General features: G+C 36.1%; 1 protein-coding gene across 1 annotated transcript; it reads right to left on the reverse strand.

Annotated features, from left to right (window-relative positions):
• Window positions 1–29,433: 29,433 nt before the first annotated feature.
• LOC129738088 (general transcription factor II-I repeat domain-containing protein 2-like) lies at window positions 29,434–32,126 on the reverse strand. The gene is made up of 2 exons (XM_055729275.1): window positions 31,371–32,126; window positions 29,434–29,541 (listed from the first exon to the last, which is right to left on the reverse strand). Exons 1-2 carry the CDS (start codon window positions 32,124–32,126, stop codon window positions 29,434–29,436), a joined length of 864 nt encoding a protein of 287 aa, XP_055585250.1.
• Between the last annotated feature and the right edge of the window lie 39,963 nt (window positions 32,127–72,089).

Consider the following 72,089-nt stretch of genomic DNA (forward strand, 5'->3'; position numbering starts at 1 on the left):
AGCTGGAGAAACTCTTTAAAAAAAAACATTAACCCCTGCATAATGAGTGCATACGAACCATTGGATACACTTTTAGAACCAGTCCTATGCTTTCGCTAATGGCTGAAAGTGGCCAAATGCCCTTCAAGTTTCTTATCGTTCAACACCTGTCTTCGAAGTCTTTACGATGGTTAGTTAGCTTTGGGTGGCTCTGAAAATTGTTTATTGTTTATAAAAATTAAATTATCTGACATAGATGTCCTAATGATTATCTTAATACAAAGTTTACAGAAATCGTACATTCAGTCCTTGTAAATTGTTTCTCATTTAATGACGAAGGTTACATTCAATCAGGCGTTTAAAGGTTGCAGTTGAGACTTAAAAATCAAACAGAGCATAGTATCGTAAAAAGCATATTTTTGCGGAACGTAAGGGGTCGTTGTTGCCATAGCGCGTCCTTCTAGTTGTAGCATTATAATTAAGTTTGTCTAGCTATTTTGTTCTGAGCGTGTAGTGATTGAGTCAAAAACCTACCAGAGAATAAGTGTTTAGAATTTAGAGTGTAAATGTCAAACGCACACGTGGGATGAAAAACGAAAATAAGAACCAACAAAACAACATCAACGAAAGGAAACACATCTAGCACCAGCATTTGCCATTGCAAATTGTGACCCGGATCGTTCTTCTCCTGTAGAAATTCACCATCGCTGTTGAGAAGGAACAGCGGGAATATTGAAAGAGCATCAGCTGCAGTTTTTCGGAAGGTGAGACCTGACAAATAATTACTAAACAGAGTAAAAAAGAAATCCGTATGTTTGATTCCCAGGCGGTGAGCATTTCGACGGCAATCAAACACAAGGCGGAAAGCACTGAAAGCCATTGCACTGCGACTGGAAAACGAAGGTAATGGAAAAATAAACTTCTACCTCGATGACCGGAACGGAAATAGAACCAAGTGAGATACGAAGTGACACTTCATACGACACGCCGTCATATGTTGAGTGAACCGTAGAGTTCTACCACAAGAATTGTGTTATAGAATATGGTTTTTCGCAGGCTCGAGCAAGAGGCGTATCGCCTCCTCGACGACCACACAACCGACGGTGGAAGTTTTCTTTGGCAACTAACAGGCGGCCCCAACTGGGTGAGTGACGGACCTGCAAAACGGAAATTCCAAAAATGCTAAAGAGATTATTTGTCAACAGGGTCGTTTTTGGGAGCCGAGCCAACCGCTTTTCGGGACTCGATTTTCGCCATCTTGGTTTTACGAGTCCCGTTTTTGCGAAAGTAAGCTGCGGACGTGAGGAGAGCCAGCCGGATCGAGCCGGAAGTGCTCCGGACAGCTGCGATACGCCCGTCGAAGCAGTGCAGCCAGGCAGGGTTGCCAGTAAACCAGATAGGACTGTGATAAGAGGAAAAGAAAGCTGTGATATACCTGTGCTGTCCAAGCAGCTGTGATATGATTGTTGTGCGTTTGATGTAAGAGTACGAAAACGGGCCCGTGAGTAAATATGTAAGGTAGCTTAAGTTTTTAATATGTCGTGTGTAAGTAAATAATTATAATTGCTACAAGTTTTGGGTTTTGAGTGTTTGTGTTTTGGGTAAAAGTTAGCCATGCAGTACACACTGAAAGTCAGTGGTGCTCAACTTGTTTCATTGTTTACAGTGAAAGCCAGTCACGATGTCAAAGAGTTCTTCCTGGTGCATATATACTGCAACGAACAGTCCATTTCCTTGCGAAGAATCATTGCCACGAACAGTGATTGACCGATGGTATGGCTATTTGACAGCGTCTAAAGCCCAAGCAGAGCACAACGTTGTGCATACGGCGCGGCGGTAGGTTTAAAGGGTTCTCCCAAGGCAGCAAGCGTTATGCTCTTCGTAACGCACGAATTTACGTTGAATAGCTTCAAAACGCGCTACCCATACAGCTTCAAAAGGCCACCACACTAGGTTTGCAGATGAACGCACCAGAAAGCAATACAGAGCTCGTAAGCAGACAGGATCTGTATATTCATTACTCAAACGTATGATAAATCCCAGCATTCGGTTGGCCTTCAACACAGTAATGACGCTTAAAGGTCAGGTGACTATCCCAAATAATGCCCAGGTCCTTTATTTGATTTTCACGTTCTAAAACTTCGCCTTTTATATTATAAATCGTACAAGAAAGGATTTTTCTTCCGTCCGAATGTTATGATACAGCACTTAGAAATGCTCAAAACAAGTAGGTTTCCAGAGCACCAATATAATACCGTATCGAGAAATTGCTGTAATGTATGACAATCGGATGAACTGTTTATGATCAGAAAATATTCAAATCGTCTGCGTAGAGGAGTATACTCCACAATGCACAATGCACAGAATAATGTGAACAACAGCGGGCCCAAGTTGCTACCTTGTGGTACCCCTGAAGTTGGGATGAATTCTTCAGATTCAGATGGTCCAATTTTAACAGCTAGACGACAATTTGTTAGGTAGCATCTGATCCATGCACATAGTCTTTCGGATAACCCCAAACGTTGCAACTTTTGAAGCAGAATTACGTGGGTTACCGAATCAAATGCAACAGTAATGTCCGTTTAGATTGCGTCAACATGCTTGGCACCACCCATATAGGATATACAGAATGATGTGAACACTGCCAAGTTAGACGTTACCGAGCGTTTCGGAAAAATCCGTGCTGATTGTCTGAGATCCAATCACGACAAGCTGAAAACATTACATCTTTGACAATTCTCTCTAAGACCTTCGAGCAGGCAGCTAGCGATGTGATACCTCGGTTTTAGCGTACCTCTTGCTTATCACCTTTTTGAAGATTGGGCTCATAAAAGATTTTTTCCACATGGCAGAAAAATTGCTGCAGTCCAATGGACTGATTGAAAATATAGGTGAGAGGCTTCAACAGTAGAGGGAGGCATTTTTTTAACACACAAGCAGGTATTCCTTCCTGTCCAGCTGAAGTAGAGTACTTTAGATTCCTAGTAGACTCTGAAACCATTTCCTCGCGTATAATAAACACGTCAAGGTTTTGCACAACCATGGGCAAGTCTGATGGCTGCGTTATATCCCATAAGAATCTCTTACTCCAAGAGATGACGGACTCTCGTCTTCCACCTATCTGCCTTAGAAAAACCACAAAATTCTACGCATTGGGCACACTCTTCTTACCCACAGTTTCCTGATGGATCAGAAGGATCCTCCCATCTGCTCTTCATGTAACTGCCAACTCACAATCACGCATATTCTTATTAATTGTCTCATCCATTCAAAACTAAGACAACTCTTCAAATTAGACATAAGCCTTCGAGAATTTCTATCCAATTGTTCTGATGAAGAAGACAAGTTCCTCAAGAAAACTGGCCTAATGTATCAAATTTCAATTGCGTCAATCTATCCTCATCTCTCTTATCCAAAAATATCAAAGCGCACGATATAGTTTCTCTACTTCTATGTTTCTACCCCTCCCTTTTCTTTCTTGATTAAATAAAACTAAAAAAGCACAAAAAAGAAGATTTTTTTTTAAAAATAATTACACTATACACGGACGGAGTCGGGATGAATCATCAACCCAGCAAAAAAATTGTGTACCAATAAAGAGCTGAAATAATAAAAAATAAGTTTCGACTTGAAAATATTGAACATTCCCAGCAACAAGTTGAAGAAATTTATTTCACTGCGACATCCCAAAGCAGACCGATCCTATCTAAGATTCACTTGTTTAGCTGTAAAGCTCAGCCCAATCAAGGTCAGTGCAAATGTGCAGAACCAAGAGGACCCTCATATTTTCTGACAGGTATGATCATCGAGGTCCATGTTAGGTTAGGGAAAGTTACGTTCCATCCTCTGGTAAGGTTCCAGGGCTATGACGAAAGCGTTTCGATGCTCCTTCTGGTTTGATTTGGGCCCAGGCATTCCATCAAATCTGGCTTCAATAACAGCCTACAATAAAAAAAACTATTTTCAATTTGTAGCTGCAGCTCAATCTCCATCAATCTGAGCCGTTCGACTAAAATTTTGTCCACAGTGCCGCAGCTTATGTTGCTACCGGCTGGACATAAAATAATAAAAGCGCTCTCGAATGTCGTGCCAAGTCCTTCAGACCGTTTTCTAATCCAGATCACGCCTCGCCCGTAAGGTCGCCATGTGCAATTCGCTGTTTATTTAAATGGAGATTTAGGGGCGACACGGTTGGGTCCCGTTTTGGCATCTGACTTTCCAAAAACGAGAACGTCGAGACCTGGTTGGTGGTTGAACACAAAATTTGTGCAAATTGAGGTTAGTACACACGGTCGAATCCAGCGGTTGGCAAATGGGACAAAGTCCTGCTGCCGAATGTCGAGAGAGAATGAGGTACTTTATTGAATGGAGATTTCGTCCGTGGTTTTCGAAGCTTGCGGTTTTACCAGCCGAACGATGCCGAAACGTGCTAGGCTGTACACGAAAAAATATGGTCCACTATGCAAAAAACGTCTGATGAGCAGCAGCAGCACCGTTGGCTCAAAAGTTGCTTTCCTAGCGAGGAAATTGTGATAGTCGTGCCAAATTTGCCAATTGCTCCCTTGGGAGCCGCTGACGACAACAGTTTATGAGTGGATTCACTTTTTTTGGTTCCGATTCACTCGCCCACATGCAGCGAGTCACAAACGACGACGACGGACGACGTCGACATAGGGATCAGATACGACGACAAAGTTCGGCTGAATGAATCAATTATTTTTAATTGCGATGTTATTTTTCAATGAAGCAGACGACAGAAGTGCGGATACGTGGTTAATTTTCTTCATGTCCGCGACCCGAATGCCGGCTTCGAGTGAAGGTTTTTCGATGGCAATCTGGGAAACTGTTTGAAAAAGGGCGCTCGGTTGAAAAACTAGAACTATCGAGTGGAGATTTTGTGGCAACAGTTGTAGTTCGAATTTATCACTGAGTTCTATATCTATTTCTTATACAAAAAAACATTTTCAAGATTTAAGTATGTATCTTTAAAAATTTTTAGTCAATACGAAAAACTATAAACGTTATAGAACTTGAAAAGCAATGAGCAAATAGCTTAAAAAAAATGTTCAACGGCCGCGCAGTATCTTACTTTGATTGATGCCAAAATAAAATGGAAGTCAAACAATATATGTCACAATAAAGTTTTTTTTATGGGTAAAGCTTGCTTAAGTGGGACAAAAACAATTTCCTGTATTTCATAATTATTGAATTCGTGATCTTTTTTTTTAAATACAAATGTGGCGTTTTCTTCATACTTTTAAGAAAAAATAAATGGATAAAATTATTCGTCACGGTTTCGAAGGAATTTTCGATTTTTTTTTCTTCCATCGATTTAGTTATCTTATTCCACCAGGTCTTCGATAATCTTTCCCTTTGCCTTGAGTCTCCTCTTCATGATGGGCCTGAATTTCTCAATAGGGTGGAACTGGAGGCAGTTGAGTGGGTTAAAATTTTTCAGAAAAATTGGACCCATTGAATCCCGAATGAACGGGGAAATTCGTTTTTGGGGACACTCTTTTTGGAAGAGTTCCGACGTCATTGTCTTATTTGTAACGAAAACTTTTGATTTATTTTTTTGCTACAACTGCAAATGCCCTTCCAAATCATACATTTTCGTGAAAATTTGTCGGCAAAACAAGTGAAATTTTTGATCTGAGATTTGCCTGAAGTCAGCCTTGACATAGGTTTCATCGTCCATCAGAAGACAACCGTTGAACTTGGTGATCACCTGGTCGTAAGTATAGCTTCCAAGTACGAATGTTGGCCACACTATTCTGTCTAATGGTCCGATTAGGCTGTTTGCTAGTTCGATACGACTTGATTCCATTTATTATAACAGTTTCTGACCTGCGAGGAAACCATTTCAATTCCATGGTTTTATCTTCCGGTGATTGCTGCTGACCCAGCCGAACCGCACCACTAATTGTTTTGTTAAAGCTTACTGGTTCGGATAGGTTCCGGAAGATCCCGAACACTTTAGCAGAGGACATTGGCCAACGAACCGAAACAACAAATTGTTTTAGTTCATTTGTTTTTCCATGCTATTCGCAATTCCAGCCAATAGAACTGATGATTGCTAATGACAGGGAATGATGATAAACGTAGTACAAATGTTTACATCATCACACGGTAAAGCGAAACTACTCAAATTGAGTTCGTGGTAGCACAACCGTGTTGCCAGATATTAAGTATCAAAGTACACATTGAAAAATGAGTATTTTCTCGGTTAGGTAATATGAGAAGCGGAAAGTGACAAATGACTTTCGCTAATGTAATGGGTAGTTGTTTAAGGACTTTAAGGACGAACAAACCTGAATTTAGATTACTATATTCCATCACTGAAACCTGTGTTGATTACTGCGTTTTCAACATGTTTTGTTAAATCGAATGCGTTGTTAAATTGTCAATCAGCTATTTCCAAGCTTGTAAAACGAACAGCTAATTTTTCATTGTTTTAATTTTTTGGCATATCATGATCCGCTGAATTTCAACAACATTAAGCATGTTCAATGACTGCGCGATATCTGCATATGTTAAGTTAAACGATATGTGCCACAATAACGTTTTTTCTGGTAGATATAAGTTTTCGCATCGCATTCGAAACTGATAAAAAATGTGACATTTAGAAAATTTAATTTGAACAAAAAAAGATTTCTTATTCGAAAAATCATTGATCAAATCTAATCTTCAACGATTAAAATAGACATCAACCTTAATGTTATGATTTTTCAAAATAAACAACACAAACAAAGCGGACCGTCATCAGTGTCAGGAAATACCTAATTGTCTTAAGCTATCATCAACCAGGTGTTTTTTGAGAAAGATTACAGAGAACTGGTGTTCGGGCTGGATCCCCAACCGTGTGTAAAAAAACCAACCGTGATTTCACGCCATTTTTGCAACTCAGCTAAGATGCCATTACCGGTACTTTTATTTTTTTCCATTTTTTCAACACGCTCAGAAAATAGTACCTTCAACGAGTGAAAAATGCACTCAAAACCAAATGTATTTTCAGTCACCCGATCGCCCAAAATAATTGTATGATCTTTTGGTTTTTTGCCTGTGTTTGTTTTTGTGGACATAATTATCACTAAATCAAGACAAAATTGAAAAAAAAATCAATTAAAAATAAATTTCGATGATAAACACAAATTTAAAGATTCGATCAGTATTATTTTTCCTTCAAAAACTTTGCTCTGACTTAGAGGCCAAATTCGGTATTTCGAAGCTATTCGTATTTTCCAATATTCCCGGAAGTAGGTTTTGTGGTAGTGTAGATTAGGAATCCGGGAAATGCCTAGAAAATAATCATCAATCACGACAAATTGTGCAAAATTGAATTATTTTATTCGATCGTGCACTGTGGGTTAAATAAATTCACCGTGCAGTCGACAAATAAATGAAAGGTGGGATGCACTTTTAAAGTAGTGTTAGTGTGTTGAAATTCTGTATTCATTAGGACAAATGTGCTATGAATTTGTAAATTCACTTATACGATAGTAAGCGTCGATGATCAGTCTATAAACAGAATTTACCGCGAGTAGTCACGCTGAATCGTGGCGCCGAGCAATCGGCCAAATACATTCACCACAGGTTGGTATATCTTCGCGTCATTCCTGCCAGGATAGGACTCCAATATACTTAAATTCTATCCTGGCAGGAACGTCGTAATGTTTACGTGCTAGCATTTCGCAATGTTTGAACGAAGATGGGTGGTGAAACTACAGAGAACCAGAGTTCGGGCTGGAGCCCCAACCGTGTGTAAAAATACCAACCGTGTTTTCAAAATAAACGACGCCATTTTTGCTACTTAGCTAAGAGCCACCAGATCTCGTTACCAGTACTTTTATTTTTTCCATTTTTTTTACACGCTCAGACAATAGAACCTTCAACGAATGAAAAGTGCGCTCAAAGCCAAATGTATTTTCAGTCACCCAGTAGGGTAGGAAAATAATTGTATGATTTTTCGGTTTGTGGCCTGTGTTTGTTTTATCAGATTTTTTTTATTATAAAGAGTATATTTCGATGATGAACATAAATTTGAAAATTCGTTTGGTATTATTTTTTCATTCTCAAAATTGTTATCTCGATAAATCCTATCAAGATCCGGTGAAAATTTGGCGCATGGTGTTATCGAATATCTGTAATGAGTATCATGAAAGGGAAGAATTATAATGGAGGCTATTCGTGAGCGATGCCACATGAATGAAAAAATAAAAGCTTCATTTGATTTTGGCAAAACACTCCCACATTTCCCCGAATCAGCGTGTACTCACCGCTTACAGAACGCGGGCTCGGACCTCCTCTCAGCTGCTCCTCGGCCTTTGGCCGCCCTACGACTGGGGCCAATTGGGTGCACCTTAGTGCCGTGGCTATCATTCGGCCGCCCTACGACCGGGGCCGATTGGTGGTACCTCGGCGCCGCTGCTGCTGTTTGGCCGCCCTAAGACCGGGGCCAATTGGTGGCACCTTGGCGCCGCTGCTGCTATTCAGCCGCCCTAAGTCCGGGGCCGATTGGTGGCACCTTGGCGCCGCTGCTGCTGCTCGGACGCCCTAAGCCTGGGGCCGATTGGTGGCACCTGGGTACCGCTGCTGCTGTAGAGACTCTATGCCGGAAGACCTCCACTCTTCTTCACGGCAGAGTCCCGGTGCCTCCGAGTTATTGTTGTGCTGCTCGGCGATTCGGAGTACCGAATGGCAGCACTGCGAGAACTGTGGCCCTACGCCTACGGAGCCTCTTGGGGTCTACCAGGGGGCTGCTGATTTTCGTATATTCGGCTCGCGTGCCGGTTGATGATCGGAGATGAGGGGAAGAAAAAGAGCTCTGAGGAAGCAGACAGGAAACGCTTACGGGTCTAGTGCGTACGACTTACGCAGCGTGGTTGTGCGGCTCTTTTTGTTTTTTCCTGTCCGCCTCTTTTGGCCGGCTCGTCTCGTCGATAGATTTCTGTCAAAATGCAGAAATTTTCATTAATGCGAGATTATTAGTGCACTGCAGGGTAGTGCTTACCTTTTTCTTTTCTTCGGCCAAATCTATTGCAGGTGTTGGGCTACACCTTCCAGCTCGTCGGGCACGCATTCTGGAGTGGATTTCTGCTTTTTTGGCAAATCCGCGAACGCAAAACCACTTCCCCATTTTAGCGTCACTTTTTACCGTCTGTTCACGACAGTGCTAGGAACGAAATGGCGGATCTGCTCCGCGTGGCCCGTTTGACAGCTTTTGTTGCACGCTGCGTTTCCTTTCCTCATTTTTGAGTGCTCTTAACATAAAATTTCACGCTTGGCGCATTTTAACCAATTTTGGTTTAATAACAACAACACGCTGATTTTACTCAGTATGGGGATGGGTTTTAATGTGTTCATTTTGCCAATCGCTCGCATCGTAAACTATTTTAGGACTAATAACTGAACTGTAAATTTCAATGCAACAGAATTTATAAAATTTTGATATCAAGTCGCTTGTAAATACCTATTGCTATTCCCTCAATTTATTAGGAAGTATCCGGGTAACTTTGCTCTGTCTAAGAGGCCAAATTCGGAATTAAGAAACTATTCCAATTTTCGTAAGTAGGTGCTGAAGTTCTATCCTGGCAGAAATGACGCGATGTTCACGTACTAGAAACAAAATCAATGGCTCCATACAAAACGAGTACCAAATGAGACAACGTTGCCAAAAGATTTTCGTTTAAAGAGCATATCTAGCGTAACATTTCAAAAGGGCGAAACTAGCAGTTTGCTCGAAACAAGAAAAACGCGTTTGAAAATTCGGAAAACCTATTCAAATCCTATTTTAAAAACCGGCCACTTTTTGTTCAACAACATTAAAAAATGTGCATTATATTCCCTTATTGTTCGATGGTTATCAAGAACTTTAACTTTTTTCGCTTAATTTCAGAGATTTTCGAGTTTCGCCCTTTTATTGTTTTCGATTCCAGTTACGCTTGCAAGTTTCGCCCAATTGATCGGTCGTTTTTGTTTTAGTTTTGAAGTTTCGCCCATTCGTCCTACACGCAAAAACTAATTAGGCCGTTTTGTCACACACGGTCAACTCAGTTACGCCTATTGGCCCTACACGAATAGAAAAATTCACTCCATTTTGAATAGGCGTAACTTCACGTTCCAACGAAAATGCATCAACAGGAAGTTTCGCCCAATTGAATTTTATCAATTTTTTGAAAGTTTTAATTAATTTCAAAATGAAACCGCGTTTAATAGGGAAAGTGCAACCGCGTGCTTCCGGAATGACCGTTAACTCGATTTGTTTACATTTGGCAGTTTCGCCCTTTTTAAATGTTACGCTAGATATAGTTTCTGCTGCAAATTTCATTTTTTTTTTTTTGTTACAGGAATTTAACCCATTGAGGTCATTCTTCCTCGCAAAATTCATTATGTTGCTTTTTGTACACCCCAAAAAAAAAGAAAACTAGCTGCACTCTGTTTTGGTGCAACCTGGAAGTAAATTTTGGATTATTTATGTTCTGAGTGTTGACTATTGACAAACAAAATCGATAACAACAGTTGAGTCACTTAGCTAAGAGCCACTAGATGGTGCTGTTTTTAGGCCAGCCCGACGATTCAAATTCTTACACACGGATTCGACACATATTCATTCGGGTCCCGTTCTTTGATTCTTAGTGGTGAAACTCTCAATTGATTAGATTTGAAATGCTTCGTTATGAGTAAAAATTGTAAAAAAAAAAGTCTGATCCAGACCAGACACGTAATTAATCTCTTGTACCACCTTCTATTCTAACAATTACAAAAATGTTTGCTTCTATTCCAATCAAAATCACTTTGCCAAAAGAAAAAGATTTAGTTTCAAGAGCATATAGTTCCTGAAAATTTCGTTATGAGTTTTTTTCTACACCCCAAACACAAAGAAAACTAGCTGGTGCGATCTGGAAGTTATCTTTTGGGTTGTTTATGTTCTGAGTGTTAACAACTATTGACAAACAAAATCGACAACAACCGCTAAGTTACTCAGCTAAGAGCCGCTAGATGGTGCTTTTTTAGGCCAATTTTAACGATTTTAAAATGGCCGACAATTTAAATTCTTACACACGGATTAGACACTTAGATATTTGTTCGAGGCCCGTTCTCTGGTTTTCTGTGGTTCGCTTTGTTGATGTTTTGCGTTTCGAAAAATCATATCATCACAGTTGATTTTTGTTTTGAACTGTGAAGATAAGATTTGTTCAATGATATTTCGAAATGGATTTTTACCCCTAGAAAATCATAGCTCTAGGAAACTAATGTGACGAAAAAATCCAAATAGTTGAGAAGAATGGGGATACTTGATCCCGTTTTTTTTTTGTTTTCATATTTAATATCTTTTTGGGAAAAAAAATTGCAGATCACTGTCTTTTACATTTTCTGACAGCGTGTAATTTCAAATTTATATGCTGCAAAATTTAAACCGATACCTGAACCCGTCGAAGAACTAGAAGCGTTTTCGTGGGACTAAGAAAAGTGATATTTTGAAAGTTTAAGGTGGCTTGATCCTTCAATAAAGGAGACTTGATTCTTCAATCAGGATGCCCTAAGCTTTGGCAAAAATCATATAAAATCTAAAGATAAAAGTTCCATTGACATTTTGGGCCATATTAGATTTCATTTCACCGTTTATAAGTGTCAGACAAAAATAATTCAAAAAGATAGCACTTTTTTGAGTCCTTTCACTCAGAAAATAATTGGTTAAATATAAGTCAGTGGATAATTACTAATATTCTCGTGGAATGATCAACATTCGATCAAAAGAAAAATATATCTTTTTGAACTCGAGGGATCAAGTGGACCCATAGCAAACATTTTGGAAAACTGTTTTTTTGAAAAATTGAAAATTTACTATTGTATTAAAAATATGGCATTCAAAAGTTCAGGTTATACTTAAACGAATAACATATTTGAATTAATATTTTTATTATAATTTTTCGTGTGGATAACAGTTTAAAATGATAAAAAAAATCTGAAAGCCACATGTCGTATGATTTTTCAAACTAAGTGCAATAATTCAAAAAAACTTTTTTTTTATTTTTTTTTTTCGAGCCCAAGAGTAAACATCGAACACAGCTGTACCGGAAAAGTTTTTCAATAACTGTCCGCCAACTGCAGCGTTGGAATAAAGTCGCGAATGCCACAAAGGTGGTAAAACGACTATAATCGAAACAAAAAAAAATTTTTTTTAAAGAAACAGGTTTGCTGTTTTGGCAAATTTTTCTAGAACATAATTTTATCTATGTAAGACATTCCAGTTTCGAGATATAGCTGAGGAATCAAGTATCCTCATTCTTCTCTACGCTTTTACAGAAGCAAAAACAAAGATTCATATTTGGTCCCGGTAGATGCTGTTGTTCTACATAGAAATCTCGATTTAGAAATAACCTTCATTTGTAATACATATTTCGAACTGCCATCTCCAAAATAAACAATTTTAATTAATGTAATAGAAATAAAAAAAATCGAATCCTCTCTGTTAAAATTTTTTAAAATTTTGTATGGAAAAAAGCTGATAATCTTCCAAATAGAGACTTCATTTAGGATAACAGAAATAGTTGCTTAAAGGTTATAAAAAACTTCCACTATACACTGAAAACCTGAAATTTCTACTAGAATTCCAGCAATCTTATGTTTTTCAATCTAAACGAAAACATACGGCCAATCTGAAAGTATGCAACAAACAAGAACGATTCGAAAAACTTCTCACGTTATGATTCTTTCATCGTTGGACAATTTCCCTTGGACCAGCTTCGAAAACCCTGCTCACGAAAACTCATCATCAAGTGTGACAGCTGTCATCGGAAGCCACTTGTCCATATGTCATCTCAGCATTTCTGGAGCAGCACCGAACAGGAAAACAGGACGGCTTTCAAATCCGGTCCAATAATCAAGCGGGGGGCGCGGTACGCCGGGGTGTCGAAGATGACACTTCAAGGTGCTACGAAAAAATTGAGATCCTTGTATGTGTATTTACATTATCATTTTTTTTTCCATACATATGCTGTAAGGATGATCCAAAATTAATGAATCTTTTCGAGAGATTTCGCAACATATAATCCGAGAAAAACGAAACCGAGGGAGAGAGGAAAAACCGACTTCATACACACTTGACTTTTTCATTTCATTTCGCAGCGGTTTCCGGAAAAGCTTCTTGAGCTGTACGATCCCTACGTCAAAGGCCCAGGAAATGAGAAAGCGTTTGTCGTGAATTTTTTCGAATGTATAAAAGGTTGTTGAGGCGAGTTTTTCTTTCGTACCTGGCATCTTATTTGAATACCTATGTATATACTTTTGATCCAGATTAACATCCGGAGAGAAGATGGAAAAATCCTTACAGTTTCTAGATATTTTTCAAATAACTGTTAATTTTTGAGCTCAACTTATATGTAACTAAACAAACTAGAATAGAATTTTTTTCAAATTAAAGGCTGTTATAACAAACAAAAAATCATTGATTCCCCTCGAATTCAGACGTGTCAGTCTTGGTAAAATTTTCTTTTTAGCATGAAAAGGCGACCCCGGAAAGGAGAAAAAGGTGGATGCGCAAATTTTTCCACTCGCATAACATTATCGCTAGCCTCGAAATTGGTTTCCCTTTCATTTGCAATCCACAAAAGCAATAACAGCATAAATCTTTAAAAAAAAGAACTCAAACAGGACGGAGTCAAACGGCAGCCAATTCTCGCAATGGTATTGCAAGGTTGGCGTTTTTTGAGTGGGTTACCGGAAAATTTGCGTTTTGTTGCTTGCTTTTTGGTTTCTCGGTATTTTTTTCGGGTGGCAAAAAGGTTTGAAGTGATACGAGATATGCAAATCTGAAGGTGTAGGTACCTTCGTTGTTGTTGACTCAGCTTTTGACATTATTAGCTTACATGATCGGTCTACAACAGAATACTCTATCGTTGGTAAGAAAAAAAAATCTTTTGAGGCGTTGATATATGATTTATACAAATTAGCACGACACGTGGGGTAAAGGATTCTTGGAAGAAAATTTTCCACAAGAGGTGGCTATCAGTTACAAGAATGTCCGTCTTGTTTCGAGGTTGATAATAAAGGTAGGGAATTTATTTTTTCTAGGTTCTAAAAATATTCCACTTTGTATCGCATTCGATGTAAATTCAAAATTCTGTTGTATGACAGATCTTTATGTATGGTGGTTTATCGATAAAATCAAGGTTTGAAATTTTTTAAAGGTAAATTGATCTCGACAAGAATTTTAGAGGTATCCTAACGATTTATAAAAATGTTGGAATCGTAGGTCGAGAATATCAAATGTTATCGCGAGACTGCGTTATCGAACTATCTGAGCGTTGTGTGATGCGATGTGGAAAAAAAACATATTTACATGTTAGTTCCAGATATTTCAAAAGCAAATATTCCTCCATAAATTCCAATGAAACGCCCAAAATCAAATCTCTCTCAAGACTCACGTTTCTACAAAAAAGATCCTCGCAAAGGGGGTTTTCGGCAGTTAGAGAACTTTCTTCTTTGAAATGCTCGAGTTCCCGAAACTGTTCGAGATGATGCAGATTGAAGCACAAGCTGTCTTTGTTTACCGGAGCCAGAAAAATCCGAAAACATTCTTAGCAACAGCCATTCCAATCTGTGCTTCTCCAGGCGATCTTTTACACTTGAGGCCGAACAAGAAACAAACACAAAGCAGCAGCAGCCTTAAAAATCTGCGCTCCCCGTGCTAATTCGTCTTTTCTACCGGGGCCAAATCAGAAACAAGTTTCTCGTAGCAACAGCTTTAAACATCTACGCTCCATGTGCCAACCCGTCTTTCCACCGAATCAGATACTAACAATCAGCAGCAGCCATAAAAATTTGTACTCTTGTGCCAATCCGTCTTCCCATCTGAGGCCGAGTCAAAACTTGCTTTTTTGTAGCAGCAGCCTAAAAAATCTGCTCTCCTTGTGCCAATCCGTCTTTCTGCTGGAGGCTGAATTCGAAACAAACTTTTGCGATTCGTATGAATTTGCTTCACGTAAAGGAATCAACTAAAATACTCAGCTGGCAAAGGGAGAGTAAAGGTATTTCGAGGTAGGATGATAAAACTCAAGGTTGTAGTAGTGAGGCTGTACGAATGATAAGAGGCCTGCTCTTGTCATTTGTCAGTTATTATAAATCCATACGTCTGGTTTCGCACACAGAGATGAAAGTCTCCGGCAAGTTATTAAATTGGTTGAAAATGCAGATTTCAGTAGTGGAATAGAGTTATCTTTATTCATGTTTCGTCTGTGAGGTCAGTAGAACACAACTATTTTAATTAGCGATAGCTAATTGTCACTTTCACTTCTTATATTTCCTAACCGGGAAAGTACTCATTTCTCAATGAGTACTTTGATATTCTTACCCAGAATATCTGGCAACACTGTTTTGTCACCACAAACACAATTCGAATATTCTCGCCTAACCGTGTGATGATGTAAGCATTTGTACCACGTTTATCATCATCACCTGTGTTCAGCAATCATTGATCTATTGTTCTCGATTGCGAATCGGAAATAGCAAGAGGAATCAATACAAATCTTGTTTTGGTTCTGCTCCAATCGGCAGCAATGTGGTTTGGTTTTGTCGCGGTGAAATCATAACGTTCCGCTAATGGATCGGCCCGCTCCGGAAAAGCGGTTCTGCTGCAGGTTTCGAAACCGTGAGTATCAACAAATTTTAATTCAATGGCCATAACACTCACAAGAATAGGTCAATGACTGACTATGTTTTGTTTGTCGGATTTTCTGAATCACTGATTTTGTATGGCATTTTCTGGATGGAAACTACCATGAATAGAATTGAAAATTTTCTTAATCAGGAAAATACACTGCACAAATTGCAGTTTTGTTTCAGACCTGAATGCGAGCTAATTGCAATCACAGAATAAGTTGATTCTATTATTTCAAAAATTGATTCTTAGGATATTGTTGGTGCTTTGTTCTTGGATATTCAAAAAACCTTTCGACACACTGAACCACGTCAAACTACTGTCCAAATTGAATGAATACGGAATAAGAGGTGCTGCTGACGACATCCTTCGCAGTAATTTATCGGAAATGAAACAATTCGTAGCGATCGAAAATACAAGAAGCAAGTTGAGAAACATTCATATCGGTGTACCCCAAGGTAGCAACATCGGTCCGTTACTTTTTCTTTTGTATGTAAACGACCTTTGTAATTTACCACTTAAAAGTGCAGCTCGATTATTTGATGATGAAAAAGCTATTTTTATTCAGCTATATCAACGAATGTTATAACGCAACAAATTGGAAATGATTTGAAATTACCTACTATCAAAATATTTCAACTGCAACTTGCTTTCTTAAACTATACAAAAACCAAACAGATATTGTTTCGATCTTCATATAAAAAATACTATCAAATAATGACCCAATTATGGTTGGAATGTTTGAGAGCGTTAATTGCTTAACGAACTTGGGAATTCACTAGGATGAAACACTTTCTTGGAATCGTCACTCAGAGAACCTAGTAAAATAAATTTCTCCTCTTTGCGGTGTTTTGTGGAAATCAAGAAACTTTGTGTACCAACATGTTCTTTTAAAGTTTTACTACGAATTTATTCAGTTTCATCTAAACTGTCTTATTTTGATATGGGAAAGAGCCTACTTGTCACATCTTCGAAAACTTCAAACCCTGAAACAAGTTGAGCACCTCTGACTTCCAGTGTGTGCTACACGGCTAACTCTTACCACAACACTTATACGCAAACCCAAATCTTGTAGCAATGATATAATTATTTACTAACACACGACATTTTAAAAAATTTAGCTAGCTTAAATTAGATCTACTCACGGTACAAATGGCACAAAACTGGAGCCAAAACAAACTTTGCCGTTCAATTTTGCGCCTTTTCTGGCCGCTAGGTTCTTTGTTTTTGTTTCCTTTCCTGTTCGTGCGTGATTGACATTCCACACTCTTAATTCTTAACACTGATTTTGGCTCGAATTAACCCAATCACTACACGCTCAAAATTAAACAAGCACAAATACTTCATTATAACACTACGACCCAACAGAATAGATGTCTCTCTCTGGGATCGCATAACATTCTTCCAATAACCGAACTCTGTAATTTCCAAACCGTTATATATGTTCATGAATACTCGTCAAAATAATTACTTGCAACGAAGCCGATCCATGACATCTTTTGGGCAAAAAAGCATCTCTTTTAAGGCACCTACAATATACAACGCCTTACCTACTGAAATAAAGACCATCAACAACCGTTCCATGTTTAAAGTCAAAGTAGTACAGTTATCAAAAGAAAAGTTGAATCGTTATAAAAGTCGATCAGCTACCAGTTTTTTAAATCAAATTTTGCTTGTTTTGTAGCATCATAGTTTTCTTTTGTCGTAACTTTCACTATTAATAAGTAAACTTAAGTAAAACTAGTATAATATTTGATTGATGTATGAAATGGATCTCTTTAAAGGAAATTTTCTTCCTTATCGTAATCTTGTTTAGTTATATCATACATTTCCTTGCACTACATAATAAACTTTTGTGTTCTCAGCATGATTGAAATTTTGCTCACGAGGAAGTTTCTTTATTTTTCTGCCAGACGTGCAGTAGCGCTTTTGCTGTGGGGGAGTGTGGTGGACTGCTACAAAAAATTGCAAAATATCTCTACGGAGCATGAATGATTGTAAACACTACGGAGTATAACGGAAACGTTGGTCATATAGTCTCTGTAACTGGACCATTATAGGAGCCAGTCGATAAGGCAGTTCCAAATCGTGCTAAAATAGCATTGGCGAATAAAATCAGAAGGAGAAAAAACAGTCAGACTCCCGTAGCATAAACAGGGTTTGTCCGGAAAGTAATAGGGCTGACTGTTTTCCGCTGCGATGTAACCCTCAGTTACAGATTTATTCGTTAGCTTCGCCACAATAATAATTTTAACACATACCTCGTTCTCAATTTCCTTGAACCATTCTAATCTTAACTTCCCAGACACTCTTGGGGCGTATAACAGTTAGGGTAACGGACCAATTTTGGACCGCTTTGGGAAGTGGCTATACTATTTTCTGAATTAAAAAAGTATATGTTACAATTTTTGACTGCTTTATCCGTTCATTACAACGATAGAGACTTTTTCTATCGAAACATGTCGTCGTTTGTTGCAATATAACAAGATTTAAGCCTAAAAACTCATTTTTCCGATCATTACTCTGGTCGTTATTTTGGACCACCAGGTTTCTATTTTGGACCACCCTTTGGACCTATTTTGGACCACCCTCAAACTAAATCTATATTTAGCTATATTTACGACAGCGATTGATGCGCAATTATGCGAAAAATGCAGCGATTCTTTTCCTTTGTCATTCTTGTAGTTAAGTTTGATTTGTTCACATTAATTTGTTCCTGAACTAACTTTCTTCAACTTTTCCCCAGCCTCTATTTAGGTACACTTGTTTGTTGAAACTGTTACAAAAATTTAACTCGTTACATATTTGCCGATTTATTGTTGGTTTTTCCTCGGTTTTTCCCCTCCTTTAAACGGGGTTTATATTTCGTCTATTCTATCTAACTAAGTATAATTTTCTTTTCGTAAATAATCGGTTGTAACCGAATGGTTGCAACCTTTAGACTAAACTGTCAATGATTTATTATGAAGCATAAAAAATAATGACTTAATTAAAAAATCGTGCATGTTCACTTTTTTCATGTTTTAAAGCTTCTTTAAGCTGTTGCTTTTGACAAATGCTTATCAAACAGTTACGATTAATGTGGATCAACAAGGTTTAAAGTTCTGAAAGTAAGTTAAAACAATCATTGGCTTGGGTTTATGTCGATTGAAATAAACCCCGTTTAAAGGCGGTTTGGGCCTTAGCTAGTCTATTATATAAAATTCTCTTGTAACGGTGTTTGTAGTACTACTCCTCCGGAATGACCCAAACGATTATAATGAAATTATTTTAAGAATATTCTGTGGGCATGCGAATCGGTTTATATCGAATAAAATAAACAAAAAGTCGCCTCAATTGTCCGTAATAATTAAATTTGTAGTTTTTTGAATGAAATTAAAGTCATGGCATCCCACTTTTCGAGATTATTTTTCCTTTGGGCGGTTTGTTTTTCGTCTCCAAGGTCGAGGCGTCGCGAACAAACGACGCGTAAGGATAGTAACCATGGCATCGCATACTGATTAGTGGGAAAATTTGGGCGCGTATTTCTCAACCAGGCATACTGTTAATGCACGTGGTTGCACTATGAAGCCTAGATGTGATTTTTTTTCTTTTTTAATTCCACCTCATTTATACAGCACATATTAATGAATGAGGCCTAGATGTGCCCAGATTGATATTTTGCCGATCGAATCAAAACCATTAGAACAATTTTAAATGGTTTAAAAATTTGATTTTGCGTTAATTATAGCACCAATTATTATTTAAAAAAGTATGAATTTAGTACTGATGGATATGAAATAATGATGTGACTCTTTGCGGACGTTTTAAAAAAGGGAAGTGGGAAGATGGACATACAATTGTATAATTCAATATGCCTAAGGTAAATTTTGATTCATATCGATAATACAATCCGATGAAAATGAACAGACACATGAACTGAACAAGAGCCTGTAGGGTATGTACTTAAAGGTCGAATGCACGGAATGTTTTGATTTTTTGCTTGCAAAAGTGAAAGTTGACAATAAAATAAACCATTTTTCATTATAAAAAGTGAGGATATGCACTTTCTTGAAGAATTTTCAGCTAAGAATATTTACAAATAATGTATAAATTATTTCAAGATCTTTAAATTGTTGGGACCGATAAACAATTTGACTAAATAATTTCCACTCCTGTCATTTCACACGCTGATACAAGTTCAAACGCGCTTTTCAGCCATGAAACATCAACCTTTTAAGAATTTCCTTTTTAAAATGATTCAGCTTTAAGTTCGAAAGGTCAGAAATGGGTATGTCGTGTGTTTAACCTGAAGTGGATATTCAAAATTAATGTCTGTGTAAATGAAGGTCATTTGCTTAAAACAGAATTCAGTAAAAGTGGAGTATTATGTTTTCACTTGCCTCAATAAGTGGGACAAATGTTAATTTAGAAACATCTCTTTGGCAACGTTTTTGAATATTTAACTTTCAACAAAAGTTTGTTGAGAACTGATTTAGTTATGCAATAAACAAACATTGATTTGTTTTTAAGAATAACATATTTTTCTTATATTTTTAAAAGTTCAACTATGGTAAAATCTGTTTGTATTTGCCCCGGTGTATCTGTATTGAAAATTGAATTTGAATTCAAGATTGAAATTAAAAAATAGAAGAAAGAGAAACTTTAATAACTGCTACCCTTTTCGGCGCAAAAATCATCATTTTGAGGTTTTTTCTTATGTTTACATGCAAATTTTAAGAAAATATTCATACCACCGTCGAAGCATGAACAATATTTTCTGGATAATTGAATCTGTTTTCAATTGATTGTCAATTAACAGATAAAGTCAGTAAACTGAAATCTTGAAATGTCTTAAAAGGACCCTCAGTAAAAGATAAATTGCTGTGATTCAGCTGAATAACAAATTTTTCGAATATATTTTTTTCCTTTAAAAACCATTCTGTTCCTTGATTCATTGAGTTACATTTTATTCATATGAATTAAATTTGCATATTTTGCTAAAACAACTGAAAATTAAGTAATCTTTAAGTATGAAGTATTCATGTTATGTTTGGCATAATATGAAAACTTACCTGACAAATGAAGCGAAATGTTACGTCGTTTAAATACAAAAAACGATGTTATAGTTGTTCGTTAGCATTTCTTGCATTGCAAGAAGGAAAAGGCTGAAAGTTCTTATCATTAGAACATACATAATGAAATTATTAGAAACTCTATGTAGCTTATAAAAACTGAGTTAAAGTTTCAGATATTGAAAAACAAATTTAGAGATCAATTTTAAGAAAATACTATTAAATCATCTTTGTACTGAGGTTAGAAACTTCACTCTTTTCAAAGAATTTGCTTCTAAATAATATTTAAATTTGGTTTGAAACGCTGTCTAGGATTTAAAATTGAGTTTCAATTATTTTAACAAATCAAATTAAATTTTGGAAGGTGAAGCAAAGCACACCGGGTCAGCTAGTTAATTGTATAAAATAATACCAAAATTCCAAACTTTATTTTTAGTAAGCGTTTAAAATAGTGTTCAAAATTCTTTTCATATCGTTGTTCAACGTCTTATTACATTCATGAACTTTTAACATCAAGTATAATACTCAGGTTATGTTGAGTGGTCCAAAATAAGTTTCTAAGGAATTTAGTAGGACCTATTTTCGACATGGGTAAATTTGGTATCAAAACAAGTTTTTTGGTTCTTCAAGCTTTCAAACTAGTTTTCAAGTGTTTTTTCATAACTTTGAACATGTTTGTAGTTGTTAAATTCATCACAGCTAGGCAGAAAACTTCTTGAAAGTTGACTTCAATAATAGCACGTCCTCCTGAAATGGGCTTAATTCGGCTCAACTGTGAAAATTGAAAACTGTATCTTCAATTTTCTCTCCCTTATCATCTTATTTAAATTGAATGTTTGACACGATTAGAATCATAAGAAGTAGCTTTAACTATATTTGTTAAAAAAAATCATGATTAAAATGTTTTATAAGGGAAATATTGGAAAAAAGCTGAAAGGTGGTCCAAAATATGTACCCGGTCCAAAATAAGTCCGTTACCCTATGTGCCCATGGGCGTCGGTCGCTCGTACTTTGGACGGGCTGAATCAAGGTGGATGGAACTGGTGATCAGATGTGAACATCCTATATTAAGCCATCTGTCGGTCGCTAGCCGAGTCGTCTTATGGAGACGAATACTGAGTGGGTAGAGCATAAATGTCAATTCTCGGGTTTCTCTTGTTCGCTCTTACAACACTATTAGCTTCGCAATAAGTCGTGTGTGCGAGTATTTTTGTAAAACAAGGTTGAATAATTCAGACATGTGATTGTGGGGAGTTTTTATTATTTCTAGTGTTGTATTTCAGGATAGAGTGAGGATTGCAGTTAAATCCTGTAAAATTACCATCATTTATCGTGAAAATAGTACGTTAGCTAGAATAAAGGTGTGTAATTCAGTAATTATGAAACCAATTGTTAAACATAACCTAATTGTAACCTACAATAGTACAGGATTTTACAACCGCCACGTGTACTATTAACGCCTTTTTTATAAGGAAAAAAGCAAGCAGAGAAAAAAAGTAATTGTTACTAAAAATATTGTTTCGCTATTCTCCACCATATGAAAACAGTGTACTTGCATAAATCGAATTTATTGTTAAAATTGTAATTTCTTAAAAGTGTACTTGCTAAAATTATGTTCACGAAAAATGTTAACGGAGTGAAAAGAAGGCTAACTAAAAGAGGAATTAATGCGTTGGATAGGTCCAAGAAGGGCCTTTTTTGCTCTATATTTTAAAACAAAATACAGGTCCTGGTGCCGTTGTTTACCACGTGTGACCTTGTACACATTCAGCGAGCGCGGTTGCCATTCTGAGCTAACATAACCTCACCCTCACTCATCATACCGGACAGAAAGAACTAACGGGTGTTAAATAAAAATGAGAATGTTTTCAATACCTTTCAGTAACTCAAATAAAGAGCGTAAAATTTTCTTTCTCCAAGAAAATTGCTCTTTGGGCTCCCTAGAAACAGTAGGCGTGTTCACGGAGAAAAAAGACGATAGTTGTTCCAATCATTTCAGCTTTTTATACCAATAATCGAAATGCAGTTGATTTTTTCGCATTCAACTACTTATATCATAGATTCAACTACAAACTTCTAATTGTACTTACGCAATCAACTATCAATATAATGCATTCAACTGTATGATTTATTTCATGCATTCAACTATAAATACAATAGATTCAACTACAAACTGCTGATTGACCTTATGCAATCAACTATGAATATAATAGATTCAATTGTAATGGTATAATTGATTCAATTGTAATGGTATAATTGATTCAACTGTAGATATGATAGATTCAACTACAATTGTATGATTGATTTTAGGCATTCAACTATAAATATAATAGATTCAACTGTAGTGGTATAATTGATTAAACTGTAAATATGATAGATGCAACTGTAGTGGTATAATTGATTCAATTGTAAATATGATAGATTCAACTACAAATGTATAATTGATTCTAAGAATTGAAGCGTAGATATAGTAAATGAAACTATATTGTTATGATAGTTATGATATACACAATTTTTCTTGCCGCCATTTTCGCTCTTGCCGTCGTCGCGTCGTGTGTCCACGTTTGTTTGTACGAGGTTAAAATCAAACCGAGCAATAATTACGGTGATAATTGTGACCGGCTCGAGCCCGGGGCCAAGAAAAGCGAACGCTACATAAGAATCGACAATCAGGGTCGATATGATATCACCCAAAATATCGAACATTTGCGAAAAGTGATCAAAACCTTCGGAGGAGGAACGGGTTTTGCTGCTGCTCGGTTTCAAAGCTAAGAAACTCAATTCTACCTGCGGAAACCACTCCATGGGTGGGTGAATCGCGGTAGGATGAATGATAGAAAGCGCTGTAAAATTCAAACCAAACAGTGGCCCCTGAAAAATGACCGAAAACTGCCGACGAAAGCGAACAATAAAATGCTTAATTGTATCCGGCTGGTAAGTTTAATAATGCTATAATTTCAATTATTTTAAAACCCAGATATTTCTTTAAGATCTTTAATCTATTTGATCATGGGAACCGAAATGTTATTAATAAGTGTTACTTGTAACTATCAATAAACAAAAAATCTTCTGGCTGCTTTCAGATCCGGGTCCGGTCCAGCCACCATATGACACGTCATCGTCTGACTTCCAAATTCAACAACCAACTGTTAGCGGTTGCGGATTATTGCTCGTTCCATCAGTTAGCACTATTGGAACGTCCAGCTGCAATCTGTTGAACCCGATTGTCATTTCGAAGTTCGATTTGATTCAGGATGTGGTAAAAACTTTGCTCCAAAATGTTCCGAGCTTGATTCGTTGCATGAATTAAAAAAGAAAATGCGGACAAGTTTGTTATATTAGCCATAGAGCATAGCATTGAGTAACTAAAACAGTTTTTGATGGTGCATAAAAGCAGAAAAGTTTAAACAGGTACTTAATAACGTTTATTTTTATTTATAATAATAAGAGGCTTAAGTTTGTTTAAACATAAAAATGGAAAATTAGTTTAAAAATATATAATGTTCATATTCTTTTGCTCGCTTTCATTTCGGAACCTAGAATAAAGGTTCTGAGTCATCTGAAATAATTAAAACCTCCGAAACTACCTTTTTCCTAATTGCATATATGAATTAAATCAAATGAAATTAACTTTTAATTCTATAATACACTATAATTGAAACAACTATAAATATAATTGAATCAACTGTTTTTGTATAGTTGAATTAACTATATATATAATAGAATCAATCATACGATTATAGTTGAAACTATCATATTTATGGTTGAATGAAGAAATTCAATCATACATATGTAGTTGAATCTATGATATTTATAGTTGAGTGCACAAAATCAATCATATCAATAAAGTGGAATCTATTATATATATTTTTAAACACAAAAAAACAAACCGATAGTCTATTGTATATATAGTTGGAAGTTTGATATTTATAGTTAGCCGAGAATCAATCAGAAATATGATTAAATGTAAGTGGATTATTGTTAAAAATACTATACTTTTTTCTCCGTGTTTAGTTTTGCTAGTTTGAATTTAGTCAAAGCAAAGATGGCGTCGAAAAAGCACGTGCTTCGCGAACGCATTGTACGGTTCTACGAAACGCATTTCCAGCAAGGAAAAAAGTTCACGGTGGCACATTTTAAGGAAGAAAATGTACCTGTCAGTACGGTATATCGTATCCTGGGTTCCCTGAACGTAGAGCGGAAGGTCGGAAGTGGTCGTCCGGTGACGATAATGACGAAGCAGAGGAAGACATCGTTAAAGAAGCTGTTTGACAACAAGGACGCAACCAGCCTGCGTGACGCCGGTTGGAAATATGGCTGCTCCCACGTATTGATCGATCGTACCCTCAAGATGGAAGGAATCGTCTGCAGAAAGAAGACGAGGTCGCCGGAGTACACGGAGGAGCAGATTGAGACGGTTAAATCACAGTGTCGGTGGATGACCAAAAAATACCGCGGGACGTCATGCGTTCTGGCTGGCTGGCGTACCTTGAGGAGAAAAAGATACCGTTCGTGCCGAAAGATCGTAACCCAACAAACTTGCCCCAGTGCCGCCCAATAGAAGATTTCTTTGACTCATTCAGTGCCCTAGTGTATAAAAACAATTGTAGGGCCAAAGACACGAAGCAACTGACTACAAGAATCCGGAATTGTATCCGGAAAATGGACGTAAGTGCCGTACAACGTTCTTGTGAGAGCATCGCGACAAAGTTGCGTCGAACATCAGACCACGGCCCTTACTCAAACATTCACTGACATTTTTTTGGAAAAAATACATTATGTTATTGATAAAAAAAAATACTGAAATCGATGAAAAAAAAATAACAATATTTTTTTATATGTGATTGAAAAAATTCTCATTTTTTATTTAACACCCGTTACAAGGATCGAAAAGGTTGGTTCCAAGCCAGAAATACGCTCTCTCTGGTACTTAGACCCACAGCCAAGGCCTCCGGAACCGCTTTTGACGCCATCTTGTGCGACATCTGTCTTAAGTCGCCTAAAGGGAAGCTGTCAAGCTGTTTATCAATGGCTGACACTACCGTGTAATCCCGTAACGCCAAGCTACAACTTCTCTGCGTTCTGTCAGCGCCCACGCATTTCCTACATCGAAGAAAAAAATCAGTATCACGCAAGTACACTCAAATGTGACGTCACGTAAAATTTATAGTTAACTCTTTATGTAATAATATACAATCAAACATGTTAAAAACTTTGGTGGAGTTCAGTTAGAGTACAGCCTTGGGGGTGTAAAAGTTTTCCACAATCTCAATTGGTTCCTTTTCTGCTGATAAAATTCTTTGTATTCCATTTTTTTCGCAGTAAGATAGCAGATTGCCTGTAATTTCACATTTTGATTCTAGAAAAGTGGTTAAACACCACTGTCGTTTTCGACCAGGTTGTAGGAACCCACGAATTTTCTATGGACCGATAGGCGAAGCGGTTCGCAACCGTTTTGAGTTCCCTTACCCCCGGTTCCTTGGTTGCTAGTAACTCAGCCGATGACAATTCTTTCACTGTGTGAGCGACCTTATGAGATACCACCCACCTCCTATGCAAAACATATTTGTTTTTCCCTTCCCCGAGAGCTGGAGGGTAACAGCGACTGTACTTCGGATCGTGTGCGCGCCAACTGATTAAGGTAGAGGGCGTTCCTAGCTAACGAACGATCGGCTGTTCGGTTGTTTCCTTGCAAGGGGAGAACCAGGAGAGCCTTTTTCGCACGACGTGTTTTTGGAAGTGGTGCAAGCCGAAAATGCAGCGTTCGTTAGACAAGAACGCGATCAAATTCTGTGTGAAACTCGGTAAATCTGCGACAGAGACATTTGAAATGATCAAGCCAGCGAAACACACCATTTCTTGCTAAAGCAACATCTGAGTAACCTGCTTGGTCATTTCAAACGTGTCTGTCGCAGATTTACCGAGTTTCACGCAGAATTTGATCGCGTTCTGGTCTAACAAACACTGCATTTTCGACTTGCACCACTCAGAGAAACACGTCGTGCGAAGGTGGCTCTCCTGGTTCTCCCGTTGCTAGGAGACAACCGAACAGCTGCTTGTTCGTTAGCTAGAAACGACCTCTACCTTATCCGGTCGGCGCGCATACGATCCGAAGTACAGTCGCGGCGGAAAACAGTCAGTCCTATTACCTTTCGGACAAACCCTGTGCAGTAATGCATTGAAAGCTAAAAATGGCGGGTTCAAAGTCGCACAGTTTAGTCAGTAATTGATGCAGGTTGAAAAATGTTCTTATACGAATTTCGGTATTTCAATCTCCAACGAAAACAAAAATTTATTGATAAAAATGTGTGGTACTTTAATTCAAATTCACTAGTACAAACCAGTTGACGCTTTATCGCCAATTTTCTTAAACAAGTTAATTGATGGGACACAATCACTAGGTTGCAACCGAACTGATCTATCGATTAGCTGACTTTTCAAAGAACTTTTTATCGATGTAACCCAAAAATGGCTGAACGATTTTCGAAAACACTGCCATTAGCACTAGAACTCCAAAGAATGCAAACCACACACGCATTCCGGAACACTTGGGACACTTTTCCAAAATGATATCGTTCACCATGACCTTCCAACTTGGGTGCAGCAGCTTTTGATCGTCATCGGTCAAATGTTCGGTGCAGTGCTGCATCCATTTGTTGAGTTTCCGGATCGAATCGCAGCTGCAATTGGAATCCTTCGGCGGGTTCGGCGGGTCAGTCGGATCAAATTCCATGTCTCTGGTAGCCTGATGTAGCTCTCGGATCAGCGAGTTAAAAATTATCTTGCCGCTGGGGGTCGATATGTTCAGTTGCCCTCCCGGAACAAAGTCGAGCTGAATCCGATCGGAGAAAAAGAAACATTTGGGGCTAGTTGTGTTCCAATTAACCATCATTTCCGAGCAAGCTGCTAGTCGATGTTCTTGGGTGGCGTGCAGTTGCATCAGCATAACTTCCCTATCCTGATTCGGGGAATAGCAAGATAGGTTCAGCTGCAGGAGGAATGACATCATCTCGTTGCGATAGCCAAATGATGTTTGAAGACATTTGTCGGGAATAGACTGGAGCGACATTACCAGGTCCCGGGTTCGTTTTATTTTAGTCCCGAGCGAAATATTAGGCCGTACATCAGCTACTGCAAGGGGCCACGTGATCATGCTTTCCATACAGCTTCCAAAGTTTGAAAAACGAGTGCAATCGGTAGACTGGTAAGCGATTGAACACTTTCTGCTCGGTATTATTAAGGCTAATGGATTTACAGTGAAAGCCGCTCCCAATATGAAACTGACCGACAACGTTTGAAACATGACGTGATAGAAGGACAATTCAACTGAGAATGCTGAAGGCGCCCTGAATGCTTTTTTTTGACGACATCTGTGATGCAATCTAATTGACTGTTCCTTTAATAATTTATGAATTCATAAGCTCGTTTGTATGAAAATGGAAAAAAAAAATCGGATAAAAAATCCAGGAAAATGTAGAAGACTCGAAATGGATCCTAATTATCTATCCCACACATATTATAGAAACATCAATCAAAATCACATTACATATGCGCATGGCTAGTCAATACTAGGATTGTTGATAGCGTCATTCAGATGTATTTTGAATTTATTTGAAAAATGAAAATTAAATTTGAGTTAACAGTTTGAATTTCTAGATTGATTTTATAACGACATGACCTGATGAACATAATTCCTAAAATTCACTCGGCACATGGCAATCGTTCCATAATTTTCCGGTCATCCCACATTCGTCAGATGACGCTTGGTCTAACCACCTCGCTCGTTGCGCCCCTGCTCGTCTCGTTCCTCCCGGATTCCAAGCGAACGCCCATTTTGCAGGACAGTCGTCTGACATTCTCGCAACATGTCCTGCCGAGCTTATCCGGCCAGCCTTAACCAGCTTCTTGAAACTGGGTTCGCCGTATTTAGAGTCGTACGAGCTCGTGGTTCATCCTTCGCCTATATACTCCGTTCTCTTGCACGCTGCCAAAGATGGTTCTTAACACTCGTCGCTCGAATACTTCGAGAGTACGCAGGTCCTTCTCGAGCAATATCCATGTCTCGTGCCCGTAGAGAACACTGGACGAGCGAGCTCGGTTGGCATATGATCCGCAGGCCAGCATATACTTCGTATTGGACGTATCTATTAATCATTAATCCAATCCTCTTGGTTCACATTTCAATTTGCGGTACACCTTCTTCATCGCCACTGATGTTTGCCGACTATATCAATGTCATCGGCAAGGCAAATAAGTTCAAAGGATCTGTTGAAAATCGTGCCCTATATTTCGCTCACCGCTCGTAGAAAAACACCTTCTAGCGCTACGTTGAACATCATGCAGGATAGACCATCGCTCTGTCGAAGCCCCCTGCGTGATTCGAATGAACTCGACAATTCGCCCGAAATCCGCACACAGCACTTCGTCGCCTTGATCAGTCTGGTCAGCTTCCCGGAAAAGCCGTTCTCGTCCATGATTCTCCATAGCTCGTCACGGTCGATCTTGTCGTATGCGGCTTTGAAGTCGATGATTTGGTGAGTAGGGGCTTGGTGTTCACGGCATTTTTGGAGGATTTGCCGTAGTTTAAAGATCTGGTCCGTCGAAGACCGCCCCTCAATGAAGCCGCCTTGATGACTTCCCACAAATTTGTTTGTTTGTGGCGGAGTAGGATTTAGGATAGCACCTTGATAGCACGGCATTGAGGACCCCCTCCTTATATATGAGGCATATTATCCCCTCCTTTCACTTCTCCGGTACCTGTTCTGTGTCCCAGATCCGGACTATCAACTGGTGTAGGAGATCGACCATCTTGTCCGGGCCCATTTTGATGAGTTCAGCTGCGATACCATCCTACCGATTTGTTACTACTCAACAGGTGAATGACTCTGTTAACACGTTCGTCGCCACGCTCATTTTGGTAGTTTTACTAGCCCGGCCCAAAGAAATTTTCAGAGAGTGAAAGCAAAGAGGGAGAACTCCCATATTTGAAACGTGTGGCGAAGCTGAGCGGTAAACTCAAGTAAGAGAGCGTCACACGCTTTTCGATGTGACGGGGCCCCCCAGGAAATACACCCGTCACCCGAATATGGGTGCCGAGGCGACGAACGTGTTAACTGCACTTATCGTAGGGAGTAGCTCTTCTACGTCGTTTACTTTGCCGACGATGTATCTTTCCCCACCGTCTTGATTTCCTGCATGTGCACCGTTCAGATGTTCATCGAAGTGCTGCTTCCATCTTTTGATCAACTCACGATTGTCCGTCAGGATGCCTCCGTCTTTAACCCAGCTCATTTCGGCTTGCGGTACGATGCGTTGACTCTGATAGAACTTTCGTGTTTCTTGGAAATGATGAAGCTGCACCAACTCTTCGAGCTCCTCCTCCACCAGTCGGCTATTTTTTCCAAGAAGAGACGGACTTGTTGCCTCTTCCGCTGTTAGTGATTTTCCACGTTTCGATGGGTGCTTCTTTGCATTCGTCCCACACTCCTCGTTGAACCAGTCGTTCCGTCGAGTTCGTTCCACATGCACGATGACGTTCTCCGCAACGCTGTAGATGACTGTCTCGATGGTATCCCAACTAACAGTCCTCGAGAGGAGCTTCGTCAAGGTTGCCTTCTGTCGGCGCATCTTCACCAGCTATTGGTCTGACTCAGTGGTCGGCAACCTTTTGAGTCAAAAGAGCCAAAAGTGACAAGTTTTCATATTTTGAAGCTTTTGAAGAGCCACAGGTTTTTTTTCCCACCAATCAAAAATAATAACGAAAAGTAAAACTGCACTTGTTGAAAAAGGATCCATTTATTGATATAAAACAAGTATACAGATTGACTACTTATTATTTAAGTAAAACTTAACTATTAAACATTTCATTAACTATTTAATATTTCATAACAATAGAAATATGTATTTAAAGAAGGCACGGTTGAGCAACTTATGTAAACGAAAAAAAATACTTGAAAAATCAATGTAGTTAAAAAACATTTTCCAATAAACAAAAATTAATGGGATCGTTGGTTTTGCATTTCGTTTGATAGTTTCGATAAATCTGGTTCGTAACTTGTTGTTTTAAGTTTCAAACAAGATTCCAAGTTGTCGTTGGTAAGCTGACTCCTCGTTTTACTCTTGATTAAGTTCATGGAAGAGAAAGCTTGTTCGCAAGAATAAGTCGAACCAAAGATAGTCAGCACTCCAAATGCCAACTTTTTTACCTCACTATACCTGGCGGGGAGACTATTCCATACGATAAATATAAGTTCCTCAACTCTTGGCAATTCATGCAATGCTGTCCATTTTTTCTGTGTCACGTACATACATTTTTGTACTTCCAGCTCTTCTAATTTGTTCTGCAGTTCTGTAAATTTTCCACTCCACAAAGTTTTTGTTTTTAAATCGATAAACTGCATCTCAAGAGACCCAACGTCAATGCCAAATGGTTTCAGATTGATTTCTTTGCAATTTGTATTGAGAGGATTTACGACAAACGTTAAAGTGGTTCTGTTAATTCTGAAATGCTCGAATCTGGAAGCAAATTCATTTTTCATTTTTGTCAAGACTGTGCCAAAATAAATCGTGTCAACAGTTGCACCGGTGCTATCACGATAATTCTTTAAAAGTTGAAAATGAATCAATTGTCCGTTTCGAATATCTTCTTCGAAAATAATGATTTTTTCTTGAAAACAAACCAATTCCTCAACCAACATGTAGGCTGGGTTTCCTTTTCCTTGTAGTTTAAGGTTAAGCTCGTTTAACTTTGCTGTGATATCCACCATGAAGTAAAATTTCTGCAACCATTCTTCGTCCTCTAGCTGAGGATGATTAATGCCCTTGCTCTTGAGGAATATATTGATTTCTTTAATGCATGAAGCAAATCTTTTCAATACTTTACCTCTGGAAAGCCATCGCACTTTGTTGTGCAGAAGAAGGTCGGAATACTGATTCTCCATTTCGGCCAAGACCTCCTTGAACTGACGGTGATACAGTGGATTTGTTAAGATGCTGTTAACAATCTTGATCACTAAATTCATAATTTCAACTATTTCACTGGGAAACGCCTGGGCACAAAGTGCTTCTTGATGAATGATACAGTGAAATGTAAAAATTTCGTGGTCAATTTTGCTCTGAAGTATCGTTGTTGCTCCTTTATTTCTGCCAGTCATGCTTCTTGCTCCATCGGTTGCTATGGCTACGATTTTGTTCAAATCAATGTTATTTTTTGCAAGGCATTTAAGAACAGCATTAGCGATGTCTTCTCCTCTAGTTTGTCCTGCAAGCGGTAGCAATCCAAGAAGCTCTTCTTTTGGGCCTTGGACACTATTATACTTTGCAAAAAGAGCGACTTGTGCGGTATCAGTAATGTCGCAAGACTCATCAATTGCAAGTGATAAGGCAGTAGACTGTCGAATGTCCTCCACTTGCAAAGATGTAACATTCGAAGACATTTTATGCACCCTATCTTGCACTGTTTTGGCTGATAATGGCAAATCATTAATTTTTTTCAAGATTTCTTGGTGGTTTTTAAAATCACGAAAAAGTTCTTTGGACGCACTAACGAAGCAAGCCTTTACGAAGTCACCATCTGAGAATGGTTTGCCCTTTTTTGCAATTTCCAAAGACACTGCAAAACTTGCCAAATTGACGCTGTTCTTCGATTGCGTCCAAATGTTCAGCAATGAACATGACTTTTGATTCCGTTGATGAAGCTCTTCAACGGCTTTCTTTCGTTCTTCACCAGCGGGATATTTTCTTGCAAATATTGCATGCTTTTTGTTGAAGTGTCTTTCCAAATTAGACTTTTTGTTATGTGCCAGCTTTTCGTGACAAATTAAACAAGTTGGTAGGCCATCTGAATTACATACGAACGCCAAAGACTCTGTCCAATCCTGATTGAATTCTCGATTTTCATCTTCTACTCTTCTTTTTTTCGTTGTAGAAGCCATGCTTGTCGTTCACCTGTAATTGATTTTTTTTTGGTCAGATAGACATCCAAAGAGCAGAGAAGGAATTTGAATTATCTTGCCATGTCATTGATACCCACTTTGTTATATAAAAGCTTTTGGATAAAAAATAACGGCAATTTAAAAAAACTTTCAACTGGAAATTTTAAAATTTGACAACATTTAAATTTAGTTTTTGAATAAAGTATGGAACACTGCTAGACCGTCATTCATGCGAAAACACACTTTTTTTTTTTCAATATAATACCTTTATCAGTATTATTGCAATTCATTTTTTTTTTCTTATAATTGAACCTTCATCCGTCCCGTTAGAGTTCCTGGAGTGTCAATTCGACATTCCTGACTAAGACCGCTATATCTTTCTTGTTTCTCGACCGATTTTAACAAAATTTAAAGTTTTTTAAATTTCATAATGCAACTCATATATAAGTTTTTATACAATATTTAGCTACAACACTTCAGTTTTGCGTTATTCAAAGTCTAAAAAAAAAAAATCAAAAAATACATGCTTTGGAAAGACTGTAGATCAGCTATGGAATACTAAAAAAACATTGATTCTATAAATAGAAAATTTACGAATCAAAACCGTTGCTCTACAAATAGTTCAACAAATTTCTATTTTATCAAAATCCGTGCTTGCTACTCGTGAAAAGTAATCGCTAATTTACATGGAATGTCACTATTTATTTATCACGATCCAATCTGAACAATATCGAATTATAAGTTTTTATTTTGGTAAATATTACGTAGGTTTCAGATTAAAAAATTGCTGTTCCGAAATTACAAAACTCACCTTTTTGAAGTAACAAAGCTCGATTAGGGATAATTTTTCCAAATCTATAAGTGAAAATAAAACAAAAATGTAACCTGAGCACGGTATTGAAACCTAGCAATAAGACTACCGTTCGGATTTTTATTAGACAATTTCGCATTCAGATGTAGTCATCGCGTGTAGCTCGAAGTTTTGCAGTTCGAGTAGATCTATTTAGCGAAGATTGTAATGAGTTTAGCGATTTAATTGACAATCGTTATAACTTACCAATAAGATTCTGCCAATAGGAATAAAATTTTGATTTAACGTTTCACTTTCAAAAGAATATTGATGTAAATGATAGCAAAACAACAACACTTCTTTCTTGATTTGATTTGTTTTGGTTTTTTGCTACACTCTGAACCGCGCCTATCTAAACATTGTGTAGTTTGCACGTCATACGAAATTCAAGTACATTCTATCGAATTTGGGAATGCTTAACTCAGAAATTGAGATCTTTGAAAAGAGAAAAAGTTTACTTTCGAGAATATGCTCCAGAACTCCAGAGACTTTTTTGACTTGGTCAAAATGAGCAAAGAGCCGCAGCCGGGCATCAAAAGAGCCGCAGGTTGCCGACCTATGGCTGACTCGATGTTGGCGTTTCGACAGGATCTGACGTCGATGACGTCCGAGAAGTGCCGGCTGTCTATCAAAACGTGATCGATCTGTGATTGCGTTTGATACGGTGATTTCCAGGTGTACTTGTGTGGGAGGCGATGCTGGACAAGGTACTACGTATGGCCATTCGTTTGGAGGCAGTGAATTCTATAAGTCTGAGGGCGTTTTTGTTGGTCAGCTTGTACGCACAGAACCTTCCAATTAAATTTGCGGATCTTCAATTTGTTAGAGAGCAGTTACTATCCCTGAAATTTAGAGATTGGTAGTTCCATGTTCCAAGTTTCCAATCGCTGGTCCCATTTCGTCGCATGGGTCTTTGCCGATTTCTATACCAAATTTATTGTTCATTGTTCGTTACTTACTTACTTACTTATCTAATGGCCCAGCGTCGATTCTCCGGCGCATAGTTTCGTGGTAAAAGACCTCCACTGTTGACGAACCGGAGCCAGCGTCTTCACTTAGTTCCAGTCAAGATTCTCGTCGACAGTTCGTATTTCGGCGGCTAGCCACGAATTTCTGGGCCTGCTCCTCCTTCGATATCTCTCTGGATTCCATTAAAGCGCCTCTCTGCAATTCTCGTTCTCATCTCTTTGTAGCTTGTGCCTTATTCATCTCCACTTGCGTTTGTGTTTCCGAATCTCGATTTCTTGCGTGCGATGTAGATCATTATTAAGATCCAAATTGCCGGGTTATCAAGCACGGATGATACTCCGCAGGCAGCGATTCACAAATACTTGAAGTTTTCGCGTCGTCACCGCTTATGTACACCAAGTTTCGCACCCGTACAACAATACGGATTTGACGTTTGAGTTGAAGATTCGGATCTTAGTTCGTAGAGAGATCTGGCGTGAGCGCCAGATGTTTCGGAGACTTGCAAACGTAAATCGGGCTTTTCTGATCCGGGTTTCGATGTCTTTCCTGGTACCGCCATCAGGCGTTATCTGACTACCAAGATACTGGAAACACTTGGAAGCACTTGGAAGCACTTGGAAGCGAGCAAAGCAACATCGTCAGCCAGGTCAAGTTCGTTCATTTGCTCCATTGTCGAAGGATTCGACGGCAACCCTCGGTTCGGACTATCTAAAGTCAATCGATTCAGTCAAGATCTCATCCATTACAATGATAAAAAGCAGCGGTGATAAGATACATCCCTGTCTCACTCCAACAGTTACCGGGATTGGTTCGGACACTGTCGTTTAAGAGCTTGCATGAATATGACTTGTACTGTGATTTGATGAGATGGACTAGTTTCTCTGGGACTTCTCGTCGCCTTAGAGCCGCCCAGATGTTTTTGAGGTTAAGTCGGTCGAATACTTTTTCGAAATCAACGATCACCAACAGAAGAGAGTCCTGGAATTTGTTGGTTTGTTCCAGTACTATTCGTAGCGCTGTGATATGGTTCACACATGATCGTAGGGATCAGAATCCAGGCTGTCGCCTTCGAAGTGTGGCGTCGATTTTCTCCTGGATCCTGTTTAGGATAACTTTGGAGAGTACTTTGAAGGTTGTACAGATCAAAGTTATGCCACGCCAGCGGTCAGGTCTTCTTTCTTCGGGACCTTTACAAGGATACCCTGCATCCAGTCGGCCTGGAATGTTTCAGTATCCCAAATGTCAGCGTCTTTTCGCTGCAACATTGCAATCGATTCCAGGCATCTTTGATTGCGCTTCTGTTTCAGCAAACGAGGACGCTTCCGAGTTGACGCCATTTATGCGACTTACTGTTGGCGCTTCGGGCTGCGGGTTCTGTTGGCCATCGCTATTTGTGACTCGGAAGAGTTGTTCAAAATGCTCAGTCCAACGCTTGAGCTCTCGGTTTGATCTGTCAACCTGCTCGGTCTTTCAGCGGCATTCTTGCATAAGTCCTTGCACCGGCGAAAAATGTCATAAAGTAATCGGATATCTCCATTGGCGGCGGCTCTTTCTCTCTCTTCGGCTAGGGAGTTTGTCCAGGCTCTCTTGTCTCGTCTACAAGCTCGTTTAACTGCCTTTTCCAGCCTTTTCCATATCGTAAGCGGGCGGCTGCTTTGGCTGACCCGGTACATGCCTGCTCAATTCCGACTTTCGCCTTTCTCCGATCATCGACCATCCTCCAGGTTTCATCCGACATAATTTCTGCACCAGTTGCTCAAAAAGGCTGTCAAAATCGGGTGCTTAAGTGGATATAAGAGATTGTGTTGAATTCGATGATGTAGTAATACGACCCAAATTTGAGAAAACAACCTGAATTGCTTTTCATAAATTCTTCTTCAAACGAACATCTTTGAATTTTTCCAGGTGGGTTCTGATTGGTTGATTCTAAAGTTTGTGTTGTAAAAAAATATGTCTTCTCATTACAGAGAAGGTATTTAAAAAAACGATCACAGTAAAATTTAACCCATCATTCAATGATGGAAGAATACATAATAAAAAAAACCAACCGGAGAGACGGAGAGTGTATTCAAATCGACTTACTCTTTTTTCATTTTTTTTCGGAAGCAAAGCCTCGGTTACACTGAAAATGTAGATGTTATCGCGGCAAGTATCATTGTGTGATCTTTTTTGTTCCTGCCAACAACCCACGCACACCGATTTTCATTCCTGCCATCCTGGCATCGTTTTTATTATGGCAGAAATTGAATTCTACTCCCGCCCGGAAGCTGCCTCAAAGTTTGGTTGTTTAAAGTAAATAATACCATTATGGTTTCGCGGATTCGATGAATTTACTGCCTCGTGCCGCTAATACCATTATTGGCATTGGCTGTTGCTTTGTCCCATTTTTTGGGACACCGTCTTTATGAAACTTTATTGGATGTTCGTGTAGGAAAATATTCACATTACAATTTTCTCGGAAAACACGTAACTTAACTTTAAAGCCAAAGTAATATTGTTTCTGTTTTGGAATGTTACGTTGAATATTTTGATGAATGAAGTAACGTATTTCACTTTGCCATGCTCAAGCACAAACCAGACGGCCAGCAGGAATGGTAATCGAAAAGCGATTGTAACAAACTGTTTGACGGCGTTTCTTGTTCAATTAAATTCCTGTCAATTCCATCGATGATTGAGGCAGGTAAAATAACCCCCGTCGAGCTTGTTCATTAGCACAATTACGGTTACAGTTGTACCGGTGTCATTAATGTATCTGTCATTAGCAATAGAGAACTTTCCGGATGCTGTGTGATCCTGTGGAGTTAAGCGAAGAAACCATTTCACATTTTTTGGAGTGAAGTTCGTCAAACTGTTCCTAGTTATTCATCGGAAATTTACAACATGTTTATTGATTTTCACTAGGAGATAATTTGATTTAAAATTGAACCAAGAATTTTCAAGGAAGCTCAACGATCTGAGACAATCGCACATCACATACGTTCTGAAGAATATGTTTCAAAAAAAAAAAAAAAATTCAAACCCCACTCCAACTTCTCATCTTCTCATTTCCTCATCATCTCATCTTCTTATCTTCTCATCTTCTCGTCTTCTCATTTCACATCTTCTCATATTCTCATCTTCTCATCTTCTCATCTTCTCATCTTCTCATCTTCTCATTTTCTCATCTTCTCATCTTTTCATCTTCTCATCCCCTCATTTCATCATCTCATCTTCTTATTTTCTCATCTTCTCATCTTCTCATTCTCTCATCTTGTCATCTTCTCATCTTCTCATCTTTTCATCTACTTATCTTCTTATCGTATCTTCTCATCTTGTCATCTTCTCATCTTCTCATCTTCTCTTCTCATCTTGTCATATTCTCATCTTCTCATCTTTTCATCTTCTCATCTTCTCATCTTCTCATCTTCTCATCTTCTCATCTTCTCATCTTCTCATCTTCTCATCTTCTCATCTTCTCATCTTCTCATCTTCTCATCTTCTCATCTTCTCATCTTCCCATCTTCTCATCTTCTCATCTTCTCATCTTCTCATCTTCTCATCTTCTCATCTTCTCATCTTCTCATCTTCTCATCTTCTCATCTTCTCATCTTCTCATCTTCTCATCTTCTCATCTTCCCATCTTCTCATCTTCTCATCTTCTCATCTTCTCATCTTCTCATCTTCTCATCTTCTCATCTTCTCATCTTCTCATCTTCTCATCTTCTCATCTTCTAATCTTCTCATCTTCTCATCTTCTCATCTTCTCATCTTCTCATCTTCTCATCTTCTCATCTTCTCATCTTCTCATCTTCTCATCTTCTCATCTTCTCATCTTCTCATCTTCTCATCTTCTCATCTTCTCATCTTCACATCTTCTTATCTTCACATCTTCTCATCTTTTCATATTTCTGATCTTCTCATCTTCTCATAATTTTCATCTTCTCATCTTCTCGTCTTTCCATATTTCTGATCTTCTCACTTCTAGTCTTCTCACCTTCACGTCTTCACATCTTCTCATTTTCTTATCTTCTCTTCTTCTCATCTTCTCCTCTTCTCCTCTTCTCATCTTCCCATCTACTCATCTTCTCATCTTCTCATTTTTACAACTTCTCATCTTCTCATCTTCTCATCTTCTCATCGTCTCATTTTCTCATCTTCTCATCTTCTCATCTTCTCACCTTCTCATCTTCTCATCTTCTCATCTTCTCATCTTCTCATCTTCTCATCTTCTCATCTTCTCATCTTCTCATCTTCTCATCTTCTCATCTTCTCATCTTCTCATCTTCTCATCTTCTCATCTTCTCATCTTCTCATCTTCTCATCTTCTCATCTTCTCATCTTCTCATCTTCTCATCTTCTCATCTTCTCATCTTCTCATCTTCTCATCTTCTCATCTTCTCATCTTCTCATCTTCTCATCTTCTCATCTTCTCATCTTCTCATCTTCTCATCTTCTCATCTTTTCATCTTCTCATCTTCTCATCTTCTCATCTCTTCATCTTCTCATCTCCTCATCTTCTCAACTTCTCAACTTCTCATTCTTAGCATCTTCTCATCGTCTCATCTTCTCATCTTCTCATCTTTTCATCGTTTCTTCGTCTAATTTTCTCATCTTCTCATCGTCTCATCTTCTCATCTTCTCATCTTCTCATCTTCTCATGCTTTCATCTTTCCATCTTTTCATCTACTTATCTTCTTAACTTATCTTTTCATCTTTTCATCCTCCCATCTTTATATCTTTTCACCTGCATCCACTCATCTTCTCATCTTTTAATATTTTCATTTTTTCATATTATCTTCTCATCTTCTCATCTTCTTTCTCATCGTCTCATCTTCTCATCTTCTCATTTTCTCATCCCCTTATCATCTCATCTTCTCATCTTCCCATCGTCTCATCTTCTCATCTTCTCATTTTCTCATCCCCTTATCATCTCATCTTCTCATCTTCTCATCTTTTCATCTTCTCATCTCCTCATTTTTTCATCTACTTATCTTTCTATCTTATCTTCTCACCTTCTCATCTTCTCATCTTCTCATCTTCCCATCTTCTAGTCTTCTCATCTTCTCATCATCTCATCATCTCATCTTCTTATCGTCTCATCTTCTCATCTTTTCATCTTCTCATCCTCTCATCTTCTCATTTTCTCATCTTCTCATTTTCTCATTTCCTTATTTTTTATTTGTTCATCTTCTCGTCTTCTTATCTTCTCTTCTTCCCATGTTCCTATTTTTTTATTCTAATCTTTTATTTTCTCATCTTGTCATTTTTATCTTCTCATCTTCTCATCTTCTCATCATCACATCATCTTTTTTTTCATCTTCCTATCTTCTCATCTTCTCATCTTCTCATCTTCTCATCTTCTCATCTTCTCATCTTCTCATCTTCTCATCTTCGCATCTTCTCATCTTCTCATCTTCTCATCTTCTCATCTTCTCATCTTCTCATCTTCTCATCTTCTCATCTTCTCATCTTCTCATCTTCTCATCTTCTCATCTTCTCATCTTCTCATCTTCTCATCTTCTCAGCTTCTCAGCTTCTCATCTTTTTATCTCCTCATTTTCTCATCTTCTCATTTTCTCATCTTCTGATCTTCATATCTTCTCATCTTCTCATTTTCTCATTTTTTCATCTTCTCATCTTCTCACCTTCTTTTTCATCTTCTCACCTTCTTATATTCTCATCTTCTCATTTTCTCATCATCTTGTCTTCTTATCATCTCTTTTTTTTCAATCTCACCGTCAATTGATTTGTTTGTTTTCGCCAAAGTCGAGTCCTATAAGTAATCCTTATTGAGTGTCAACTCTAAAAAGTCGCACAACAAATAGGTTTTAGGAGATGCAGATTCAGCCCTTGAAGACTTAACTTTATCCAGACCCAAAATAGAATTGTGGAATGCATTTTTGGTCAAACTGATCATATCATGTAATGAGATGTTAGAAAACTTGATAGTAATCCGGTGGTGTAGATGCTGAATACTGAATTTTAGAACGCATTCCTACGACTTGGTTCAGCGTTTTAAGCCCATCGCATTCCCATTGTTTCCCGCAAGAAGTGTATGATGGAGTACTGTGTTTACATTTGGTTAATACGATAAATAATGTTGATTTTAAAGCATGTACACAAGGTGTAGATGCCTGACGAAAATATTGCAGATGCCAGTCAAATGGTAGAGAAACAAAATAACTAAACAAATTGATGCGATTGCATTGCTTCATGTTATAATTTTACAATGGAGTATCGTGTTTACACCTTTCGTTATATCCACAATGTACGTTTCATGGAGTTAATTTTAAACCATATAAACAATAGGTGTTTCTGAAATGTTTTGCACATTTGATAATTCGAACAATATGTTCTCACATACACGCCTTCCGGTGTTACATCGTATAGTTATAAACAAATTTAAAAAATATTTTTTTCACTCTGACAATCATTGCAACTGATGGATTTGAACTAGTCCAAACGCCCTCTGCGCCAACATTCGACACCCTCCAAAGGATCATTTTTCCGTTCAGCCGCGACGGTCAATATTAGTTAGGTATAACGTCCACCCAAAGTTTGGCGAGTCTAGTCAATTGAGAACTTCCTGAATGGAAATGCTGATTACGATAAGTTTTGGCGCTCGGGAAACGCCTTTTGGGAATTTGAACGAGCAGCAGTGACACATTTTCTTTTCATTTCGTTCTCCAACTTGGTCCTGTTGATGGTGCTGAAGATGTTCGAAGCAGATCTTGGAATAGTGAAAATGTTTTTTTTTTCTGCCTCAAATCCGTTGATGCCCGGAATAATTGGCTGCCTGTGGAAGGAGTTTCGAATACTTTTAATTCAATCTGTATGAAGCAGGTCTTACGCGCGAGGAGGATGGAAACTATGGAAGGAAGAAGGAACAACAATTTGGAAAAAAATGTTTTTCTCTGCCATGCTTTCAAAGAGCTGTTTTTCAACCCATAAGTGAAACCTTTCAAACTTGTATCACGCCTATCGCCGATTTCAAATGAATCATCAAACGTCAAAGTCAAAATAAAAAAGTTTTTCCTTTTCTTACTTTGAAGCAGTGAAATCTAAAAAAATATAAGTTGAGGTTCAACTTCCGTTCAATCGAAACTGATTCCGTCAGACACGGACGCTTCCGGGAAGAAGCAATAATCTTTTTTCCAAGCAACTGTGAAATGTGTGAAAATACAACGTTTGGTATGGAAAAAGTCTGACAAAAGAGTATCGAGTGAATTACAATTTGATCTGAAAAAAAAAAAAAACTCTGATGTAGCAGATTCCAAATTGAGACCAAAATCAAATCACTTTGACCGTTGCAAATTTGGTCCATGAAATGGCTCATGTATGGCATGTATGGAAAGGCATCTTCCCTAGCTCTGAGTGGCTGGTTGTGGCTCTGAGTGGCCTCTTCCCGGCTCCCGTGTGTGCTTTCAATCGTAGCTGTCGACTTCTCAGGCAGGCGAACACGCGTCTCGTTCGGATTGTGTTCGTGTGTTTCTCTGGAGGGCGTGTCTAAGCTTAATTCGTGGCACTCACCCAAGGCACGCGTATGGTGTGTTCCTCTCTAACGATGTGATGATGCAAAATCGCCAGAGAGATCGTTACGATCCCTCTGGCGATTTGAGTTACCTCTCTGCCGATTCAAATTTACCGGGCATCAGCCACAACCAGCCACTCAGAGCTGGGAAAAGCCACTCATAGGCCACTCAGAGCCACAACTAACCACTCAGAACTAGGAAAAAGCCACTCAGAGCTGAGAAAAAGCCACTCAGAGCCATACATGGACCACTCAGAGCCACAACCAGCCACTCAGAGCTGGGGAAAGGCCAACCACTTAGTAGACTGGGAAAAGACCAGCCACTCAGAGATGGGAAAAGGCCAATCAGAGCTGGGAAAATACCACTCAAAGCCATACATGGGCCACTCAGAGTTACAACCAGCCACTCAGAGCTAGGAAAAGGCAACTCAGAGCCATAGATGGGCTACTCAGAGCCACAACCTGCCACTCAGAGCTTGGAAGAGGCCACTTAGAGACACTTAGAGACTTAAAGGCCATACAAGAGCCACGACTAGCCATAAAGAGCAGGGAAATAGGCCACACAGAGCCAAAAATGGTTGATCACTGAAGTCTACGAAATTTATCAAAATTTTTAAAGTTAACTACACAAACCCATTTTTTTTAGCAAAATCCATCTTTTTGATAGAAACACCGTATCACTATAACTTAGTATCACTTTCTCTAAAGTTTTCAAGTTGAATTCACTTTCATATCGAAAATTTATTCACACTGCAAAAATGGCTGCCAGCGTTCGGTGCGACTTCACTAATGCCCGTTCTTTACTCAAACTCACGTTGCTATCATACCAAATGTCACCTTACTTCGAAAATTGAAACAATTCCATAACTGGGAGCGTTAAACGCGCCATTGTCGAGTCTAAAGAGTAGTTTTTGCGTCCGTCCGTCAGAGCAATCGTTTATCAACTGGTTTTGGTCGATGTTTCACTTTCAATCAACATGCTCTCAACATACTCATACAGTCTCATCTTGAGTGTATATTGACTAGCAGTTTGTATTCGTTTAACGAATTTCAATAGGAAAGCATTTATATAGGAAAGTTTAAAGAGTCTCGGAGACGATATTTGCGAACAAAAAATATTTCTAAGATGAACTTTCCCTTCTTTCTTAGAGGAAACTTGAAAGACTTTTCTTGGCATAGCTCGAAAAATTAAAAACAATGATTATAAAACAAGTTTTAAACACATCAGGTTTAAAAACTAAAAAAAATAGATGACAGATTGAAATTTTACAAACCTCTATATGATGGAAGTATCAAATTGGAAATAACAAAACCTAGTGAAAGGCCCTAGCGGCATTAGCCACAGAAATATGAAAACATACATACATAGCTGGAGCAGGAGACCTGGAGAGCTTTTCGGATTTATTCCAGAGTGTATTTTTTTTTTTTTTTTGCACCACCGAGTAACCTTTTTCATATGTTTTCTCCCGTTCACAAATTTCCCGGACCTTGGATGTATCCATTCCGGCTAATCTAATATATAAACAGCACCCCAGCAAAAATGGCAATTTCATAGCATGAGAAATGATCCGGCAAACTCGTTCCCGCCACCCACACAAGTCCATATCCTTTGCTCTAGTAAACTGTTAGGGTAGGAATTCGGTGGCTCCAGCGAATTTTTCCGCAGTGGATGGGAGGGCAATTTTTATTTGCGCTGAAAATTTAACCCGGGAGCTGGGAAGGTGTTCACTAATATGAAACTATTCCAAAGTACCAGTAATGGTTTTATTTCTGCTTTTTAGTCTTCTTTCGTTTAGCTGCTGCAGTAGTGTGTCGAACCGAATGGTTTCCATAGCGCCATCTGGGGAAAATTGCCGTTTTATTGCCGGAATGTTATGGTCCGAACTATGTTTCTCACTCGGTTCAAGTATAACGCAATTTTCAACCAATACAACTACGTTTCTAGAAATGTGAAACTATAAAGTGCAATTTGGTTCCGGCAAGTGTTTATAAGCCAATTATCAGAATGGAGAAGGCTAATCGCTATTGGTGGCCCTGGCATTGATTCTCAGATCCTGATTTCAGTTTCAACTTCAGATTTTGAAACAGAAATGCAGATTACAGTTTCCAGACGTCATATTTTAAATTTCAGAGTTCAGTTTAAGATTTCGCAATCAGATTTAAGATTAGGTTCTTAGATTCAATTTCAGAATAAAAATTCAGTATAATTGATTGCAGTAATTCGATATTCTGTAAAGTTCCATTAATAAATTCACCATAAGGCGATAAACTCTCAAAAAGCCTCCATACAAAAACGTCTGTTGCCATTCAAACTTTGTCGATCAAAATGCCAAGGTTGAGTTTTAATTTAATTGGATACAACTTCCATTAGATGTCTTCAGCCGACCGGTGGAAATTTCGACAAATTCGAAACCCTCTTTCCGAAACGGGACCAACCTTATGCAAATCAAATTGCCGAAAAATTTCCCACTCCGGTACCGAATTCCAATGGGAAAGTGCTTTCCCGAAATGGCCTTGCCCAAAAGTGGACAACCTGGTGAATGGGGCCAATTTTCGGTCCACATTTTTGTCCCTTGTTAACATTTCCTACCGGCCCATTCGGGATTCCCGAAACCCGTCGGGGATTGTTGTCCTCGGAAAAAGCCATCCTGAATGGATTGCAATGGACGGCTCTGGAAGGGGCCCTAATTTTTCCTAGGATTCCGAAGAACCATCCGAAGTGCACCAGGGGTTGATATTCCTAAGTCGATGCCACTATCGAATGGGAAAAACAAATTAGTGGTGATCCAATTAAGGTGAAAAGGGTTAACGGATTGTCGATGGGACGGATCGGACTTTGACTTGCTGACGAGGGCAGTCCATTCAGAAATCGGGAAGTTCCGATTGACAGGAACCGAGCCCGCAGTTAGCCGCTTTGGAACCAGATTGAAGCCGCTCTGGCTGTGCATTGGATTTGTGTCAAAATGTGACGTGATTAGGATGGAAATGCGCAATCCTTTTCGAGAAATAGAGTTATTGATTTGGGGGAGCCCAAGCCACCGTTGATCATTTCGTTAGAAGTGGACCTGTCTATGTCTTCTCAAATCGATCTGTCGAATGACATATTTTGGAAAATTTCCTATTACTCAGCTAGTAAGAAGCAGATTTGCTTGTTATAACTCGCTCTATCCAGCTGATTTTAAGAACTGTAACGAAAAGTCATTGGCAACTTTTAAAACTAGTTCACTCAAAAAATGGTAAACTTTGTTGAAGATTTGTATTATTTTTTCAAGTCGCCCCTCCCCTCCCCACGCGATGTTTCAAGTCCAAGTGACTAAAGAATGATTTAAAATTGTTCCGGCCAAATCGAATTATGGATTTCGAAGGCCTTGTACGACATGAGATCTGGAGAAGGTGAGTAGTACTTGAGACGGGCGACATGAAACGTGAGACGTGAGATATGAGACGTGAGACGTGAAACGAGAGACGTGAGACGTGGAATGTGAAGCGTTCAACAATAGACATGAGATGACATGAGACATGAGACGTGAGACGTGAGACATGAGACGAGAGACGTGAGACGTGAGACGTGAGACGTGAGACGTGAGACGTGAGACGTGAGACGTGAGACGTGAGACGTGAGACGTGAGACGTGAGACGTGAGACGTGAGACGTGAGACGTGAGACGTGAGACGTGAGACGTGAGACGTGAGACGTGAGACGTGAGACGTGAGACGTGAGACGTGAGACGTGAGACGTGAGACGTGAGATGTAGAACATGAGACGTGAGAAGTAAAACGTGAGACATGAAACGAGAGACGTGAGATATGAGGTTTGAGATGTGAAGCGTAAAACGTGAGACGCAAGACGTGTGAGCCGTGAAACTTAAGAAGTGGGTTATGTGCTGTTGGAAGAAGTTGTGAAAAGTAGAATCATTCAGTGAATATATATTTTTTAAAGTTCCTTTGAGAGATGAAGACACAATTCTCAACTGTAAATTTAGCAGCGAGCAATCTTGTTCACAAGCAATATTTTGTCTCATTCTCCATTTTTGGTAAATGAGATTCCTTCTTTTCTGTACCATAAAATTGAAAATCTTGGCTAAGAATACTAGAAACTCACTGAATTCAGCGCTTCCAAGTGCTGCTTGGCTCAAGCTGTTTTGTCATGAAATCGGAAATTAATATGCCTTTATTTTGCTCTTACCGTTCGAAGGGGAAAAACAAATCCACCCCTTTCTCCGTAGAGCCCTGAAACAGGTGCGGCTGCCAAGTGCAATGAATGAAAATCTTTGGTCAACCGGCAACAAAAACGAAACCTTTCCGCCGACCACCGGAACACTTTGACGGAAGTGTGCAGATGCTGTTGCTGATTGGAGAAATATCATGGATCGAATGGGAGAAAAGCGATGATGGGAGTATACAGCTCCCATTTCAGAACTGAAACCTTTCTTCGGTGGGTAATGACTGTGGGAATTTTCAATAGCAGAAAGGGTCCTGCCGGTGGCGAAGGGATACGAAAAATAAAATAAAAAATAAAACTCCTGCCTGAGCATACCGCAACGTTTCGATACAAACCGACCCGGAAACCTGGGCCGGAAAAAAGCCACCGAACACACTGATGCTGCCCGGGCCATTTCATGTTCGTGAATTATGGGTTTTTAATGACCGTGTGCATATCGGTTATTAATTTGGGTATTTTCGGGATCCGGCTGGGTTTGTTTTGGAAGCAGGAAAAGGGACCTGCCTTCCCTCGGGCACTGGGCGGGAGTTTTATCGATTCCGATGATAAGGGTTGTTTTGCCAGCTTCCTGCCGGGAGCCAAAAGTTGCGCTACAAATGATTGGCAAAACTTTTGGGCTTGTTTTGTTAGGATTTAATCTTATCGTCCTATCGATCGGTTGGCTAAGCAAGGTTCAATGTTTGAAAGCATGTCATTAGCAAAGGAATCGTTTGATTGGAAACACAGTTATAGGTAAATGATGAAGGAACGTGTTGATCCTGTTGCAAATCGATAACAAAAAGAAATGAATGATCACTTAAATTTAATATTAACCTACAGTTTAGACAATAAATGAAACAAATTTTGTTCAAAATTTGAAATCTATTCTACCAATTTGCATATTATTGTAATTCGATAATATTTCTAAACATTTGTATTTTTCTTGTTTGATTTCAGGATTCCTCGAGATAACAAGAACGAAGGAATAAAAAGGTACGTCGAGTAAACAAAACTAAATTTAAAACTTATTCGATAAAAGAACACTACATTACTGAAAAGTAGGAGAATCTATGAATCGTAAACAGAACAACATGTCAGACCAATTTATATACCAATATATTCTTGTGAACGACAAACGTGTTGGAGAAAAATTCTGAAAAAATACGGCATAATTTGCAGTTTACGCTGTTGGCAAATTGAGCACTTATCTAAAAGTACAAATTTTCCAAAAGTGCTTTTTTGTAGTTTCCTTGAACTAAAACAATAACTCTATAAAAAGTCTGAAATTTTAGCATTTTTTTGACCAGTGCCAAATCTCTTTTCTGCACCAACTCCAAGAAAGCATTAATTTAAGCCAAAACAAATGCCATAATCCTTAACGGATAGAATCCACTAGATTGCCCCATAACCCATTTACTTCTCGAATCGATTCCCCAGAAGAGAAAAAACAGCATCACTATTTCGCTAGATTCGGACCCTTCTTTTTGAACCGAGCGAGCTACCAGCCTTAAACTGGACTTACCGGAAGCATCTTCGCCATCAACGGTTGACCCCATCCTTACGATCGTAGAGTATGAAATCGATTGAGTTCCATTTCCTTCCCGGCCACGCCATCACCATCATCATCGTCATCATATCCGGATTTCCGATCCGGAGCTGCACTTGAGAGCTTTTCACTTAAGTATCGTTAATACTGTTAGCACTATCGAAAAGCTTTCGCTTTCTCTTATTTATGAGTGAGGATATTTCGAGCCAGAGAACAAGTTCGGTGTACTCCAGACATTTCTCATTGGAGTTGTTTTTTTTTTTAGTTTTTTGCTAATTCATTCAATTCTGACTCGAGTGATTGAATGGTTTCGTGGAATTTTTCGGTTCATGCGAAGTAGAAAAATTAGGAAAATTAATCCGAATGGAAATGTTTTGCTGCATGTATTAAGTTGATCCGTTAGAAGCGTCGTTTTGAGTGATTCTTTCGAAGATGTCCAACTTTTTTTGGCAGCTGCTTGGAAGCTAGGAGAATTTAAGGTGATTTCAAGTAGAATTTCAACTAAGATTAGGATATGAACGTATGAAATGGTTTTTGTTCTTTGATTTGACTTTCCTTTTTCTGCAGTAAAATTTCGAAAGATTACGTAATTTACACGGAAAACAAAGTATGGTATTACCAACAACAATCAACTTATATTCAATTAAATATCTGGTTGATTCTCGACCAACTATAATTATCAAAATTTCAACAATACAAATAAACTACAATCTGATTGATTTCGTACATTCACTAATATATATAATACATTCAACTATAGTTGTATGATTGATTTTATGCACTCAACTATAAATATAATTGATTCAACTATAATGTACGATTGATGTCATACATTCAACAATAATAATAATAGTAGATTTAACAATAATTATATGACTGATTTGATAGTAAATATGAGAGATTCAACTATAATAATATTAATTCTAGTTTTTTTGCATCTTGATGCATGGTTACCCTGCAAATTGAGCGTCTTAACTAATCGGTCCCGGAAGACATCCTCAGAAAACCATGCTTCTACACTCGACGAAGACTGACCTTGTTGGGGGGAAATTCTCTCAATATCATGACATCAATCTATCATACGCTGACTTAACAATTCTAGTTTCCTGTGGGATCTTGCCAGGACTACGTCTATTTCGCGGACAGCCAGAGTAGATGTACCTTTTCCAATTTCAGGAACTGTCAGCCTACAACACGACCGCAGCCAGGAACTGGTAGAGGAAAATGTTTCCCCATCACCGGAGAGCGCTTGCGCTTTGCCACCGCGACGTCTGAAAATGCCGGCCGAGCCCTTAAACAGCACTTTGATCGCTGCAGGGAACACGCTGGTCTCACACTATAGTTGTCAAGAAGCAAACGATCAATCATAAAAATATAGTTGAATTTACTATATTTACAGTTTAATACTTAGAACTAATCATACATTTGTAGTTGAATCTATCATATTTATGGTTGAATTAATTATATCACTACAGTTGAATCTATCGTATTCATAGTTAAATGTGAGAAGTCAACCAGGAATGTACAGTTGAATCTATTATATTTATAGTTATATGCCTAAGATCAATTAAACAAATGTAGTTGAATCTATCAAATTAACGGTTGAATCAATCATACCACTACAATTGAATCTATCGTGTTTATAGTTAATTGTGAGACGTCAACCAAGAATATAAAGTTGAATCTATTATATTTATAGTTGAATAACAAAAATCAATCATACAAATGTAGTTGAATCTGTCATATTAACAATTGAAGAATCACGGTTGATTCTATTATATTCATAGTTGATTGCGAAAAGTCAATCATTAGTTTCTAGTAGAGTCAATTATATTTATAGTTGGATGCAAAAAAAAATTAACTACGCATTGACGATTGGTATAAACAGCTGAAAAAATTAGAATATACTGCAGTCTTTCTTCTCCGTGTATGCATTTTTCGACATTAGAAAAGGAAGATACCAAAGGCAAAGTTGATGATTTATCAGTGCCAAAAATAACAAAAATAACAAAAATTACAAAAATTACAAAAATTACAAACATAACAAAAATTACAAAAATTACAAAAATTACAAAAATTACAAAAATTACAAAAATTACAAAAATTACAAAAATTACAAAAATTACAAAAATTACAAAAATTACAAAAATTACAAAAATTACAAAAATTACAAAAATTACAAAAATTACAAAAATTACAAAAATTACAAAAATTACAAAAATTACAAAAATTACAAAAATTACAAAAATTACAAAAATTACAAAAATTACAAAAATTACAAAAATTACAAGAATTACAAAAATTACAAAAATTACAAAAATTACAAAAATTACAAAAATACAAAAATAACAAAAATTACAAAAATTGCAAAAATTACAAAAATTACAAAAATTACAAAAATTACAAAAATTACAAAAATTACAAAAATTACAAAAATAACAAAAATTACAAAAATTACAAAAATTACAAAAATTACAAAAATTACAAAAATTACAAAAATTTCAAAAATTACAAAAATTACAAAAATTACAAAAATTACAAAAATTACAAAAATTACAAAAATTACAAAAATTACAAAAATTACAAAAATTACAAAAATTACAAAAATTACAAAAATTACAAAAATTACAAAAATTACAAAGATTACAAAAATTACAAAAATTACAAAAATTACAAAAATTACAAAAATTACAAAAATTACAAAAATTACAAAAATTACAAAAATTACAAAAATTACAAAAATTACAAAAATTACAAAAATTACAAAAATTACAAAAATAAAAAAAAATAACAAAAATTACAAAAATTACAAAAATAACAAAAATTACAAAAATTACAAAAATTACAAAAATTACAAAAATTACAAAAATTACAAAAATTACAAAGATTACAAAAATGACAAAAATTACAAAAATTACAAAAATCACAAAAATCACAAAAATGACAAAAATTACAAAAATTACAAAAATTACAAAAATTACAAACATAACAAAAATAACAAAAATTAAAAAAATTACAAAAATTACAAAAATGACAAAAATTACAAAAATAACAAAAATTACAAAAATTACAAAAATTACAAAAATTACAAAAATTACAAAAATAACAAAAATTACAAAAATTACAAAAATTACAAAAATTACAAAAATTACAAAAATTACAAAAATTACAAAAATTACAAAAATTACAAAAATTACAAAAATTACAAAAATTACAAAAATTACAAAAATTACAAAAATTACAAAAATTACAAAAATTACAAAAATTACAAAAATTACAAAAATTACAAAAATTACAAAAATTACAAAAATTACAAAAATTACAAAAATTACAAAAATTACAAAAATTACAAAAATTACAAAAATTACAAAAATTACAAAAATTACAAAAATTACAAAAATTACAAAAATTACAAAAATTACAAAAATTACAAAAATTACAAAAATTACAAAAATTACAAAAATTACAAAAATTACAAAAATTACAAAAATTACAAAAATTACAAAAATTACAAAAATTACAAAAATTGCAAAAATTACAAAAATTACAAAAATTAAAATAATTAAAAAAATTTACAAAAGTTAAAAAAATTACAAAAATAACAAAAATTACAAAAATTACAAAAAATACAAAAAATACAAAAATAACAAAAATTACAAAAATTACAAAAATTACAAAAATTACAAAAATTACAAAAATTACAAAAATTACAAAAATTACAAAAATTACAAAAATTACAAAAATTACAAAAATTACAAAAATTACAAAAATTACAAAAGTTACAAAAATTACAAAAATGACAAAAATTACAAAAATTACAAAAATTACAAAAATTACAAAAATTACAAAAATTACAAAAATTACAAAAATTACAAAAATTACAAAAATTACAAAAATTACAAAAATTACAAAAATTACAAAAATTACAAAAATTACAAAAATTACAAAAATTACAAAAATTACAAAAATTACAAAAATTACAAAAATTACAAAAATTACAAAAATTACAAAAATTACAAAAATTACAAAAATAACAAAAATAACAAAATTTACAAAAATTACAAAAATTACAAAAATTACAAAAATTACAAAAATTACAAAAATTACAAAAATTACAAAAATTACAAAAATTACAAAAATTACAAAAATTACAAAAATTACAAAAATTACAAAGATGACAAAAATGACAAAAATTACAAAAATTACAAAAATCACAAAAATCACAAAAATGACAAAAATTACAAAAATAACAAAAATTACAAAAATTACAAAAATTACAAACATAACAAAAATAACAAAAATTAAAAAAATTACAAAAATTACAAAAATGACAAAAATTACAAAAATAACAAAAATTACAAAAATTACAAAAATTACAAAAATAACAAAAATTACAAAAATTACAAAAATTACAAAAATTACAAAAATTACAAAAATTACAAAAATTACAAAAATTACAAAAATTACAAAAATAACAAAAATTACAAAAATTACAAAAAATACAAAAATAACAAAAATTACAAAAATTACAAAAATTACAAAAATTACAAAAATTACAAAAATTACAAAAATTACAAAAATTACAAAAATTACAAAAATTACAAAAATTACAAAAATTACAAAAATTACAAAAATTACAAAAATTACAAAAATTACAAAAATTACAAAAATTACAAAAATTACAAAAATAACAAAAATTACAAAAATTACAAAAATTACAAAAATTACAAAAATTACAAAAATTACAAAAATTACAAAAATTACAAAAATTACAAAAATTGCAAAAATTACAAAAATTACAAAAATTACAAAAATTACAAAAATGACAAAAATTACAAAAATTACAAAAATTACAAAAATTACAAAAATTACAAAAATAACAAAAATTACAAAAATTACAAAAATTACAAAAATTACAAAAATTACAAAAATTACAAAAATTACAAAAATTACAAAAATTACAAAAATTACAAAAATTACAAAAATTACAAAAATTACAAAAATTACAAAAATTACAAAAATTACAAAAATTACAAAAATTACAAAAATTACAAAAATTACAAAAATTACAAAAATTACAAAAATTACAAAAATTACAAAAATTACAAAAATTACAAAAATTACAAAAATTACAAAAATAACAAAAATTACAAAAATTACAAAAATTACAAAAATTACAAAAATTACAAAAATGACAAAAATGACAAAACAGACAAAAATTACAAAAATAACAAAAATTACAAAAATTAAAAAATTACAAAAATTACAAAAATTACAAAAATTACAAAAATTACAAAAATTACAAAAATTACAAAAATTACAAAAATTACAAAAATTACAAAAATTACAAAAATTACAAAAATAACAAAAAATAACAAAAATTACAGAAATTACAAAAAATACAAAAATTACAAAAATTGCAAAAATTACAAAAATTACAAAAATTACAAAAATTACAAAAATTACAAAAATTACAAAAATTACAAAAATTACAAAAATTACAAAAATTACAAAAATTACAAAAATTACAAAAATTACAAAAATTACAAAAATTACAAAAATTACAAAAATTACAAAAATTACAAAAATTACAAAATTTACAAAAATTACAAAAATTACAAAAATTACAAAAATAACAATAATTAAAAAAATTTACAAAAGTTACAAAAATTACAAAAAATACAAAAATTACAAAAAATACAAAAAATACAAAAAATACAAAAATTACAAAAATTACAAAAATTACAAAAGTTACAAAAATTACAAAAATTACAAAAATTACAAAAATGACAAAAATGACAAAAATGACAAAAATGACAAAAATGACAAAAATGACAAAAATGACAAAAATGACAAAAATGACAAAAATGACAAAAATGACAAAAATGACAAAAATGACAAAAATGACAAAAATGACAAAAATGACAAAAAATAACAAAAATGACAAAAATGACAAAAATGACAAAAATGACAACAATGACAAAAATGGCAAAAATGACAAAAATGACAAAAATGACAGAAATGACAGAAATGACAAAAATGACAAAAATGACAAAAATGACAAAAATGACAAAAATGACAAAAATGACAAAAATGACAAAAATGACAAAAATGACAAAAATGACAAAAATGACAAAAATGACAAAAATGACAAAAATGACAAAAATGACAAAAATGACAAAAATGACAAAAATGACAAAAATGACAAAAATGACAAAAATGACAAAAATGACAAAAATGACAAAAATGACAAAAATGACAAAAATGACAAAAATAACAAAAATAACAAAAATGACAAAAATGACAAAAATGACAAAAATGACAAAAATGACAAAAATGACAAAAATGACAAAAATGACAAAAATGACGAAAATGACAAAAATGACAAAAATGACAAAAATGACAAAAATTACAAAAATGACAAAAATGACAAAAATGACAAAAATGACAAAAATGACAAAAATGACAAAAATGACAAAAATTACGAAAATGACAAAAATGACAAAAATTACAAAAATTACAAAAATGACAAAAATGACAAAAATTACAAAAATTACAAAAATTACAAAAATTACAAAAATGACAAAAATGACAAAAATGACAAAAATGACAAAAATGACAAAAATGACAAAAATGAAAAATTTGACAAAAATGACGAAAAAGAGTAGCGGGATTTGATCCTTTGACCTTCGGCTTATAAGCCAGAGACGTTCGCCATTAGGCTAAACGACCACCCATAAAAAACTCTTCTAAAAAAAATTTGTTCTAGAGTATTTCAAATTTGGGCTCATGTGAAAGGAGAAAGTCCCTGCTTTGACCGGGGTAAAAATAAGCGATGCTTATTTTCGAAAAAGAATTTTTTTTCCCATTTACACCGTGATACCCCATTGGGTCTAAGGATTCATTGATGTTCATCATATTTAACCCTTTAATGCATGACTTTTTTTAAATGAGAATTGCAGTTATTGATTCAGTGGAATAATAACATTTTAATTCGAATAACACAAATCAACAGGTTTTAAGTCGTTCTTTTGAGTATTATAAAAGTTATGGCCCATCAAAGTTGAAAAATATTTTTTTTAAATCTTAATTCATTTCAATACGAATTTGCAAATTTCTTCCAAACCTTGTCAATTGGGTGCAGGAAGGTGTTTGTGATTGATTGAGGTTAAAAAATGTGATAGAATTTGCGAATCTGAAGAAATATCAGCAATTTTCTAAAAACTACTTTTTTCGAAAAAATAAATAAATTTGAATTTTGCATTTTTTCCGCATACTTTGTTCGATATCTCACGGAAACATTGAAATACCGTAACAAAAATACCATGGGCTAATTCCTTTTAATCTCTAGAACATTTTTTGTCCATACACCTTTCAAAAATATCCACGCGTTTCCGAGATATTTGGGTTTAGATTAGTGTTGTTTTAAAACAACACTATGCATTAAAGGGTTAACACACAAGCAATTGAAAAATAAAATGGAAAATATGCAGAATTTACGATAATAAAAACAGTTTGGAGAACATTCTTAAATAAGTTTAATGTATAAAAATCAGTTAACAGATCTGGAACGTTGGCAAATTTGTCAAATCTCTCTCAGAGCGATGGGATTTCAGGTAAAATCTTTGAATAATCTTTATAACAATATGCACTATTAAACTGAGAAATTCACTTTAAGAGCACAAAAACGATAAGAGTACAAAGTAAAGAAAAAATGATGAAAAATTGATACCTTCGTCTCAACTAGAAATTTTCAAGAAAAAAAGGAGCTTTCCATTCGTCCATTCAAATGAGTACAAATAGGTTTACGAATTTCAAGATCGAATATAAAGCGCGTTTTTTTTTCTGTAAAGCTTGTACTGGGTAACGCTTTTCTTTTTGGAAGAGAAATAAAAAAAATCTGTCAGAATCCGGCACGGCATTAAAACATCGTGTTCGCGTTGAGTGAGAGTTCATGTGGTTTTCGCCGTCAGGTTACAGCTGTTTCCCCCCTTTTCCCGAGGAATTCCCTTCCAGCCAACCGCCATTTCCGCTTCCGTTCAATCACACTTTCACTAGAACGTCCTTCCTTTTGGCATACGTCGTCGTCGTTGTACTTGGCGCGGCAAGGCAATAACAATAAGGATTGATGTTATTTTCACGATCGTTATAAATTTTCATTATAACGTGACGTTGGGTTTTTCCTTGCGCTGTTTTCATCATCGTTTTGTGTCTTTTTTTCTCTGTTGTTGTTGCTTCTCGTCTTTCCGGAGCTGTCGTAATGTTTCACACCCGTTCGTTTCTTTTTCCGCCGTTTGCTACAGCTTCGTCTCGGAAATCGAACGGATCCTGAAGCTGCACCTTTACATCCCTCTCGGAAAAGTAGAGCAACCATTCCGAGACTCGACTGGCTTGGTGACCTCTTTTTCTAGAACGGTGTCAAATTTTATATTTAGGACGCAAAATAAAAAAAAAACTTTTATAAAAAATTAAATAACAGACTAAATTTTAAACTTTTCATGAATGATTTTCGTTGAATTGATCAATAACTGACTGCTTTACCCTAGCCCCCAGTCATGAAAAGCTTTCCTACCTTTAAGGTAAGCTGTTGAGTTGGCGCCATATTTAAATTCTAGTTTACGAGGACCTGGAAAAGGGCAAAACAGGGGAAGAAACGCCCATGGAACCTGGGTCGGTTTGTTTACCTCAGCTTGGCGGGTTCTCGGTTGCCCATTTTTGCTACACATTGTCCGGTATGTTCTTTGGCGCTACACCGACTCAATCTAGGACTTTTCAAATCAGGACCTTTTTGGCCTCGCAGCAGGTTAATTTTGAAAAAGTAAAAAAAAGAAGTAAAAAAAGTAAAAAAATAAATGTTTCTGGCAGCACTGTTCCCATTTTTGGTTTGAATAATTGAATGTGTTATTATCTTCAGAGCAGGGGTGCCAGGTGGTTTCGTCAAAAATCTGGACAGCGCGAAGTTAAAAATCAGAATTTTTAAGGACACCTCTTGATGAATGGAAATAATAAGGATTTCTGCTTCGATTGCATAAATAAAGGCGCAATACAGGTGCTGTAAACGCCTTGATTTATGCAATAACAGTACGAAGCTTGTTGACTGGCCGGTAGTTCATACCTAAATACACAATTTAAATATCATCTGAACCTGAGATTACCATCTGTTAAATGGATTAACTATTTTATAATCTATTTATTCGATTTTCTCATAGTTTAACTAAAAATTCGATCATATATAAGAAGTTTTTATTAAAATCAGGACAAATCAGGACATATTAGGGCCAATTTTCAAGAATCAGGAAAACTCGAGCGTTTTTGAAAAATCAGGTGTCTCGAAAATCAGGACAAATCCTGATAAATCAGGACACCTGGCACCTCTGCTTCAGAGGTATGCTTACTGTAGGGATGAGATTACGCATATGTAGAAAATAAATCAAATCTTATTAAAAATAAAATAAAATAATATTTGTATTCGGCAACATTGAAGATAAATAAAATAAAATAGATTTCTATGGCAACGTTTGCTATTTTGGCAACACTATATAGGAAACAATCAAAACAAAGTCAGTCATTGATTTATTCTTGAGAGCGACAGACGTGTCTAAGTGAATCTCTGAATTGAGATTCGTTAAATCACGACACTTGCCCTTGCCTGTTTCCAATAAATAATGAGAAAAAAAGAAGGAGATCGAAGTAATTTAAATGTATCATGATTACAAGGTGTTACTGTGCTCCGATTTCCAAGATTTTCAAAAATTAAAAAAAAATAAAACTCATTTCATAATTTAAAAAAAACCCTCTTCTGCTAGCCGTTCTAATGTTAATCTTCATAGCGATGCCACATTGGATCGTTCCCGGGAACATCCGCCTTCACTGTGTTGGCTAATCCTTCTTCCTGCAACGACTAAATAATTCATTAGAGGTCATTCCACACCACAGAACCCGAGTGGTGTTGGCGGCTTATTCGGGATACTTTTATCAAAGTAAGTATTCGTTCATTCGGTCCGACATTCAGGACAGGAAGCCTGAAATTCGTTGCAAAAGAAAGAAGAATTTCATATAGCTTATCATATAATTCAATTTATGAGACCATACATTTAAATCTTCTAAGTTGATGGCGAATGTAAAAGTAAAAATTGAAACACCAGCCTGGTCATCCAATGTTAGGCCGCCAACTCAGCCGTAATTATAAATTCTTTAATCTTTATATATAAAAATGAATTTCTGTCTGTCTGTCTGTCTGTCTGTCTGTCTGTCTGTCTGTCTGTCTGTTCCCTATAGACTCGGAAACTACTGAACCGATTTGCGTGAAACTTGGCAGGTGGGGGTATTGGAGGCCGGGGAAGGTTCCTATTATGGTTTGAGACCCCTCCCTCTCTCATGAAGGGAGGGAGGGGCCTCCCAAACAAAAGACAATTTGTTGCATAGCTCGAGAACCAATCAAGTAAATGGTATCAAATTTGGGATGTGATGATATTTGGGTACGAGGAATGTTTCTACGAATAATTGGTACCCCTCCCTCCACTCAGTGGGGTGATAGGAAGGGGAGAGGGGGTCTACATTACCATTTTTCATATATCTCGAAACCTAATCAAGATATTGGAACCAAATTTGGCATGGGCTAATATTTGGATACGAATAATATTTCAATGACTATTTGAGGCCCCTCCCTTTTTCCAATAGAAAGAGGGAGGGGGCCTCTTTTATAATTTATTACATAAAACAAAAACTAATAAAGCCAATGGAACCAAATTTGACTTGGGAGGGTATTTGGATACGAAAAATATTTCTAGGATTATTTGAGACCCCTCCCTCTTTCCAGTGAGGAGATATAAAGGGGAGAGGGGGCCTCTTTAATATTTTTTTACATAACTCAAAAATTTATTAAGCTAATGGAACCAAATTTGGCATGGGCGGTAATTTGGGAACGTGTTATATTCTAATGATTGTTTGAGACCCCTTCCTTCCTCCAGCGGGGAGAAATGAAAGAGGGAGGGGAGTTTCATACAATTTTAACTGCATAATTCGAGAACTACAACAGCAAATGGAACCAAATTTGGCATGGAACGATATTTGGGTACGAGAAAGGCTTCTATGAATTATTGGTATCTCTCCTTCAAAGAGGAAGATGAAAACGGGGTGGAGAGGTCTTCCTTACAATTTTCAGTTTAACTGAAGAGCTGATCGAGCAAATGGAAACATATTAAGCATGTGAGGATATTCAGATACGAGAAATGTTTCTATTATAAATGGATGCCCCAACTTCTTATCAGCGGAAAGATATAAAGGGGGAAAGGGGGTTTCCATACAGTTTTTTTTGCATAACTCGAGAATTTATTAAGCATATGAAACCAAATTTGGTTTCATAAAGTATTCGAGTACGAAAAATACTTTTATGAATATTAAGTTCTCCTCAATCCTTTCAATGGGGAGAACGGGGGGATGGTACTTTCTTTCAAGTTTATGCATAATTCAAGAATTTACTACGCAAATAAAACCCAAACAAATACGAGAAATTTTTCTATGTGAAACAATTCCTTTCTTGCAGTAGGATGATAGAATTGGGAATATAGGAAGGGAAGAGGAAAGCTTATATTTAATTTTTTTTTACAAAATCCGAGAAATGGACAAAACTTAACATGGAAAATCATTTTGGTATGATTCTATGATTATCTGACACACCATCCTCCTTCCAGTGAGTAGGTACATAGGAGGAGGGAGGTGAGCCCAAGACAATTTTGTTAGCATAGGTTCTCAATTTTTGCTAACGAAGCCAATAAATAAGTATGATTATTAAAGACCACGACCTCCATTCAGCAGGGGATGATGGGAAGGATAGGGAGACTCTTTAATCAGTTTTGCATAGATCCGGAACATATCAAGCAAAAACAACCATATTTTATAAGTTTGATTGTTTGCGTAAGATTAATTTGAGACCCTCCATTTTCAGGGTGAAGCTTAAAGAAACAGATTAAAATTATCAGAACTTATAAATCAAAATTCAGAAAATAAGTTTAAGTCATCTTTGTATTGCAATTCGAAACTCCAGCTGCAGCTCTCATTTCACAGCGATTGATTTTGAATTATGTTATGATCTGAATCAAAATAATGCCAATTTAACAATAAAAATTTCTATAATATTCGAAAATATCATTTGTTTTTGAAAGGTGTAGCAAAGCACACCGGGTCAGCTTGTGACATAAAAATGTTAATCGATCCCATTTTCCTGATTTCTTAACTAGTTTAAAATGTCCTGATTTTTTTTAAACTGGCCTTCAAAATAAACTGAATTGATTTTCAAAAAATATTTTTTTGATTTTCAAAAAATATATGAAGTTTAAATGAATTTGTAGTTAAAAGATGAGAATTTAGTACAAATGTGTAAGAAAATAGTATAAATTTATGTAAAATACAAAAATCTTCGGTTCAAACTGAGATTCTCGATAAACCCTCCGTTTCATGATTTTTTATTTTTCCTTAAAAATCGTTCTAAACAGTTGAAAATGGTGAGTACATCAAGAAAAAAAATTAATATAAAATACGATTTTTCCATTTTTCCATACATTAATTGTTGCAAATTTGTTACTTTATGAAACGAAGGGTTAACTCAACGCTAGCTCAAAAGTTGCTCTTACATACTGCTTTAACTCAGGCATTTACTGCACCAATTTTCCGCCTTTATCCATGCAATGAAAGCCATTCTGTACATTATTTCCAAAAATCAAGTGTTGTCCTGAAAAACGCCCATTTTTTCCTCCGTGTTGTCCTGATTTTTGACCAAACCACCTGGCACCTCTGCTCCAGAACGAACAACCCATGATGAATCTAAATAGAATGGTTGTCTCAAATGCCAATTCGCACGTTCAGCCATATTGAAAAAAAGTTTTGACAGCTGGCTGAAGTGTTTATGAAAAAGGGGGTCCAGGGATGACAAGTATTTGAGATACAAAATCAGAGAAATTTGGAAAAAAGCCTATGTATGTCTGTGCACAAGCTTATCGTAGACCGAAGATCAAAAGATTTAAAACCAAATTGAGTTTAAGTTTATTTTATTTAAATTAGACTTCCGGAAACAAAAAAAAATTGAGTATTCAATGAATTTATTTTATTCAAATCACTTTTTTGTATCTTAAATTACAATACATTCCGCACTTTCCGGATGCTCCGAAATAGCTGTGATTCACCGTGATAATAGAAAGGATCTTTAAAGGGTGGACAAAAAAACCAAAATCTTAACCGGATGTGGCTTGTCCGATCGTTGGCATCAATGTCGGACTCAGGGCGTTTTCCATTGAAGCGGAAGTCGAGGCTACATCATGCGCTACGTCACTGCCACCGCTGACGCCGCCCCTCCACCACCCTTCAGCTCATCGGTTCTCTCGTTCAAAAGGGCCAAAAACTCCATCTGGTTCTCCCAAATGATACCCATCAGATCCGGATTACTCGATTGGATCTTCTGGAGCAGCGATGGCAACAGAAAGGGGGTCCTCTTGAAGCAGCTGTTTCATCTCGATGAAGATCAGTTGTTCCTGCAGGAAGGCCAGCCGCTTCTCGGACAATGGAATGTCATACCTCGCCATGTTACCATCCGATTCGATGACTTTCTACTGCTTCCAGACAGCTTTTGGAAGAAAATAGTGTTGAATAAGCAGACATTTGTTATATGTAATGGACAATTAATGTTACTCACCGCTTCTGACAAAGCTGGCACCGCCGTCTATTGGTTCCAGCTTTGCTAACCACCCCGAATCCGAATCAGCCGGAAGATTTTTTTTTCGCTTCAATAGATTATATTTGCAAAATTCAAGGCGAAATCTTTATCCGAGCAGTATATTGATGATTGGCAAAAGTCCGTGTTTTACAAAAATCAGAGCACCTGGCATCCCAGCCAGCCAGCAGCCCAGCCAACAGCCAGCTGTCAAATTTCGGCTGCGTTTCGCCTCGCACCGCCGCATCCAACCCTCGTCTACTTTTTCCAAAGTGAGACCACCATATCTAGATTCATCATGAGCGCGCCCATCACCTTCTTCAGCGTCGAAGTCTTATAAGTTGGTTTTTGGTCAGTTTCTAAAGCGGAGTAATTTTTACACAGATTCTCAGGGTGAGAAACACACATATTTTTGACAACTTCATACATAAAGGAAAAAATGTGTCAATTTTACATGGACAAAGTATAAAAAACATTAACAGGGAAGGGTACAAACACAGTGAGCGCGAAGCGAATTGCAAAGCGGAATGTTCATTCACCGGATGAATTTCGCAAGTTTGTTTTCGAAGGCCAACCACAGTGCACGCGAATTGCGAAGCGCTTCAACACTGAAAAAACCTTCGGTGTTTCGCAAAATTTGATCAAACGTGAAAAAAAAACTTTGCAAATAAATTTGCAGAATCTAAAATGTGAGCGAGGGAAACGTGCCGCGCAAAACAAATACAATCTGCGTGAATTCCTAAAAACCGCGTTAATTCCAGAAAACCGCGTAAAAAACCTTGCGAATTCCAGGACCACAGGGGTTATGAATAGGAATCTTGAGAAAATATATACTCGGTGCCTGGACTTTGTGATGGCGTCGGAAAATAGATTTTTGGAGCCATTTTGAAATCCAAGATGGCGGCTTCCACTTAACTTCAAAATACTTTAAATGACTGAAAATCGCATGAAACTTCCACAATATGGGTATTAGGTGAAACGAATCAGTTAGTAGAAGTCGAATTTCGCTGTCTGGCGCTTTGGTACGCCATCTCGAAATCCAATATGGCGGCTTCCGTTCAACTGTAAAATATCGTAAATGACTGAAAATTGCATGAAAAAAAAATCTAACAAAAGTATGATAAAAATATAACAGAATTATGAAAAAGATACGACCATAGTATGACAAAAAATAACGAAACTATGAAAAAATGAGAAAAATAAGACAAAAATATGAGAAATGTACAGCGAAAATTTGATAAATTTGCCTATAGGGGAGATGGGGGCATAATGGCCACCTTAAGGAAAACGGTTATTTAACCATAGAAAATAGCTATAATATGGAGGTTACATTATTGTTTCGTGTTCAGACACTTGAAAAGCCTATTCCCTAACGGGCTGAAACGTGAAAAACTAGATGAAAACGTTAAAAAATGCATTTTAAAAAAAATTGCCAAAAGCTGAAAACCAGCCACTGTGGAGGCATAATGAGAACCCCCCCTGAGGCAGTATGAGCACCATTAATCAGAGCAAGATGTGCGTTTTTGCCGGGGAATCTAACAGCGAATTCAATTCGATGAAGTCAGGTGAGTCGTAGATTCATCAAACAAAGCAATAACAAAATAATCTAGGTCTATTTGTAGAATACAAACAATTCACGCACGCTCATACATTAAGTGCTTTGTTCGGATGATGATGCTTTTAGCCGTATAATGTAACAATAAAAAAATCGATCATGAATTGTGAATGGAAAAAAAAATCACCTCGAACAGAAATCTAACTCTAGTCTTTTGATTACCTCTCCGACACCTTACCAATAGGCTAAATTGTCGGATGAAAACTAGTCAAGGTGTGGCGCTTTAAATCAATTTTAATTCGCTGCTAGATTCTACGGCAGAAAACGCTCATTTTGCCTCGATAATATGGTGCTCTATATGCCCCTAGTCAACAAATTTAAGTAAAAACGTGTTTTAAAGTTGATAAAAGTGAAAAATAAAAAAATTTATGATGGTAAAAATTGAGAAACAATGTGTACATCATGTTGCAGTGCGTACATTATTGATCAAGGTTATTTTAAGATCGTAAGAGCTTATTTCGTGGTGCTCAAAAATTATAATATTTTCGTAACTTTAGAACCAAGCTAGTTTTTTTTAAATATCTCTGTAAAGATGATAAGGAGATTCCTTTTTTTGTGAAAAATTAATACTATAGGAAGTACGAACCAAATCCTCATGAAAATTTATTTAAGAAAATACGCACTTTCGTAGAAAAGCGTAGTTCTCATTATGCCTCGGGTGCTCGTTATGCCCTCATCTCCCCTAAATGATAAAAATACAAAAAATAAATTAATAAAGATATGCTCGATGAAAATATTTTGACAATTAAATTACAAAAAATTTGCAATAATGAAAAAAATCGATAAATAAACTTAGACAAAAAATTGAAAACATTAATGTGATGAAAATATGACACTTATAATAGATTATTATAGAGAATTACTAGCAGACCCGGTAAACTTTGTCTTACCATTTTAAACTTGGCGTCCATTTTCCATCTTTTTTCGCTGACTAATTTTAAAAATCACTAAATATTGAGTTGTTAATCATTTCGCATTTGTGAACTTGTCCTAGTCTTTTTTGCATTTCCCTCCTTTCTGTTTACTCGAATTTTCCCGCTTAACTCTATCGAATTGTATGTTGATAATATGTATGTTTAATTTATTGTTTACCATTTATTTTACTTATTCCACTCTGTCAAGTTCCCATAAAGGTTTAAATGGAATTCAAAAGTTTCTCATTAGTTAGAATTTATTGTGAATGAAACTTTATGGAAAAAGAATTTTGAATATCGGGAGTATTTGCCCAATATTCTGCCAAACGCAGCACTTCCAGCGCCCGAGTTGCTTTGGATGGTATATTTTTTAGAACTGAAGAAATAAAAATACAATAGAGAAGTTTTTTTTACTAACCATTTTCAAGCAGCTTTTTGTTCACTATCCTCACCTTTGGAAGCAGTGGTAATTAATATCCATGTTTTCATCAAAATCATGTCCAAAAAAAATCACCGTTTTTTTATTTGTTCGAGCAAAAAATGCTAATTAAATTCCTTTGAACATTCAAAATGTGCAACATGGACTACCACCAGAGATCACCCACCGTGCTACACTCCGTCGCTGACCGGACGCTGCGACTTATCTGGCGGGCTACCGCGTCGCGACTGAGGCAGATGCTCAAGCTCTGTGAGAATGTGGCGATATGCTCATACATCTGTTCGTCACCCACACATCATTAATCAATTCAACCGAATTACAGCATTGTAATTTGCCTTTTTATCCCAATGGACATATCTGCCCATTTAAACCATTGTTTTTAGAGATTTTAACTGAAGCATTGGGGTGTTCTAATTGAAAAATTTCCTGGACAGTGTTGGAGGTAACCTACAATTTCATTTAAAATTATGTGATATTTTCAAGATTAAAAATCACTTAACTGAAATGCAGGTTTTTTAAAAATTAAATAGATCGAAAAGAGCTAATCTGTTAAGGCTACGATGTTTTCATGAGTTCATTCGTTTTTTTCTGGAAGTTTTCTTGTATATACAGTACCGTTCATAATTGTATAGAAATTGGAAGCAAGCGCACTGTCACTTGGACTTTGAACTTCCATAACTTTTTACTCTGATGATATTTTTTGATCAAATTTTCTGCGTTAGATAGATCAACTATCACACTATTATCACACAAAATTTGAGCTTTCTAGAGTTTGTGTGGCCTGAGAAACAGTAGTTTTACGAAAATCGAACTTTTTGGACTTTTCTCATTCAAACTGCAATATCTTTGGAACTGCGCTACATTTTTTTATTCAAATTTTGCACAGTGATTGTTGAAATATGAAGCTAGCATGTCTGAAGTTTTCGAAAAGTTCTATCGATGAGATCAAAAGTTACGCGAGGTGCAATATTTCAGGCATGAACCTTAAAATGCGATTTCTATAGAATTTTGGACGATTTATGAGAACAATATCATTTCCTCCACCAATCAGACAAAAAATGTCTGGCAAAAGCAATGAAGAAAAGAAAAAATAGAATAAATGGTCCATTTGTGTTTTGAAATCAGAATCTCGCGATATTGTTGTGATTTTTCGGTTGAAATAGATTTACTGGTTGTTAAACAGAGAATATGATTTTCCTATGAAAACATTCGTCCAAAATTCTATAGAAATCGCAATTCAAGGTTCATGCCTGAAATATTGCACCTCGCGTTACTTTTGATCTCATCGATAGAACTTTCTCAAAACATCAGACATGTTAGCTTCATATTTCAACAATCACTGTGCAAAATTTGAATCAAAAAAGGAGCGTAGTTCCAGAGATATTGCAGTTTGAATGAGAAAAGTTTAAAAAGTCCGATTTTCGTAAAACTACTGTTTCTTCAGGCCACACAAACTCGAGAAAGCTCAAATTTTGTGTGATAATAGTGTGATAGTTGATCTATCTAACGCAAAAAATTTGATCAAAAAATATCATCAGAGTAAAAAGTTATGGAAGTTCAAAGTCGAAGTGACAGTGCGCTTGCTTCCAATTTCTATACAATTATGAACGGTACTGTATACCTTGAAACCTTTAAAGACATTAAAGTATCTTTCGACTATCATCACAGTTCAGACACATTGCTCTTTTTAAGATGCGTGAGTGTAGAGACTTTAAAATGAATTTAATACTTGTTCCCGTTTGTCTTTTTTTTAACAACTTTAATTGATATATCAGCAGTTTTTCTCCAGAATAAAGTATACTTGGTATTTCAACTTCACTGAATACCGTTTTACCATAAAACCTTCATTTACAAAGACATTTAATTATTTTGAATATACGCTTCAGATCCAACTCTCGGGATACCCTTTCCGACCATTTTGAAAAGAAAAAATCTTAAAAGGTATATGTTCCATGGCTTAAAGGCGAGTTGCCACTTGCTTCACCGTGTGAAATGACAGGAGTTAATATTATTTTCGACACTTTCAGGTCATAAAAAAAATTATCAAAGAAATTCTGATTCTGCAATCAAAAAATAATGCTTCTGGAATATCAATTACAAAAAACTTTTCAACGAAAAAGCAGATCTACACGGTAAATTTAGATTATTCAGAGACTGATTAATTTCGGTTCGCATCATGTATGAAGATGAAAACAACTGAGTTGAAATCCATCAAAATTCTGAGTTGTTTTCATCTATTGACTTTCAAAGCCTGGAACTTAGCGAAGACGCATACGTTTTCGAACAAAATAGATGAAAACAACTCAGAGAGTTCCAAAAACCATTGTTGATTGTTTGGATGCGATGGTCTGAAACAGTTGACGAAATAATCAAGGTAAGTTTCAATTTGATTTTCTATTAGAAATTAAGTGGTGTCCAAAGGAAATACAAGATTGAACAATTTTATTTTTTCTTCCAGCAATCTCTACGGAAGCCATCATTCACAACTGTAAGTATAATTTTCTCATAATTTTGAAGTGTAAATGATTTTCACCAATGGTGTTTTTTTCTTGTCTTTTCAGATCAGCTCAAATTAGACAGAGTGTGCTGGTGGGTGAGCGTGCCAAGTGGGACAGCACGAAGTTCCACCGGCTGGATGCGGTCAAATGACTCGGTGGCACTAACTTGTGGTAAAAATAAAATTAACCGTATAGAAATGCACGCATCCATCTTCTAAATACACCGTACAATCGTCTTTTTCTTTTTGCAATCAGAAATTCCATTCAAAACCGCTTTGAAATTTCATAAATTTTTGATTTTTTTTCCATTCAGTCGATCCATGAACAAGCCTAAACCACCCTGAACAAAAACAACTCAGAATTCGCGAAAACCCTTACAATTCATTTCTGAGTTTTACCGCTCTAATCAAAATTTGAGTTTTCCCAGTTTTGGCGCATTTTGAATTATTTTCCTTCAAATCTGAGTCAAGGAGAATTAGAGTGTAGAGACTCTTCTATGTTAAACAAAAACACACGTTTATGTTAAGTACGTACTTGAATTCTGTCTAAACAAACAATGAACCTGTGAACAGTTTTTCGGTGAATGATTTGAAAAAAAAAAAGTTGAGTTTATTTAGTTAGATTGTTTATTTGGGCTCAACCATCTATGGATGAACAAATATATTTTTTGTAAATGTTGAACGTTTGTACTTGCTCTAGTGTATCTTTTAACTGAAAATTCTTCTTATTTTATTGATAACCTTCACTTATGCTTGTGAAAAATCAGAAAGTTCTTTGCATTAGGCCTTAAAATAAACATAAATCCTATATAATCCTTTTTAAAGGACAGGCTCTTGTTCAGTTCATGTGTCTGTTCATCTACACAGATTTTGTTGTTGTTCTGTAAATTTAAAGCACTTCATACATCTTCAGCACATTTGTACATGTTCGAAAAATTATTCTAGGGGTATTGGAATTTAAAATTTCCCACTTTCTTTTTTCAAATGTTCGCAAAGAGTCATACCATTATTTTATATGCATCAGTACCAAAACATATTTTTCAGACAAAAATTTCTTCTGAAGTTAAAATAGTTTTTTTTTAATCGTTTAAGTGGTTTTGATTTGATCGGCAAAATATCAATCTGGGAAATATCTGGACGTCATTCATTACTATGATCTAGGAATAAAAAAAAACATCTAGGCTTCATATCGCAACCACATGCATTGAAATTATGCTTGGTTGAGAAATGCGCGCCCAAATATTTCCACCATGCTTGTCCTACACCTCGCAAACAGAACAGAGCAGAGAACGAAACACTTTTATCATTTCGGTTTCCGAGTGCACTGCTCAGCCGATCAACGTTCACTTATCTTTTTGCCGAGTGCGCCCGATTGCGGTTGCTCTGACGGTCGGGTGGACGTCGTTCGCTCTAAAGAAAAGAGAAGGAGCTGGCTAGAAAATTGTGCTCTAGTGACGCTGCTGAGTAGCTCAGTGTATCAAGCCAGAAAGATTTCAATGCAGGAATGTTTTCTACAAAAAAGCCGCTATGCAGTGCGGAACAGTGCATCAGTTGAAGAGGTCCAATGTAGCTTTATGTATGAACTATTTTTGTACGTAGCCGGGCCGGGAACTTCCTGGCAAATTATTCGAAAAACATGGTGAAAACCGGGTAAATAATCTGGAATTCTCCATTCCATAAACCGAGCAATATCCGGCCAAAACTGAGGAAATTAAGGAAAAACGACTTACATTTTTTTTGTCGCAACACATCAGCAGTGTCAAATTTATGTTTAAAGCATACGAAGGAAAGTTTTGGTTTGATATTTGATGAAATAAACTTTCACAAATCCAATTTTTGACAAACAATTTTAAACTGAATTCGATTTTCTTGTTTCATTTTCCAAATAATGTGGATAAAACTGGGCTAAATCCAAGTAGTTTTTTCACAATATCCGGGCATCCGCAAATTGCTGTATACTTAGGTTTATGTCCTTTTAATATCGTACGTGGGAAGCATTATTTTACAAAAGCAGCAATTCGAAAAGTAACATTTACTAAAATTATTCAAAAATCTTTGCGTTTTAAACAAACCGTGAACATTACGCAAGAATCTGGGACAAATTTAAGTAATAAAACTTCAACACTTTCACAAATAGTAAAATTTAGGATTTATCTTCCTAAACCGCTACGCTTTTGATATTTTTCGACCGAAGAAAGCTATCGTAGCTAATCATTTGTCCTGGTGCAGAACATCAATCTAGAGGAACTCGCTCAGGAATGAAAAGATAGGCGTTTTGGGCCAAGTTGTTAATTCGCATATTTTGATATAAAATTTAAAGGCGAGAGATAGCGCGATAATAACAATAACTTTTTGTAGAGCATTTTTCAAGTATTTTTTTTTAATTCAACCGTATCTCCATGGGTTAAGATTTTAGAAGTTTGATATGTTAAGCAAAGTTGTGTATTTTGTTGAGATGAATAACTTTGTAGAAGAAACTTAAGCTCTAAAATGCTAAACAAGAAAGTTATGATTTATATCTCGCTATTGGTGGACTTCTAAACTTTATATTTCACATCAAAATATGCACTTTATTATACAGAGCAATGTTGTCGAAAACACCAGCATTCTATCTTAACTACCTTTGGCGTTATTATTTTAGTTCCGTTAGATTTATGTTCTGCATTGTAAATTCTGAAGCACTTCCAAACATCGATCCAGATGCAACCGATGATGACAAACCGAGTTTTCTGTAAAGCTTCTCTTTCGCCCGAGTGCGAACGAATTCATCTGCACCGAGAACGCACTTCATCAGTTTGCTTGCTTCTCTTGCCCACACTTGAGTGGACGCTTGGTCGCTCTGGAGGTAACGGAGCATTTTTTAAAGATTCTCCGTTTGGGAAGAGCACAGCGAAAAAAATACACGCTCTTACTCTGAACGGGCAAATCTGAGGAGCGATGCCAAATTTCCACTATCAGTATGCTATGCCATGGCTACTCTCCCCTCTCGACGTTTGTCGCGACGACGCCTTGACCATGGAGACGAAAAAAAAACCGCCCGGCGCCCAAAGGAAAAAAAAAATCTCGAAAAAATGGATGTCATGACTTTAATTTGATTCAAAAAACTACAAATTTAATTATTACGGACAATTGAGACGACTTTTGGTTATTTTTATTCGATATAAACCGATTCGCATGCCTACAGAATATTCTAAAAATAGTTTCATTTGAATCGGTTGGCTTATTCCGGAGGCAATTTCTGTGGGTTTGTTTGTTTGTTTGTCCTCTATAGACTCAGCCGTCTTAAGAGCTAGAGAGCTGAAATTTGGCATGGATGCTCATTAGGACCAGGAATGATGAAAAATGTTTTCAGATTTTCGGATGACCCCTTCTGAAGGGGGTCGTCCATACAAGACAAATAATGTTTTCGCGATATTGACGTTACTTTTCGTCGAATTGTGTTGAAAATTTGCACTTGAGTGTTTTGAAAGACGAGCAATCGATTCCAGTTATCAAATTTTGTGTAAGGGGTCAGCCAAAGGGGTCGTCCATATTAACTGCTCGCTGTTTTCGCGATATTGACGTTATTTTTCGTCGGATTGTGTTGAAAATTAGCACATGAGTGTTTGGAGAGACGAGTAATTGATTCCAGGCATCAAATTCAGGATCAGGTCGGCCAAAGGGGTCGTCCATACAACATACATACTGTTTATGCCATATTAACGTCATTACGCATAGGATTGAGTTGAAATTTGGTACACGGGCGTTACGAAAGACGGGCTACCGATTTCAGGTATTAAATTTTATGTAAGGGGCCGGCTTAAGGGGTCGTCCATACTATATAATTACTGTTCTGATTATATTGACGTCATTATACATCGGAATGAGATGGAAATTGGCACATGGAAGTTTTCAGGAATGAACAATCGATTTCAAATATCAAATTTTGTACAAGGGGACAGCAAAAGGGGGCGTCCATATTAACAATTTAGTGTTTTTGCGATATGATGAAATCAATATGATTTTATGTGTTTTTTTTTAAACGAACACACACAAACACATACAGGATCTCAATGAAACATGATGTTTCCTCGAAAAGATTCCTATTTTCTTAACTCTAAGCGTACATCTTTCGAGGATATGATGACTAGCATCTTACAAATGCTAAAACCACCAACCCACCGAAAGTGTACTATGTATGCCGTGACCGGGATTCGATCTCACACCCCCTGGCTTAGAAGACTTGAAGACTGTCCTCTACGCCACGGGCGGCGGCGAATTTTGGATTATTGTACAACGAAAAGGGAAAATTCTTTTGAACCATCCGCCATTTTTTGAAATTGTCGGGAAAATTAAACGGGTCAACGTGCTTATTGAATAACGGGATACTCAATGAAACTGTTTTGTCGTTTATGAAGTTTGGTTCTTACCTTATCAATGAGACTAATCTCAAAGCGAAGATATTTTTCTTCAGTATTAGGAATATCTAGATTGGATATAAACAATAATATCTAATCTGATCACATTTTTACACTTTCAGCGAAACGAAGTTCGTACGGGATCAGCTAGTAGATAATATATTTTTCAGTTTTTTGTGATTTAATTGACTTTTTTTGTTATTTTGTCATATTTGTAAATTTCTTGTTAAAAATTAGTCCTTATACTAGTTTTGCCAGGCGTTTGTCATTTTATTTTCAAAGTTTGATCATAATTTTGCCACATTTCTCAATTTTGTGATATTGTCATATGTGTAAATTTATTGTCAAATATTTGTTCTTATACTAGTTCTGTCAGTTTTTTGTCACTTTATTGTCAAATTTTTATGATAATTCCGTCACATTTGTTGAAATTTTGTCATATTAATTCTAGATCATCGATGACGTGTTCTATGATTTAAAAGACTTTAGTTATAGAGAATCGAGAAACCATCATTAGCTGTAGATCGTATCGTCAGGGGATCAAGTCCAGGTACTAACAATAACTTCATGAACGTTGAAAAAAATCAGCAATCAGGCAAATAATAAATTTGTACGGTATAATCTTGAATTTGACAGCAAAAAAACGCATTTCTTTAAAATAATCTTATTTTTATTATTTTTGGAAATGAATAAACCAATTGGTTTAAAGTACAAAAAAAAATCTTTTTTTTTTCATTCAAATGACAGAAAATGAGAGCCTTGCACGCAAGTCGCAAAAGACGACCAAATAAGTCGTCAAACTTTCCATATTGTTACGAAAAAT

Source organism: Uranotaenia lowii, chromosome 1 (assembly GCF_029784155.1).
Source record: "Uranotaenia lowii strain MFRU-FL chromosome 1, ASM2978415v1, whole genome shotgun sequence".
Lineage (NCBI taxonomy): Eukaryota > Metazoa > Arthropoda > Insecta > Diptera > Culicidae > Uranotaenia > Uranotaenia lowii.

Excerpts from the sequence above, each read along its gene's own strand:
- LOC129738088 (XM_055729275.1), bottom strand. The coding sequence starts at position 32,126 with ATGTCTTCGAATGTTACATCTTTGCAAGTGGAGGACATTCGACAGTCT. Across the intron at positions 29,542-31,370 it reads ACATGTTGGTTGAGGAATTG|GATGGTATCGCAGCTGAACT; the intron begins GTTTGTTTTCAA and ends ACAAATCGGTAG.